Source organism: Magallana gigas, chromosome 7 (assembly GCF_963853765.1).
Source record: "Magallana gigas chromosome 7, xbMagGiga1.1, whole genome shotgun sequence".
NCBI lineage: Eukaryota > Metazoa > Mollusca > Bivalvia > Ostreida > Ostreidae > Magallana > Magallana gigas.
In genome coordinates, this window is record NC_088859.1 from 6,731,614 (window position 1) to 6,799,646 (window position 68,033).

At 31.9% G+C, this 68,033-nt stretch overlaps 1 protein-coding gene and 1 pseudogene across 1 annotated transcript; both read left to right on the forward strand.

The window, feature by feature from the left end:
* Nucleotides 1–34,416: 34,416 nt before the first annotated feature.
* Nucleotides 34,417–38,120, forward strand: LOC136270126 (uncharacterized). The gene is made up of 2 exons (XM_066066706.1): nt 34,417–34,740; nt 35,954–38,120. The coding sequence occupies exons 1-2, from the start codon at nt 34,512–34,514 to the stop codon at nt 36,355–36,357; spliced, it is 633 nt and encodes a 210-aa protein (XP_065922778.1). The 5' UTR covers nt 34,417–34,511; the 3' UTR covers nt 36,358–38,120.
* LOC136270355 (uncharacterized) lies at nt 36,887–59,727 on the forward strand (annotated as a pseudogene).
* Nucleotides 59,728–68,033: the final 8,306 nt, after the last annotated feature.

Consider the following 68,033-nt stretch of genomic DNA (forward strand, 5'->3'; position numbering starts at 1 on the left):
GTTTTTCCTTACGCATTTTTGTGCAGGCGATTTCTCATAGGTGGCTCAATTGATTTTCATGAATCTTTTAGATCCGATAGATATTTATTTGAACTAAATACATATTTTTTATGACGTCACTTCCGTTCTTGAGATAATGACGTTTTAGCGATTTTCAGAGGGTCGGCTTGTCCAGAGATCTCCTCCCAAACGGTAAAAGATATTGAGTTCAAACTTTCAGAGATTGTAGTCAATAAATTGTAGATGTGCTTTTTGGCATTCATATTTCTCATGCTCAAAAGACGATAAAGCTCGCCTGGTCGTAATTTTTCAAGGTTTTCTTTGTTTATCTCTTTTCTGAAAAAATATTTTGTTTACACATGTAGAGTAAAATATGTTTATATTGACGAGACCTCTCATTTGATATCAAGAAAAGGGGGCTGGTCCCTAAAATAAGGGGACTTAAAGGCTCTAAAGTCTTTCATCTGTAGCCCTTTACTGAGGGATATTTTGTGAAAGGTTATAGAAGCTAATATGTTTATCTTACAATTGTTTATGCAAGAAATGTTATGATCGTGTCATGTGTTACGTAATTAGGGGTTTTTAGGGGCCAGAAGTAGAAAATTATGATCACCTTTATCTCAGAAAGGAAAAATATTTTGAAATGCAGTATAGAAGAAATGATGCTCAAAATGATGTTCTAAATAATATGCAATCTTCAAAATTTCGTTAAACGGTCCATATAAGGAGATAAGGGATCAGCCCCTAAAACGTTCTTTCCCATATATCCCCAGAACAGTAATGAATTTCTAAACACTTGTTGAACAAAATGTGTTGAGATTTAAAAGACCTTTTATTTGATATCAAGAAAAAGGGGCTGACCCCTCAAATTAGGGGACTAAAGGGCTCTAAAGTCTTTCATCCGTAGCCCTTTACTGAGGGATATTTTGTGAAAGGTTTTAGATGCAAATATGTTTATCTTACAATTATTTATGCAAGCAATATTATGATTATATCATGTGTTACGTAATTAGGGATTTTAAGGCCAGAAATCGAAAATTTGATCACCTTTATCTCCAAAAGGAAAAATATTTTGAAAAGCAGTATAAAGAAAAGGTGCTCAAAATGATTTACTAAATAATTTGCAAACTTCAAAACTTCGTTAAACAGCCCCTATAAGGAGATAAGGGATCGGCCCCTAAAATATTCTTTACCATATACCTCCAGAACAGTAATGAATTTCTAAACACTTGTTGATCAAAATGTGTTGAGATTTAAAAGACCTTTTATTTTATATGAAGAAAAAGGGGCTGGCCCCTCAAATAAGTTGACCAAAGGGCTCTAAAGTATTTCATCCGTAGCCCTTTACTGAGGGATGTTTCGTGGAAAGTTATAGAAGCAAATATGTTTATCTTACGGTTATGTATCCAAGCAATGTAATGATTATATCATGTGTTACTTAATTAGGGGTTGTTAGGGGCCAAAATCCAGAATTTTGATTACCCTTATTTTAGAAAGGAAAAATATTTTGAAATGCAGTATACAAGAAAAGATGCTCAAAATGACGTATTAAATTATATGAAATCTTCAAAATGTCGTTAAACGGCCCCTTTAAGCATATAAGGGATCGGCCCCTAAAACATTCTTTCCCATACATCTCAAGAACAGTAATGCATTTCTAAACACTTGTTGAACAACATGTGTTAAGGATAAAAAGACCTTTCATTTGATATCAAGAGAAAGGGGTTGGCCCCTCAAATTAGAGACCAAGAGGGGTCTAAAAGTTTTCCATCAAAGCTTTAACAACTGAAACAAAGTACTATCTAGCCCTTAAAATATAGACCCTGTTCTATTTTAAATCATGTTTAGCTGTTAAATAGCAAAATCAAGATCTAAAATCAGACGGAAGACCTCCTCGTTGCTCGCAACGAGATCGTGTCTAGTTGATGATTTATATTCGAATAACAGGGACACTTGCTCTCAAATATTGGTGAATATGTAAATGAAAGCGATTGCAAAAATCGTACAAACTACGATCTAGTAAACACGTGGTTTTTGTCTATTATTTTGTATGGAGAAGTGTAATTTACTTACAAGAAAATGGCCCACCAGCTTATGAAGTAGTTTTGATTGCCTAAAAAGTAGTTCATATTTGAATAAAATAAAGTAAATTTTTCTTAAAGGGATTTAGTTTAAAAGTGCATTTAAAAGCTAAAACAATATAAAAATGATAATAAATTTCTGTTTAATTTGTCTTTTCCAATGTTAAAACTTTTATGTTTTTTTTTTAATTTCATAGTTTTAAATCTGAAATTACAATTTCACTAAGAATGACTTACTCGTCATTGTTGTGAAATTGCGATTAACATTTGCAGGTACTAAAAAACGTATATGATTCAGTTTAAAAAGAATAGTTGTATTGTTTTATATTTATTTGTATACAGACTTCCCAACTTTTAACAGTTAGGATAAGCTTTATAGACAATGTTCAAAACAATTTTAGATTTGTTAACGCCGGTTTGAAATCTTCAGATTACTATTGCACATAAATGAACATCATTGCCTTTCAACTTTCAAATATGAAAGGATTTGAAACAGAAGGATACCAATTTCTACATATTTGAGGGGAACTCAGGGTATCATTTTACAGGAATGATGCATTCGTATTATATGCAGGTGACTGACAAATTATTTACGGTTGCTCATTTTTCAGAAGTACCTCTGTAAATGCTGTTAGCCAGCAGTTATGCATCATTTCTATTAGGCAGATTAGTCACAGCTAAGTGTAATTTTTAGATTTTAGAACTAATTGTTTTTAACTCTGAAAGGGATGTAAAAGTAATTTGCATTTAGATTGCATATTAAAGGACAAAGTCGAGATCGTATACTATATCTATATTGATATGTTAGTCTATCAAAGGATATTGGCAAAAAAACCGGTTATTGTAATCTTCTTTTGCAACACGGATAAAAAAATATATATAGTTACTCAGAATTCCTAGAATTAACGAATTACAAGATTTATAGAAAATTTAAAGAATAACACATTGTATTAACGCAATAGCTATGAGTAATGGGTGCATGTTTTAACTGTTTCCGATTTTATCAGTCGGTTGAAAATTTAGGATATGTCATCGGAAATATATATAAGACCTGCTATTCATAAAACGAAACCAAAACATTCACACCGAGTCATTGATATCCGCTGTATTTGTTTTCTTAGGATTTGGCAAGTCATATTTCTTAAAACCTCCAACAGGGTTCCTAGAAATCGATCTCTTGAATTGTTGATCTAAATTGTTATAACAAAGGCACTTGATCTCAAACATTGGCAAACGTGTAGACCCAAGCAATTGAAAAAAAAAATCGTACAAACTGTAATCTAGTAATCAAATATTTGTTGTCGATCATTATGTATGAATGAGTGGAATTTACAAAAAGAAAATGGCGCAGTAGCTTTTAAAGTAGTTTTGATTGCATGAATAAAAGATTATATTTTAACATTATAAAACCCCCTAGAAATTTAGAGAGAATAAGTTTGAAAGTGCATCTAAAAACTGACAAATTACAAAAATGATACCAAATATATGTTTTATATTTCATTTTCAATGTTAAAACTTTCTTGTTTTTTAAATCTTATAGTTTTAAATCTCAAAATACACTTTCACTAAGAATGACTTATTCGTCATTGTTGTGAAATTGCGATTCACATTCGCAGGCACTAAAATACGTATATGATTCAGTTTGGGTAGAATCGTTGTATTGTTTTAGATTTATTTGTATAGAGACTTCCCACCTTCTAACATTTAAGATAAGCTTTATAGACAATGTTTAAGAACATTTTAGATTTATTAACGCCGGTTTGAAATCTTTAGCTTAGTATTGCACAAAATGAACATCATTGCCTTTCAACTTTCAAATATGAGAGGATTTGAAACAGAAGGATACCAATTTCTACATATTTGAGGGGAACTCATAGGTATCATTTTACAGGAATGATGTATTCGTATTATATGCAGGTGACTGACAAATTATTTACGGTTGCTCATTTTTCAGAAGTACATCTGTACATGCTGATAGCAGCAGTCATGCATCATCTCTAAAAGGCAGTTTAGTCACTGCTAAATTTAATTCATAGATTAACGAACTAATTGTTTAAAACGCTGAAACAGAACTAAAAGTAAACTGCATTTAGATTGCATATGAAAGGATAAAGTCGATGGTATATTATATCTATAATGGTAATACTATGTATTTCTATACACTTTTACGGAAGGACAGTTGCAAACAAAATAATTCATCATCTTGTTTTGCAAAACATAAATAGTCAAATGTATTAGAACCATTGAATTACAAAGTCAGCTAGAAAATATGAAGAGCATTTAAAGTTCGGCTCACTGTATTAAAACAAGAACTATGAGTAATGGGTCCATGTTTAAACTGTTTCCGATTTTATCAGACCGTTTAAATTTTTAATATATGTCGTCGGAAATATAAGACGTGCTATTCATAAAACGAAACCGAAACATTCATATCGAGTCATTGAAGTCTGCTGTTTTATTGTTTTCTTAGGATTTGGAAAGACATTTTTCTTAAAACCTTCAACAGAGTTCCTAGAAATTCATCCCATGAATTGTTGATCTAAATTCTTATAACAAAGGCACTTGATCTCAAACATTGGTAAACATGTAAAACCAGGCCATTGTAAGAAATTTTTGCATATGAAAGGACAAAGTCGATCGTATATTATATTTATATTGATAGGTATTTATATTCCCTTCTAACTAATGGACATTGGCAAAATAAATCTGGTAATCTTCTTTTGCAACACGAATAACAAAATATATATAGTCAGAATTAACAAATTACAACTTAAGCTGCTAGAATTATAAAACATTTGAAGGACAACACAATGTATTAACGCAATAGCTGTGAGAAATGGGTGAATGTTTAAACTGTTTTTGATTTTATGGTTGAAGTTATAAGATATGTCGTCAGAAATATCAGACCTGCTATTCATGAAACGAAACCGAAACATTCACACGGAGCCCTTGATATCTGCTGTTTTGTTTGGGGGTTTTTTCGCTTCATAATTTTGCATTGCACAATGTCTTTTAAAAACTCCAACAATGTTCCTAGAAATTCATTTTCTTAATTGTTGATCTATATTCGTATAACAAGGACACTTGGTGAATATGTAAATGAAAGCGCTTGAAAAAAATCGTATAAACTAATATCTAGTAAACACTTGCTTGTCGTTTATTATTTTGTATGGAGAAGTGGAATGTACTGATAAGAAAATGGCAAAACAGCTTTTAAATAAGTTTTGATTGCTTAAAAAGTAGTTCATATTTGAATAAAAGAAAATAAAAAAAACTTTTTCGAGGGACTTAGATTAAAAGTGCATCTAAAAACTGACAAATTACAAAAATTATACCAAATATATGTTTTATTTTTCATTTTCAATGTTAAAACTTTCTTGTTTTTTTAAATTTCATAGTTTTGAATCTCAAAATACACTTTCACTAAGAATGACTTATTCGTCATTGTTGTGAACTTACGATTAACATTCATAGGCACTAAAATACGTATATGATTCAGTTTGGGTAGAATCGTTGTATTGTTTTAGATTTATTTGTATAGAGACTTCCCAACTTCTAACATTCAAGATAAGCTTTATAGACAATGTTTAAGAACATTTTAGATTTGTTAACGCCGGTTTGAAATCTTTAGCTTAGTATTGCACAAAATGAACATCATTGCCTTTCAACTTTCAAATATGAGAGGATTTGAAACAGAAGGATACCAATTCTTACATATTTGAGGGGAACTCATAGGTATCATTTTACAGGAATGATGTATTCGTATTATATGCAGGTGACTGACAAATTATTTACGGTTGCTCATTTTTCAGAAGTACCTCTTTACTTGCTGATAGCAGCAGTTATGCATCATCTCTAAAAGGCAGTTTAGTCACTGCTAAATTTAATTCATAGATTAACGAACTAATTGTTTAAAACGCTGAAACAGAACTAAAAGTAAACTGCATTTAGATTGCATATGAAAGGATAAAGTCGATGGTATATTATATCTATAATGGTAATACTATGTATTTATATGCACTTTTACGGAAGGACAGTTGCAAACAAAATAATTTCATCATCTTGTTTTGCAAAACATAAATAGTCAAAAGTATTAGAACCATTGAATTACAAAGTCAGCTAGAAAATATGAAGAGCATTTAAAGTTCGGCTCACTGTATTAAAACAAGAACTATGAGTAATGGGTCCATGTTTAAACTGTTTCCGATTTTATCAGACCGTTTAAATTTTTAATATATGTCGTCGGAAATATAAGACGTGCTATTCATAAAACGAAACCGAAACATTCATATCGAGTCATTGAAGTCTGCTGTTTTATTGTTTTCTTAGGATTTGGAAAGACATTTTTCTTAAAACCTTCAACAGAGTTCCTAGAAATTCATCCCATGAATTGTTGATCTAAGGCACTTGATCTCAAACATTGGTAAACATGTAAACCCAGGCCATTGTAAGAAATTTTTGCATATGAAAGGACAAAGTCGATCGTATATTATATTTATATTGATAGGTATTTATATTCCCTTCTAACTAATGGACATTGGCAAAATAAATCTGGTAATATTCTTTTGCAACACGAATAACAAAATATATATAGTCAGAATTAACAAATTACAACTTAAGCTGCTAGAATTATAAAACATTTGAAGGACAACACAGTGTATTAACGCAATAGCTGTGAGAAATGGGTGAATGTTTAAACTGTTTTTGATTTTATGGTTGAAGTTATAAGATATGTCGTCAGAAATATCAGACCTGCTATTCATAAAACGAAACCGAACCATTCACACCGAGCCCTTGATATCTGCTGTTTTGTTTGGGTTTTTTTTCTCTTCATAATTTTGCATTGCACAATGTCTTTTAAAAACTCCAACAATGTTCCTAGAAATTCATTTTCTTAATTGTTGATCTATATTCGTATAACAAGGACACTTGGTGAATATGTAAATGAAAGCGCTTGAAAAAAATCGTATAAACTAATATCTAGTAAACACTTGCTTGTCGTTTATTATTTTGTATGGAGAAGTGGAATGTACTGATATAAAAAATGGCAAAACAGCTTTTAAATAAGTTTTGATTGCTTAAAAAGTAGTTCATATTTGAATAAAAGAAAATAAAAAAAACTTTTTCGAGGGACTTAGATTAAAAGTGCATCTAAAAACTAAAACAATATAAAAATGATATCAAATATATGTTTATAGATTAAAAGTGCATCTAAAAACTGACAAATTACAAAAATTATACCAAATATATGTTTTATTTTTCATTTTCAATGTTAAAACTTTCTTGTTTTTTTTAATTTCATAGTTTTGAATCTCAAAATACACTTTCACTAAGAATGACTTATTCGTCATTGTTGTGAACTTACGACTAACATTCATAGGCACTAAAATACGTATATGATTCGGTTTGGGTAGAATCGTTGTATTGTTTTAGATTTATTTGTATAGAGACTTCCCAACTTCTAACATTTAAGATAAGCTTTATAGACAATGTTTAAGAACATTTTAGATTTGTTAACGCCGGTTTGAAATCTTTAGCTTAGTATTGCACAAAATGAACATCATTGCCTTTCAACTTTCAAATATGAGAGGATTTGAAACAGAAGGATACCAATTCTTACATATTTGAGGGGAACTCATAGGTCTCATTTTACAGGAATGATGTATTCGTATTATATGCAGGTGACTGACAAATTATTTACGGTTGCTCATTTTTCAGAAGTACCTCTTTACTTGCTGATAGCAGCAGTTATGCATCATCTCTAAAAGGCAGTTTAGTCACTGCTAAATTTAATTCATAGATTAACGAACTAATTGTTTAAAACGCTGAAACAGAACTAAAAGTAAACTGCATTTAGATTGCATATGAAAGGATAAAGTCGATGGTATATTATATCTATAATGGTAATACTATGTATTTATATACACTTTTACGGAAGGACAGTTGCAAACAAAATAATTTCATCATCTTGTTTTGCAAAACATAAATAGTCAAAAGTATTAGAACCATTGAATTACAAAGTCAGCTAGAAAATATGAAGAGCATTTAAAGTTCGGCTCACTGTATTAAAACAAGAACTATGAGTAATGGGTCCATGTTTAAACTGTTTCCGATTTTATCAGACCGTTTAAATTTTTAATATATGTCGTCGGAAATATAAGACGTGCTATTCATAAAACGAAACCGAAACATTCATATCGAGTCATTGAAGTCTGCTGTTTTATTGTTTTCTTAGGATTTGGAAAGACATTTTTCTTAAAACCTTCAACAGAATTCCTAGAAATTCATCCCATGAATTGTTGATCTAAATTCTTATAACAAAGGCACTTGATCTCAAACATTGGTAAACATGTAAAACCAGGCCATTGTAAGAAATTTTTGCATATGAAAGGACAAAGTCGATCGTATATTATATTTATATTGATAGGTATTTATATTCCCTTCTAACTAATGGACATTGGCAAAATAAATCTGGTAATCTTCTTTTGCAACACGAATAACAAAATATATATAGTCAGAATTAACAAATTACAACTTAAGCTGCTAGAATTATAAAACATTTGAAGGACAACACAGTGTATTAACGCAATAGCTGTGAGAAATGGGTGAATGTTTAAACTGTTTTTGATTTTATGGTTGAAGTTATAAGATATGTCGTCAGAAATATCAGACCTGCTATTCATAAAACGAAACCGAACCATTCACACCGAGCCCTTGATATCTGCTGTTTTGTTTGGGTTTTTTTTCTCTTCATAATTTTGCATTGCACAATGTCTTTTAAAAACTCCAACAATGTTCCTAGAAATTCATTTTCTTAATTGTTGATCTATATTCGTATAACAAGGACACTTGGTGAATATGTAAATGAAAGCGCTTGAAAAAAATCGTATAAACTAATATCTAGTAAACACTTGCTTGTCGTTTATTATTTTGTATGGAGAAGTGGAATGTACTGATATAAAAAATGGCAAAACAGCTTTTAAATAAGTTTTGATTGCTTAAAAAGTAGTTCATATTTGAATAAAAGAAAATAAAAAAAACTTTTTCGAGGGACTTAGATTAAAAGTGCATCTAAAAACTAAAACAATATAAAAATGATATCAAATATATGTTTTATTTTTCATTTTCAATGTTAAAACTTTCTTGTTTTTTTTAATTTCATAGTTTTGAATCTCAAAATACACTTTCACTAAGAATGACTTATTCGTCATTGTTGTGAACTTACGATTAACATTCATAGGCACTAAAATACGTATATGATTCAGTTTGGGTAGAATCGTTGTATTGTTTTAGATTTATTTGTATAGAGACTTCCCAACTTCTAACATTTAAGATAAGCTTTATAGACAATGTTTAAGAACATTTTAGATTTGTTAACGCCGGTTTGAAATCTTTAGCTTAGTATTGCACAAAATGAACATCATTGCCTTTCAACTTTCAAATATGAGAGGATTTGAAACAGAAGGATACCAATTCTTACATATTTGAGGGGAACTCATAGGTATCATTTTACAGGAATGATGTATTCGTATTATATGCAGGTGACTGACAAATTATTTACGGTTGCTCATTTTTCAGAAGTACCTCTTTACTTGCTGATAGCAGCAGTTATGCATCATCTCTAAAAGGCAGTTTAGTCACTGCTAAATTTAATTCATAGATTAACGAACTAATTGTTTAAAACGCTGAAACAGAACTAAAAGTAAACTGCATTTAGATTGCATATGAAAGGATAAAGTCGATGGTATATTATATCTATAATGGTAATACTATGTATTTATATACACTTTTACGGAAGGACAGTTGCAAACAAAATAATTTCATCATCTTGTTTTGCAAAACATAAATAGTCAAAAGTATTAGAACCATTGAATTACAAAGTCAGCTAGAAAATATGAAGAGCATTTAAAGTTCGGCTCACTGTATTAAAACAAGAACTATGAGTAATGGGTCCATGTTTAAACTGTTTCCGATTTTATCAGACCGTTTAAATTTTTAATATATGTCGTCGGAAATATAAGACGTGCTATTCATAAAACGAAACCGAAACATTCATATCGAGTCATTGAAGTCTGCTGTTTTATTGTTTTCTTAGGATTTGGAAAGACATTTTTCTTAAAACCTTCAACAGAGTTCCTAGAAATTCATCCCATGAATTGTTGATCTAAATTCTTATAACAAAGGCACTTGATCTCAAACATTGGTAAACATGTAAAACCAGGCCATTGTAAGAAATTTTTGCATATGAAAGGACAAAGTCGATCGTATATTATATTTATATTGATAGGTATTTATATTCCCTTCTAACTAATGGACATTGGCAAAATAAATCTGGTAATCTTCTTTTGCAACACGAATAACAAAATATATATAGTCAGAATTAACAAATTACAACTTAAGCTGCTAGAATTATAAAACATTTGAAGGACAACACAATGTATTAACGCAATAGCTGTGAGAAATGGGTGAATGTTTAAACTGTTTTTGATTTTATGGTTGAAGTTATAAGATATGTCGACAGAAATATCAGACCTGCTATTCATGAAACGAAACCGAAACTTTCACACCGAGCCCTTGATATCTGCTGTTTTGTTTGTTTTTTTTTTTTCTCTTCATAATTTTGCATTGCACAATGTCTTTTAAAAACTCCAACAATGTTCCTAGAAATTCATTTTCTTAATTGTTGATCTATATTCGTATAACAAGGACACTTGGTGAATATGTAAATGAAAGCGCTTGAAAAAAATCGTATAAACTAATACCTAGTAAACACTTGCTTGTCGTTTATTATTTTGTATGGAGAAGTGGAATGTACTGATAAGAAAATGGCAAAACAGCTTTTAAATAAGTTTTGATTGCTTAAAAAGTAGTTCATATTTGAATAAAAGAAAATAAAAAAAACTTTTTCGAGGGACTTAGATTAAAAGTGCATCTAAAAACTGACAAATTACAAAAATTATACCAAATATATGTTTTATTTTTCATTTTCAATGTTAAAACTTTCTTGTTTTTTTAAATTTCATAGTTTTGAATCTCAAAATACACTTTCACTAAGAATGACTTATTCGTCATTGTTGTGAACTTACGATTAACATTCATAGGCACTAAAATACGTATATGATTCAGTTTGGGTAGAATCGTTGTATTGTTTTAGATTTATTTGTATAGAGACTTCCCAACTTCTAACATTTAAGATAAGCTTTATAGACAATGTTTAAGAACATTTTAGATTTGTTAACGCCGGTTTGAAATCTTTAGCTTAGTATTGCACAAAATGAACATCATTGCCTTTCAACTTTCAAATATGAGAGGATTTGAAACAGAAGGATACCAATTCTTACATATTTGAGGGGAACTCATAGGTATCATTTTACAGGAATGATGTATTCGTATTATATGCAGGTGACTGACAAATTATTTACGGTTGCTCATTTTTCAGAAGTACCTCTTTACTTGCTGATAGCAGCAGTTATGCATCATCCTAAAAGGCAGTTTAGTCACTGCTAAATTTAATTCATAGATTAACGAACTAATTGTTTAAAACGCTGAAACAGAACTAAAAGTAAACTGCATTTAGATTGCATATGAAAGGATAAAGTCGATGGTATATTATATCTATAATGGTAATACTATGTATTTATATACACTTTTACGGAAGGACAGTTGCAAACAAAATAATTTCATCATCTTGTTTTGCAAAACATAAATAGTCAAAAGTATTAGAACCATTGAATTACAAAGTCAGCTAGAAAATATGAAGAGCATTTAAAGTTCGGCTCACTGTATTAAAACAAGAACTATGAGTAATGGGTCCATGTTTAAACTGTTTCCGATTTTATCAGACCGTTTAAATTTTTAATATATGTCGTCGGAAATATAAGACGTGCTATTCATAAAACGAAACCGAAACATTCATATCGAGTCATTGAAGTCTGCTGTTTTATTGTTTTCTTAGGATTTGGAAAGACATTTTTCTTAAAACCTTCAACAGAGTTCCTAGAAATTCATCCCATGAATTGTTGATCTAAATTCTTATAACAAAGGCACTTGATCTCAAACATTGGTAAACATGTAAAACCAGGCCATTGTAAGAAATTTTTGCATATGAAAGGACAAAGTCGATCGTATATTATATTTATATTGATAGGTATTTATATTCCCTTCTAACTAATGGACATTGGCAAAATAAATCTGGTAATCTTCTTTTGCAACACGAATAACAAAATATATATAGTCAGAATTAACAAATTACAACTTAAGCTGCTAGAATTATAAAACATTTGAAGGACAACACAATGTATTAACGCAATAGCTGTGAGAAATGGGTGAATGTTTAAACTGTTTTTGATTTTATGGTTGAAGTTATAAGATATGTCGTCAGAAATATCAGACCTGCTATTCATGAAACGAAACCGAAACATTCACACCGAGCCCTTGATATCTGCTGTTTTGTTTGGTTTTTTTTTCTCTTCATAATTTTGCATTGCACAATGTCTTTTAAAAACTCCAACAATGTTCCTAGAAATTCATTTTCTTAATTGTTGATCTATATTCGTATAACAAGGACACTTGGTGAATATGTAAATGAAAGCGCTTGAAAAAAATCGTATAAACTAATATCTAGTAAACACTTGCTTGTCGTTTATTATTTTGTATGGAGAAGTGGAATGTACTGATATAAAAAATGGCAAAACAGCTTTTAAATAAGTTTTGATTGCTTAAAAAGTAGTTCATATTTGAATAAAAGAAAATAAAAAAAACTTTTTCGAGGGACTTAGATTAAAAGTGCATCTAAAAACTAAAACAATATAAAAATGATATCAAATATATGTTTTATTTTTCATTTTCAATGTTAAAACTTTCTTGTTTTTTTTAATTTCATAGTTTTGAATCTCAAAATACACTTTCACTAAGAATGACTTATTCGTCATTGTTGTGAACTTACGATTAACATTCATAGGCACTAAAATACGTATATGATTCAGTTTGGGTAGAATCGTTGTATTGTTTTAGATTTATTTGTATAGAGACTTCCCAACTTCTAACATTTAAGATAAGCTTTATAGACAATGTTTAAGAACATTTTAGATTTGTTAACGCCGGTTTGAAATCTTTAGCTTAGTATTGCACAAAATGAACATCATTGCCTTTCAACTTTCAAATATGAGAGGATTTGAAACAGAAGGATACCAATTCTTACATATTTGAGGGGAACTCATAGGTATCATTTTACAGGAATGATGTATTCGTATTATATGCAGGTGACTGACAAATTATTTACGGTTGCTCATTTTTCAGAAGTACCTCTTTACTTGCTGATAGCAGCAGTTATGCATCATCCTAAAAGGCAGTTTAGTCACTGCTAAATTTAATTCATAGATTAACGAACTAATTGTTTAAAACGCTGAAACAGAACTAAAAGTAAACTGCATTTAGATTGCATATGAAAGGATAAAGTCGATGGTATATTATATCTATAATGGTAATACTATGTATTTATATACACTTTTACGGAAGGACAGTTGCAAACAAAATAATTTCATCATCTTGTTTTGCAAAACATAAATAGTCAAAAGTATTAGAACCATTGAATTACAAAGTCAGCTAGAAAATATAAAGAGCTTTTAAAGTTCGGCTCACTGTATTAAAACAAGAACTATGAGTAATGGGTCCATGTTTAAACTGTTTCCGATTTTATCAGACCGTTTAAATTTTTAATATATGTCGTCGGAAATATAAGACGTGCTATTCATAAAACGAAACCGAAACATTCATATCGAGTCATTGAAGTCTGCTGTTTTATTGTTTTCTTAGGATTTGGAAAGACATTTTTCTTAAAACCTTCAACAGAGTTCCTAGAAATTCATCCCATGAATTGTTGATCTAAATTCTTATAACAAAGGCACTTGATCTCAAACATTGGTAAACATGTAAAACCAGGCCATTGTAAGAAATTTTTGCATATGAAAGGACAAAGTCGATCGTATATTATATTTATATTGATAGGTATTTATATTCCCTTCTAACTAATGGACATTGGCAAAATAAATCTGGTAATCTTCTTTTGCAACACGAATAACAAAATATATATAGTCAGAATTAACAAATTACAACTTAAGCTGCTAGAATTATAAAACATTTGAAGGACAACACAATGTATTAACGCAATAGCTGTGAGAAATGGGTGAATGTTTAAACTGTTTTTGATTTTATGGTTGAAGTTATAAGATATGTCGTCAGAAATATCAGACCTGCTATTCATGAAACGAAACCGAAACATTCACACCGAGCCCTTGATATCTGCTGTTTTGTTTGGTTTTTTTTTCTCTTCATAATTTTGCATTGCACAATGTCTTTTAAAAACTCCAACAATGTTCCTAGAAATTCATTTTCTTAATTGTTGATCTATATTCGTATAACAAGGACACTTGGTGAATATGTAAATGAAAGCGCTTGAAAAAAATCGTATAAACTAATATCTAGTAAACACTTGCTTGTCGTTTATTATTTTGTATGGAGAAGTGGAATGTACTGATATAAAAAATGGCAAAACAGCTTTTAAATAAGTTTTGATTGCTTAAAAAGTAGTTCATATTTGAATAAAAGAAAATAAAAAAAACTTTTTCGAGGGACTTAGATTAAAAGTGCATCTAAAAACTAAAACAATATAAAAATGATATCAAATATATGTTTTATTTTTCATTTTCAATGTTAAAACTTTCTTGTTTTTTTTAATTTCATAGTTTTGAATCTCAAAATACACTTTCACTAAGAATGACTTATTCGTCATTGTTGTGAACTTACGATTAACATTCATAGGCACTAAAATACGTATATGATTCAGTTTGGGTAGAATCGTTGTATTGTTTTAGATTTATTTGTATAGAGACTTCCCAACTTCTAACATTTAAGATAAGCTTTATAGACAATGTTTAAGAACATTTTAGATTTGTTAACGCCGGTTTGAAATCTTTAGCTTAGTATTGCACAAAATGAACATCATTGCCTTTCAACTTTCAAATATGAGAGGATTTGAAACAGAAGGATACCAATTCTTACATATTTGAGGGGAACTCATAGGTATCATTTTACAGGAATGATGTATTCGTATTATATGCAGGTGACTGACAAATTATTTACGGTTGCTCATTTTTCAGAAGTACCTCTTTACTTGCTGATAGCAGCAGTTATGCATCATCCTAAAAGGCAGTTTAGTCACTGCTAAATTTAATTCATAGATTAACGAACTAATTGTTTAAAACGCTGAAACAGAACTAAAAGTAAACTGCATTTAGATTGCATATGAAAGGATAAAGTCGATGGTATATTATATCTATAATGGTAATACTATGTATTTATATACACTTTTACGGAAGGACAGTTGCAAACAAAATAATTTCATCATCTTGTTTTGCAAAACATAAATAGTCAAAAGTATTAGAACCATTGAATTACAAAGTCAGCTAGAAAATATGAAGAGCATTTAAAGTTCGGCTCACTGTATTAAAACAAGAACTATGAGTAATGGGTCCATGTTTAAACTGTTTCCGATTTTATCAGACCGTTTAAATTTTTAATATATGTCGTCGGAAATATAAGACGTGCTATTCATAAAACGAAACCGAAACATTCATATCGAGTCATTGAAGTCTGCTGTTTTATTGTTTTCTTAGGATTTGGAAAGACATTTTTCTTAAAACCTTCAACAGAGTTCCTAGAAATTCATCCCATGAATTGTTGATCTAAATTCTTATAACAAAGGCACTTGATCTCAAACATTGGTAAACATGTAAAACCAGGCCATTGTAAGAAATTTTTGCATATGAAAGGACAAAGTCGATCGTATATTATATTTATATTGATAGGTATTTATATTCCCTTCTAACTAATGGACATTGGCAAAATAAATCTGGTAATCTTCTTTTGCAACACGAATAACAAAATATATATAGTCAGAATTAACAAATTACAACTTAAGCTGCTAGAATTATAAAACATTTGAAGGACAACACAATGTATTAACGCAATAGCTGTGAGAAATGGGTGAATGTTTAAACTGTTTTTGATTTTATGGTTGAAGTTATAAGATATGTCGTCAGAAATATCAGACCTGCTATTCATGAAACGAAACCGAAACATTCACACCGAGCCCTTGATATCTGCTGTTTTGTTTGGTTTTTTTTTCTCTTCATAATTTTGCATTGCACAATGTCTTTTAAAAACTCCAACAATGTTCCTAGAAATTCATTTTCTTAATTGTTGATCTATATTCGTATAACAAGGACACTTGGTGAATATGTAAATGAAAGCGCTTGAAAAAAATCGTATAAACTAATATCTAGTAAACACTTGCTTGTCGTTTATTATTTTGTATGGAGAAGTGGAATGTACTGATATAAAAAATGGCAAAACAGCTTTTAAATAAGTTTTGATTGCTTAAAAAGTAGTTCATATTTGAATAAAAGAAAATAAAAAAAACTTTTTCGAGGGACTTAGATTAAAAGTGCATCTAAAAACTAAAACAATATAAAAATGATATCAAATATATGTTTTATTTTTCATTTTCAATGTTAAAACTTTCTTGTTTTTTTTAATTTCATAGTTTTGAATCTCAAAATACACTTTCACTAAGAATGACTTATTCGTCATTGTTGTGAACTTACGATTAACATTCATAGGCACTAAAATACGTATATGATTCAGTTTGGGTAGAATCGTTGTAGTGTTTTAGATTTATTTGTATAGAGACTTCCCAACTTCTAACATTTAAGATAAGCTTTATAGACAATGTTTAAGAACATTTTAGATTTGTTAACGCCGGTTTGAAATCTTTAGCTTAGTATTGCACAAAATGAACATCATTGCCTTTCAACTTTCAAATATGAGAGGATTTGAAACAGAAGGATACCAATTCTTACATATTTGAGGGGAACTCATAGGTATCATTTTACAGGAATGATGTATTCGTATTATATGCAGGTGACTGACAAATTATTTACGGTTGCTCATTTTTCAGAAGTACCTCTTTACTTGCTGATAGCAGCAGTTATGCATCATCCTAAAAGGCAGTTTAGTCACTGCTAAATTTAATTCATAGATTAACGAACTAATTGTTTAAAACGCTGAAACAGAACTAAAAGTAAACTGCATTTAGATTGCATATGAAAGGATAAAGTCGATGGTATATTATATCTATAATGGTAATACTATGTATTTATATACACTTTTACGGAAGGACAGTTGCAAACAAAATAATTTCATCATCTTGTTTTGCAAAACATAAATAGTCAAAAGTATTAGAACCATTGAATTACAAAGTCAGCTAGAAAATATGAAGAGCATTTAAAGTTCGGCTCACTGTATTAAAACAAGAACTATGAGTAATGGGTCCATGTTTAAACTGTTTCCGATTTTATCAGACCGTTTAAATTTTTAATATATGTCGTCGGAAATATAAGACGTGCTATTCATAAAACGAAACCGAAACATTCATATCGAGTCATTGAAGTCTGCTGTTTTATTGTTTTCTTAGGATTTGGAAAGACATTTTTCTTAAAACCTTCAACAGAGTTCCTAGAAATTCATCCCATGAATTGTTGATCTAAATTCTTATAACAAAGGCACTTGATCTCAAACATTGGTAAACATGTAAAACCAGGCCATTGTAAGAAATTTTTGCATATGAAAGGACAAAGTCGATCGTATATTATATTTATATTGATAGGTATTTATATTCCCTTCTAACTAATGGACATTGGCAAAATAAATCTGGTAATCTTCTTTTGCAACACGAATAACAAAATATATATAGTCAGAATTAACAAATTACAACTTAAGCTGCTAGAATTATAAAACATTTGAAGGACAACACAATGTATTAACGCAATAGCTGTGAGAAATGGGTGAATGTTTAAACTGTTTTTGATTTTATGGTTGAAGTTATAAGATATGTCGACAGAAATATCAGACCTGCTATTCATGAAACGAAACCGAAACTTTCACACCGAGCCCTTGATATCTGCTGTTTTGTTTGTTTTTTTTTTTCTCTTCATAATTTTGCATTGCACAATGTCTTTTAAAAACTCCAACAATGTTCCTAGAAATTCATTTTCTTAATTGTTGATCTATATTCGTATAACAAGGACACTTGGTGAATATGTAAATGAAAGCGCTTGAAAAAAATCGTATAAACTAATATCTAGTAAACACTTGCTTGTCGTTTATTATTTTGTATGGAGAAGTGGAATGTACTGATAAGAAAATGGCAAAACAGCTTTTAAATAAGTTTTGATTGCTTAAAAAGTAGTTCATATTTGAATAAAAGAAAATAAAAAAAACTTTTTCGAGGGACTTAGATTAAAAGTGCATCTAAAAACTAAAACAATATAAAAATGATATCAAATATATGTTTTATTTTTCATTTTCAATGTTAAAACTTTCTTGTTTTTTTTAATTTCATAGTTTTGAATCTCAAAATACACTTTCACTAAGAATGACTTATTCGTCATTGTTGTGAACTTACGATTAACATTCATAGGCACTAAAATACGTATATGATTCAGTTTGGGTAGAATCGTTGTATTGTTTTAGATTTATTTGTATAGAGACTTCCCAACTTCTAACATTTAAGATAAGCTTTATAGACAATGTTTAAGAACATTTTAGATTTGTTAACGCCGGTTTGAAATCTTTAGCTTAGTATTGCACAAAATGAACATCATTGCCTTTCAACTTTCAAATATGAGAGGATTTGAAACAGAAGGATACCAATTCTTACATATTTGAGGGGAACTCATAGGTATCATTTTACAGGAATGATGTATTCGTATTATATGCAGGTGACTGACAAATTATTTACGGTTGCTCATTTTTCAGAAGTACCTCTTTACTTGCTGATAGCAGCAGTTATGCATCATCCTAAAAGGCAGTTTAGTCACTGCTAAATTTAATTCATAGATTAACGAACTAATTGTTTAAAACGCTGAAACAGAACTAAAAGTAAACTGCATTTAGATTGCATATGAAAGGATAAAGTCGATGGTATATTATATCTATAATGGTAATACTATGTATTTATATACACTTTTACGGAAGGACAGTTGCAAACAAAATAATTTCATCATCTTGTTTTGCAAAACATAAATAGTCAAAAGTATTAGAACCATTGAATTACAAAGTCAGCTAGAAAATATGAAGAGCATTTAAAGTTCGGCTCACTGTATTAAAACAAGAACTATGAGTAATGGGTCCATGTTTAAACTGTTTCCGATTTTATCAGACCGTTTAAATTTTTAATATATGTCGTCGGAAATATAAGACGTGCTATTCATAAAACGAAACCGAAACATTCATATCGAGTCATTGAAGTCTGCTGTTTTATTGTTTTCTTAGGATTTGGAAAGACATTTTTCTTAAAACCTTCAACAGAGTTCCTAGAAATTCATCCCATGAATTGTTGATCTAAATTCTTATAACAAAGGCACTTGATCTCAAACATTGGTAAACATGTAAAACCAGGCCATTGTAAGAAATTTTTGCATATGAAAGGACAAAGTCGATCGTATATTATATTTATATTGATAGGTATTTATATTCCCTTCTAACTAATGGACATTGGCAAAATAAATCTGGTAATCTTCTTTTGCAACACGAATAACAAAATATATATAGTCAGAATTAACAAATTACAACTTAAGCTGCTAGAATTATAAAACATTTGAAGGACAACACAATGTATTAACGCAATAGCTGTGAGAAATGGGTGAATGTTTAAACTGTTTTTGATTTTATGGTTGAAGTTATAAGATATGTCGTCAGAAATATCAGACCTGCTATTCATGAAACGAAACCGAAACATTCACACCGAGCCCTTGATATCTGCTGTTTTGTTTGGTTTTTTTTTCTCTTCATAATTTTGCATTGCACAATGTCTTTTAAAAACTCCAACAATGTTCCTAGAAATTCATTTTCTTAATTGTTGATCTATATTCGTATAACAAGGACACTTGGTGAATATGTAAATGAAAGCGCTTGAAAAAAATCGTATAAACTAATATCTAGTAAACACTTGCTTGTCGTTTATTATTTTGTATGGAGAAGTGGAATGTACTGATATAAAAAATGGCAAAACAGCTTTTAAATAAGTTTTGATTGCTTAAAAAGTAGTTCATATTTGAATAAAAGAAAATAAAAAAAACTTTTTCGAGGGACTTAGATTAAAAGTGCATCTAAAAACTAAAACAATATAAAAATGATATCAAATATATGTTTTATTTTTCATTTTCAATGTTAAAACTTTCTTGTTTTTTTTAATTTCATAGTTTTGAATCTCAAAATACACTTTCACTAAGAATGACTTATTCGTCATTGTTGTGAACTTACGATTAACATTCATAGGCACTAAAATACGTATATGATTCAGTTTGGGTAGAATCGTTGTATTGTTTTAGATTTATTTGTATAGAGACTTCCCAACTTCTAACATTTAAGATAAGCTTTATAGACAATGTTTAAGAACATTTTAGATTTGTTAACGCCGGTTTGAAATCTTTAGCTTAGTATTGCACAAAATGAACATCATTGCCTTTCAACTTTCAAATATGAGAGGATTTGAAACAGAAGGATACCAATTCTTACATATTTGAGGGGAACTCATAGGTATCATTTTACAGGAATGATGTATTCGTATTATATGCAGGTGACTGACAAATTATTTACGGTTGCTCATTTTTCAGAAGTACCTCTTTACTTGCTGATAGCAGCAGTTATGCATCATCCTAAAAGGCAGTTTAGTCACTGCTAAATTTAATTCATAGATTAACGAACTAATTGTTTAAAACGCTGAAACAGAACTAAAAGTAAACTGCATTTAGATTGCATATGAAAGGATAAAGTCGATGGTATATTATATCTATAATGGTAATACTATGTATTTATATACACTTTTACGGAAGGACAGTTGCAAACAAAATAATTTCATCATCTTGTTTTGCAAAACATAAATAGTCAAAAGTATTAGAACCATTGAATTACAAAGTCAGCTAGAAAATATAAAGAGCTTTTAAAGTTCGGCTCACTGTATTAAAACAAGAACTATGAGTAATGGGTCCATGTTTAAACTGTTTCCGATTTTATCAGACCGTTTAAATTTTTAATATATGTCGTCGGAAATATAAGACGTGCTATTCATAAAACGAAACCGAAACATTCATATCGAGTCATTGAAGTCTGCTGTTTTATTGTTTTCTTAGGATTTGGAAAGACATTTTTCTTAAAACCTTCAACAGAGTTCCTAGAAATTCATCCCATGAATTGTTGATCTAAATTCTTATAACAAAGGCACTTGATCTCAAACATTGGTAAACATGTAAAACCAGGCCATTGTAAGAAATTTTTGCATATGAAAGGACAAAGTCGATCGTATATTATATTTATATTGATAGGTATTTATATTCCCTTCTAACTAATGGACATTGGCAAAATAAATCTGGTAATCTTCTTTTGCAACACGAATAACAAAATATATATAGTCAGAATTAACAAATTACAACTTAAGCTGCTAGAATTATAAAACATTTGAAGGACAACACAATGTATTAACGCAATAGCTGTGAGAAATGGGTGAATGTTTAAACTGTTTTTGATTTTATGGTTGAAGTTATAAGATATGTCGTCAGAAATATCAGACCTGCTATTCATGAAACGAAACCGAAACATTCACACCGAGCCCTTGATATCTGCTGTTTTGTTTGGTTTTTTTTTCTCTTCATAATTTTGCATTGCACAATGTCTTTTAAAAACTCCAACAATGTTCCTAGAAATTCATTTTCTTAATTGTTGATCTATATTCGTATAACAAGGACACTTGGTGAATATGTAAATGAAAGCGCTTGAAAAAAATCGTATAAACTAATATCTAGTAAACACTTGCTTGTCGTTTATTATTTTGTATGGAGAAGTGGAATGTACTGATATAAAAAATGGCAAAACAGCTTTTAAATAAGTTTTGATTGCTTAAAAAGTAGTTCATATTTGAATAAAAGAAAATAAAAAAAACTTTTTCGAGGGACTTAGATTAAAAGTGCATCTAAAAACTAAAACAATATAAAAATGATATCAAATATATGTTTTATTTTTCATTTTCAATGTTAAAACTTTCTTGTTTTTTTTAATTTCATAGTTTTGAATCTCAAAATACACTTTCACTAAGAATGACTTATTCGTCATTGTTGTGAACTTACGATTAACATTCATAGGCACTAAAATACGTATATGATTCAGTTTGGGTAGAATCGTTGTAGTGTTTTAGATTTATTTGTATAGAGACTTCCCAACTTCTAACATTTAAGATAAGCTTTATAGACAATGTTTAAGAACATTTTAGATTTGTTAACGCCGGTTTGAAATCTTTAGCTTAGTATTGCACAAAATGAACATCATTGCCTTTCAACTTTCAAATATGAGAGGATTTGAAACAGAAGGATACCAATTCTTACATATTTGAGGGGAACTCATAGGTATCATTTTACAGGAATGATGTATTCGTATTATATGCAGGTGACTGACAAATTATTTACGGTTGCTCATTTTTCAGAAGTACCTCTTTACTTGCTGATAGCAGCAGTTATGCATCATCCTAAAAGGCAGTTTAGTCACTGCTAAATTTAATTCATAGATTAACGAACTAATTGTTTAAAACGCTGAAACAGAACTAAAAGTAAACTGCATTTAGATTGCATATGAAAGGATAAAGTCGATGGTATATTATATCTATAATGGTAATACTATGTATTTATATACACTTTTACGGAAGGACAGTTGCAAACAAAATAATTTCATCATCTTGTTTTGCAAAACATAAATAGTCAAAAGTATTAGAACCATTGAATTACAAAGTCAGCTAGAAAATATGAAGAGCATTTAAAGTTCGGCTCACTGTATTAAAACAAGAACTATGAGTAATGGGTCCATGTTTAAACTGTTTCCGATTTTATCAGACCGTTTAAATTTTTAATATATGTCGTCGGAAATATAAGACGTGCTATTCATAAAACGAAACCGAAACATTCATATCGAGTCATTGAAGTCTGCTGTTTTATTGTTTTCTTAGGATTTGGAAAGACATTTTTCTTAAAACCTTCAACAGAGTTCCTAGAAATTCATCCCATGAATTGTTGATCTAAATTCTTATAACAAAGGCACTTGATCTCAAACATTGGTAAACATGTAAAACCAGGCCATTGTAAGAAATTTTTGCATATGAAAGGACAAAGTCGATCGTATATTATATTTATATTGATAGGTATTTATATTCCCTTCTAACTAATGGACATTGGCAAAATAAATCTGGTAATCTTCTTTTGCAACACGAATAACAAAATATATATAGTCAGAATTAACAAATTACAACTTAAGCTGCTAGAATTATAAAACATTTGAAGGACAACACAATGTATTAACGCAATAGCTGTGAGAAATGGGTGAATGTTTAAACTGTTTTTGATTTTATGGTTGAAGTTATAAGATATGTCGTCAGAAATATCAGACCTGCTATTCATGAAACGAAACCGAAACATTCACACCGAGCCCTTGATATCTGCTGTTTTGTTTGGTTTTTTTTTCTCTTCATAATTTTGCATTGCACAATGTCTTTTAAAAACTCCAACAATGTTCCTAGAAATTCATTTTCTTAATTGTTGATCTATATTCGTATAACAAGGACACTTGGTGAATATGTAAATGAAAGCGCTTGAAAAAAATCGTATAAACTAATATCTAGTAAACACTTGCTTGTCGTTTATTATTTTGTATGGAGAAGTGGAATGTACTGATATAAAAAATGGCAAAACAGCTTTTAAATAAGTTTTGATTGCTTAAAAAGTAGTTCATATTTGAATAAAAGAAAATAAAAAAAACTTTTTCGAGGGACTTAGATTAAAAGTGCATCTAAAAACTAAAACAATATAAAAATGATATCAAATATATGTTTTATTTTTCATTTTCAATGTTAAAACTTTCTTGTTTTTTTTAATTTCATAGTTTTGAATCTCAAAATACACTTTCACTAAGAATGACTTATTCGTCATTGTTGTGAACTTACGATTAACATTCATAGGCACTAAAATACGTATATGATTCAGTTTGGGTAGAATCGTTGTAGTGTTTTAGATTTATTTGTATAGAGACTTCCCAACTTCTAACATTTAAGATAAGCTTTATAGACAATGTTTAAGAACATTTTAGATTTGTTAACGCCGGTTTGAAATCTTTAGCTTAGTATTGCACAAAATGAACATCATTGCCTTTCAACTTTCAAATATGAGAGGATTTGAAACAGAAGGATACCAATTCTTACATATTTGAGGGGAACTCATAGGTATCATTTTACAGGAATGATGTATTCGTATTATATGCAGGTGACTGACAAATTATTTACGGTTGCTCATTTTTCAGAAGTACCTCTTTACTTGCTGATAGCAGCAGTTATGCATCATCCTAAAAGGCAGTTTAGTCACTGCTAAATTTAATTCATAGATTAACGAACTAATTGTTTAAAACGCTGAAACAGAACTAAAAGTAAACTGCATTTAGATTGCATATGAAAGGATAAAGTCGATGGTATATTATATCTATAATGGTAATACTATGTATTTATATACACTTTTACGGAAGGACAGTTGCAAACAAAATAATTTCATCATCTTGTTTTGCAAAACATAAATAGTCAAAAGTATTAGAACCATTGAATTACAAAGTCAGCTAGAAAATATGAAGAGCATTTAAAGTTCGGCTCACTGTATTAAAACAAGAACTATGAGTAATGGGTCCATGTTTAAACTGTTTCCGATTTTATCAGACCGTTTAAATTTTTAATATATGTCGTCGGAAATATAAGACGTGCTATTCATAAAACGAAACCGAAACATTCATATCGAGTCATTGAAGTCTGCTGTTTTATTGTTTTCTTAGGATTTGGAAAGACATTTTTCTTAAAACCTTCAACAGAGTTCCTAGAAATTCATCCCATGAATTGTTGATCTAAATTCTTATAACAAAGGCACTTGATCTCAAACATTGGTAAACATGTAAAACCAGGCCATTGTAAGAAATTTTTGCATATGAAAGGACAAAGTCGATCGTATATTATATTTATATTGATAGGTATTTATATTCCCTTCTAACTAATGGACATTGGCAAAATAAATCTGGTAATCTTCTTTTGCAACACGAATAACAAAATATATATAGTCAGAATTAACAAATTACAACTTAAGCTGCTAGAATTATAAAACATTTGAAGGACAACACAATGTATTAACGCAATAGCTGTGAGAAATGGGTGAATGTTTAAACTGTTTTTGATTTTATGGTTGAAGTTATAAGATATGTCGACAGAAATATCAGACCTGCTATTCATGAAACGAAACCGAAACATTCACACCGAGCCCTTGATATCTGCTGTTTTGTTTGGGGTTTTTTTCTCTTCATAATTTTGCATTGCACAATGTCTTTTAAAAACTCCAACAATGTTCCTAGAAATTCATTTTCTTAATTGTTGATCTATATTCGTATAACAAGGACACTTGGTGAATATGTAAATGAAAGCGCTTGAAAAAAATCGTATAAACTAATATCTAGTAAACACTTGCTTGTCGTTTATTATTTTGTATGGAGAAGTGGAATGTACTGATATAAAAAATGGCAAAACAGCTTTTAAATAAGTTTTGATTGCTTAAAAAGTAGTTCATATTTGAATAAAAGAAAATAAAAAAAACTTTTTCGAGGGACTTAGATTAAAAGTGCATCTAAAAACTAAAACAATATAAAAATGATATCAAAAATATGTTTTATTTTTCATTTTCAATGTTAAAACTTTCTTGTTTTTTTTAATTTCATAGTTTTGAATCTCAAAATACACTTTCACTAAGAATGACTTATTCGTCATTGTTGTGACCTTACGATTAACATTCATAGGCACTAAAATACGTATATGATTCAGTTTGGGTAGAATCGTTGTATTGTTTTAGATTTATTTGTATAGAGACTTCCCAACTTCTAACATTTAAGATAAGCTTTATAGACAATGTTTAAGAACATTTTAGATTTGTTAACGCCGGTTTGAAATCTTTAGCTTAGTATTGCACAAAATGAACATCATTGCCTTTCAACTTTCAAATATGAGAGGATTTGAAACAGAAGGATACCAATTCTTACATATTTGAGGGGAACTCATAGGTATCATTTTACAGGAATGATGTATTCGTATTATATGCAGGTGACTGACAAATTATTTACGGTTGAACATTTCTTAGAAGTATGAAAGCCGAGAAGGATCATTCGAGATTCGAGATTCAAAATACGAGATTCGAAATACGAGATTCGAGATTTGAAATTTATTATATTATTTTTTTTATCGCATTTTTACACAAAAGGGGTGAATAAACCCGGGTTTTAAACTATTACTGGTGGTGAAATACCCCAGGGTTCAAACGCATCAGGTGGAAATGCACCAGGGCAAACAAAATCACTTAGATCCGCGAAGCACACTGCATTATTACTAGTCTACTTAGATATTCTGTGTAAAAGTAAATACACATAATTATTTCGTTAGGTAGGGAGAAGTGAACATAGCATTTATTAAGAGCTATTAAGACATTTATTTGTAGGAAAGAGCATGTAAGAATGATCTTTATTTAGAACAGTTTGATGTTGCTAGGATACAGGTTTCAGATCCATGATTTGATTGGTTAATTTAGATATTGAATCTCGAATTTCAAATCTCGAATCTCGTATTTCGAATCTCGCATTTTGAATCTCGAATCTCAAATGATCCATCTCGGCTTTCGTACTTCTAAGAAATGTCAACCGTATATGATTTGTCAGTCACCTGCATATAATACGAATACATCATTCCTGTAAAATGATACCTATGAGTTCCCCTCAAATATGTAGAAATTGGTATCCTTCTGTTTCAAATCCTCTCATATTGGAAAGTTGAAAGGCAATGATGTTCATTTTGTGCAGTACTTAGCTAAAGATTTCAAACCGGCGTTAACAAATCTAAAATGTTCTTAAACATTGTCTATAAAGCTTATCTTAAATGTTAGAAGTTGGGAAGTCTTTATACAAATAAATCTAAAACAATACAACGATTCTACCCAAACTGAATTATATACGTATTTTAGTGCCTAGGAATGTTAATTGCAATTTCACAACAATGACGAATAAGTCATTCTTAGTAAAAGTGTATTTTGAGATTCAAAACTATGAAATTAAAAAAACAAGAAAGTTTTAACATTGAAAATGAAAGATTAAACATAAATTTGATATCACTTTTATATTGTTTTAGTTTTTATATGCACTTTTAATCTAAGTCCGTCGAAAAAGTTTTTTTTATTTTCTTTTATTCAAATATGAACTACTTTTTAAGCAATCAAAACTAATTTAAAAGCTGTTTTAACCATTTTCTTATAAGTAAATTCCACTTCTCCATACAAAATAATAGACGACAAGCAAGTGTTTACTAGATATTAGTTTATACGATTTTTTTCAAGCGCTTTCATTTACATATTCACCAAGTGCCCTTGTTATACGAACATAGATCAACAATTAAGAAAATGAATTTCTAGGGACATTTTTGGAGTTTTTAAAAGAAATTGTGCAATGCAAAATTATGAAGAGAAAAAAAAAACAAACAAAACAGCAGATATCAAGGGCTCGGGGTAAATGTTTCGGTTTCGTTTTATGAATAGCAGGTCTTATATATGTCCGACGACATACCTTATAACTTCAACCATACAATCAAAAACAGTTTAAACATTCACCCATTTCTCACAGCTATTGCGTTAATACATTGTGTTGTCCTTTAAATGTTCTATAATTCTAGCAGCTTAAGTTGTAATTTGTTAATTCTGACTATATATATTTTGTTATTCGTGTTGCAAAAGAATATTACCAGATTTATTTTGCCAATGTCAATTAGTTAGAAGGGAATATAAATACCTATCAATATAAATATAATATACGATCGACTTTGTCCTTTCATATGCAAAAGTTTCTTTCAATGGCCTGGTTTTACATGTTTACCAATGTTTGAGATCAAGTGCCTTTGTTATAAGAATTTAGATCAACAATTCATGAGATGAATTTCTAGGAACTCTGTTGAAGGTTTTAAGAAAAATGTCTTTCCAAATCCTAAGAAAACAATAAAACAGCAGACTTCAATGACTCGGTTTGAATGTTTCAGTTTCGCCATATGAATAGCACGTCTTATATTTCCGACGACATATCTTAAAATTTAAACCGTCTAATAAAATCGGAAACAGTTAAAACATGCACCCATTACTCATAGCTATTGTTTTAATACAGTGAGCCGAACTTTAAATGCTCTTCACATTTTTTTAGCTGACTTTGTAATTCAATGGTTTTAATACATTTGACTATTTATGTTTTGCAAAACAAGATGATGAAATTATTTCGTTTGCAACTGTCCTTCCGTAAAAGTGTATATAAATACATAGTATTACCATTATAGATATAATATACCATCGACTTTATCCTTTCATATGCAATCTAAATGCAGTTTACTTTTAGTTCTGTTTCAGCGTTTTAAACAATTAGTTCGTTAATATATGAATTAAATTTAGCAGTGACTAAACTACCTTTTAGAGATAATGCATAACTGCTGCTATCAGCAGGTACAGAGGTTCGTCTGAAAAATGAGCAACCGTAAATGATTTGTCAGTCACCTGCATATAATACGTGTACACCATTCCTGTAAAATGATACCGATGTGTTCCCCTCAAATATGTAGAAATTGGTATCCTTCTGTTTCAAAACCTCTCATATTTGAAAGTTGAAAGGCAATGATGTTCATTTATGTGCAATACTAATCTGAAGATTTCAAACCGTTGTTCCAAAAGCAGTATCAAAACAATAATCAATTTCGAGAAAATATACTTCAAAAGAGGAAACTTGAATATCTAAGCCAAAGAGAAAGCAAATTAATGAAATTGAAAAGAAAAATACAAAGAGGTGGAAGGTTTTAAAAGTAAACTGAAAAGATTCAGTAAAGACAAGTATAAAACAGATAAAAAGCAAAAAAGCCAGAATTTTTTTTATAGCAAACGAGAGTACAGCTCAAATGAAAAGTATAGAGAGAGGAAAAGGGAATTAAGCAAAGAAAAGTACAACACTGATAAAAAGCATCAAGAACAGTTGAAAGAAAGAACTAAAAGTACAAAAACAATCTAGTATTTAAGAAAACAATGAGAGAGTACAGCAAAACTAAATACAAAACTAATGAGATTTTAGACAAAGGGTTACAAAAATCTAAGATTAAAGTTCGTTCCAAGACAAAGATTTTCGGCAGAGAAAGAAAGAATATGAGAAAGAATGATATTACAAAAAACCAGAACTCAAAGAAAAAGTAATGCATAGCAAAAAGAGACGAAGAGATATTAATGCATCAAAATGTATTGATACAGATTATGTATTGGATAATTTCCAGAAGACAGCTACAGATCTAGAGGGACTGTGTTATGCATGTTGTTCATGTCACCGACTTCTATTTTAAAATCAGGCGGATAAATGGGATTTGGAAACTTGTAAAGAAAAATCAGAGTGAGTATAGAATGGTGCAAAACAATGCACATTGTCCTCTAAACTGTACTTTATCTTCTCATTGGATATGCAAAACATGCCAACGAATAATTATGAGTAGTCATATCAATATTCCTGCGGAATGTGCTGCAAACAACACGCAATTGTTTGATGTGCCAGTAAACCTAGAGAATCTAAATACACTGGGAAAACATTAAAATCACTGCACATTCCATCTATGAAAGTTGCTGCATTGCCAATTGTTTTTGTTCATTTAGACCCAAAACAACAATTATGTTAATAATTGTATTTATGTGTTGAATGCTATAATTTTATTTGCTGATTTATTGTATTTTTCATGTTTATGTTTGATTAGATAAGTTGCATTTCTTTCCCAGGCCTTGTAGAGGTCGTTGGCCATATTATGTAATTTCCCTGCAGTGGTCACTGTCCATGTCTATTTTTAGCCCAAATTCCTAGTCTAAAAACCTCCCAGTGACCTATTATGTAATTGCTAAAAATTCCATGGTGTAATTCTCCCCAAATTTAATTTAATAGCCAATCAAATTAAGCGATACGGTCACGTGGTTTGATGCGGTCAGTATCTGACCAGTGAGAGTAGGGTCATTCTGTCTTCATCTATGAGAGTGTTAGCACGGGTAATGTTTTGATACAGTAGGTTTTTGAAACGCAGTTTCTAGTTTTTTTGTTGTATGCGATATCGCATGATTATTTCTGCTGGTTCCGGTTGGGGTACAATATGTAAACAATGAGTATTTTAAATGTGTGCATGATTGGACATTCTTACATCAGAAGATTAAGAGATTATTGTATGCAGACAGAAACAGACAATCTGAATTTGGACCCTAAAGTGTTTAAAGTATCATTTAGAGGAAAAGGCGGTTTGAGATTAAGCAAGCGTGTCTTCAGGGCGGAGATTCTGCATTTTGACTCAATTTCTGATGTGGTGTCTTTTACGGATTGGTGAAAATGATATCTGTGAAAGTACAAACAGTGAGAAAACTAGAGCAAAGCTCGTGGCAAAGCCACGAGTAGGTCTTCCGTTGTTGCTGCGGGTTGAAAATATATGTAATATGTTGTCAGACGATTATAATGACTAAACTTTCAGTTCTGCTTTTGTTATAAAAACGTGTTGTGATTGAAAGCCTGTATATAAAAAGTGTTTTGAAAAAGAAAGGAAAAAAATGTTTTAGGAAAACTATTTGTCGAACACAGTTTGTGTAATCGTTTCAAATATTTTTAAAAAAATGAGATGTTTAATGGCGAGTTAAATTTTCAAAGGGTAGCAAGCATTGTTATAAACTATGTACTCATGATTCATGTCAGGAATTGTATTTTTTTTTTAAACCGAACCCGCCTACAAAACACGTCACCTTTTCTCTAAGATAACTTCTTTATTTGAATCTTTCTAAATTTTTGAAGAATGTGCAAGTTTAGAATAGTTACGTGCTGACAAAATTTAGTAACTAGTCAAAATTGATGACATCTCTGAACTTTTCTATAAAAAAATGTGTGTCTTCTGATATTATTTAAGTAGACTTGGACATTCAAAATAATATATAATCAGTTAAGAAAAAAAAGATCAGCGGGAGAATTTATGCAAAAGCGAGCATCTAAATTTTACACCAGATGGTGCTGTTTCATAGAGAAACCGCTATGTAACGTGAATTAAATAACCTTATTTACAGAAATGAATATTACTTCTCTCGACGATGTAATAATATGCAAAATCCTTATTTTTATATCAGTGGGTTGACTAATTAAATAGAAAAAAAACTTCAATTGCGCTTGCTCAAATTGAAATTCTGGGAAGGAATTAGACAGTCCGTGTTAGAGAAATTCGAAGAAGTTACGAAACTGGTCAGTTTCTAGATCAAACTGCGCATTGATGTATTAAAAGACTATCATGGGTATCGTCTGAAGCCACGGTCCGGCATCCGTTTGTGCAGTCATACATTGTACGTACATCGATACACCTTTACCTCCTCACCTACAGCCATACAAATGAGGGTGCAACCTTCATATACAGATGCATTGTATTATAGTTCTGGAAACTATTTATCTTGTATTTTAATATATTGGTTATTCATTGTTCACCTAAACTTAGTATTCCACTGGCTGTAGCTAATCTTGTACGTAAATTAAGTTGCATTACAACCTCATAATACACAACTTCAATTAAAAGGTTTTTTTTTATCAATTTTCATAAAATTAGCAATAAATAAAATCCCCAATAACGCACTTAAGTGTAACTTTGAGAAGCACATATATTTTTGGGAGGCAGATATGTCGCTATATTATAGTCTGCAAGTCAAGTGAACTATCATGGTCTTTCAAAGAAATAAAAAATCTGTCGACATTTGCAGTATTTTCATCAAATTGATGATTTCTATGGCGATCGACTGCATTGCATAATGTAGTCGTACTTCCCAAGAACAACATTTCCTTTGACTTCCAACTTTCCATTATAATATATAATTTTGCCTATGACAACAGTAGTATTGCAACAAGTCGAGAAACATTTGCACTAATCTTTTAGAATCTCACTTCAAACGCACGCTACTTACATCCTTAAATTCCGATAAAATTTCTTAAATACTCTCAAAACTGAACTTTTATTCTCTTTATTTATGGTTACATTGAAATTAATGTTAAAACGGGCGGAAAAGTGAAACACGTTGAGGAGAAAATGTTACACATTAGAAGAAGTCACCAAAAACGATTTTCGACAGATCTGGATATCTTTTCGCCTATTTAAAAAAAATTCAAGCGGGAGCACTTGTCAGCGGGCCGGGAGGAAGGGGACGCAGCAATGAGTTCGCTTCAACACTGAAACGAACAACCATGTATAAGAAAAACTACAGAGTGATTAATATGTGACCGATAGAATCTAATCTTAAGTTGTTTAAAACGCATGTGAATATTCTTTAAAATAATCATCAAATGCCTCAATTCATGACAATTCAGGACATTCTTTTATCGTGCTAGCACCTACCGCAAACAAGTGACATGGAACTTTGATTATAATTTGACTTGATTTTTAAACTACCTTGTATGCTATCGTATAATTAAATCAATGCCTAATCAACTGTACAAGTAAAATTTATCTTTCCATCTTAAACCTATATAATAGTTGAAAACATAATAAAATATAGTTCTGTCCGTGCAAAATATGAAACCTGAAAGCGTGATAAGCTACATGTAGAAGAACACGAGCCGACCGCGGATCTGTCCACTCGCGCTGGATCTCCTCGGCCATGTGCGAGGGATGACCTTCATTTAATATTGGGGGGGGGGTAAAATCTTTTGATATACAAACCAACCATTAATTTATGTCTGACGATGTTTCCGATTTGGAGTAATATCGTTCATTAATATTCATTTACACTCAAATGTTTAATTAAATAAATACAAGATGGACACACTTTTATAACATAAAATTAAAACAGTTCTTGTATTTACGGCTATATAACTCAAACACTTCATATTCATCTAAGTGTGCGTCGCGGTGTGCGAATCGTGTGTATTAGATAACCGCTTACCGCTAGGTAGTGCAGCCGTGGCTGATCTCCTCGGCCGTGGACGAATGATAGATTACGTAAAGGTACAACGCACAGACACGCACAGCTCAGAACCCAGGAAGATTTTAAAAGTTTGCAGTATAATGACCATATTTTATCAAATAGAAGTTCTTTATTTTAAACTTAAAACCCACAATTGATCTATGTTTGATATTGCTTTAGATTGAGAATGACATTGCTTTTATTAATTAACTGAACAATTTCATAATTGACACCCAATCGTTTAGTCCATAAACTTTTACTAGTATGTGTAATCAAAACTAAAACAATTCTTGAGTTTGCGGCTAAATAAACTCATATATGAGAGACGCACTCTCGTGTATTAGATAACCGCTGACCGCTAGGTAGCCCAGCCGCGACCACGGTGACCGATTTTCTCGGCCGCGGGCGAGGGAGAGTTTCGTTAACTTGGCCAAATTGCGGCGAGTACTGGTCAACACGTATTTCTTTTTACCCTCATATTATGCAATACCTGAACACAAAAACAGTTTAATCAGATCAATAAAGTCACAAACAACATTTTTTGCAGCGACGCCGATATCGAAAAATTTACCGTTTTAGAGTTATGAAGCAAAGACTTTTAATGGATCTAGACCCCTCATTTTAGGGGCTAGCCCCTTTCTTATGGTATCAAATGAAAGCTCTTAATATTCTGCACAACTTTTGTTCTATATGTGTTTTGAAAAAATTTACAACTAAAAAGTTATTGAGCAAAGATTTAAGCAAAATTTAACATTTTTTGAAACATAAATTTCGATGTAATTTTTTAAGAAGTATAGGTGGGTTAATCAAACATGTAAAACTAGGAGGACAACGTTCAAGATGTCTACTTTAAAGATTTGTAAATTAAAACTACTTGCTACGGATCAACTCTGAGCCTTTGCAGGTACACGAAACCCACTAAAAAAATATTCAAAGGGGAATAACTCAAACCGGAAGTAGCGATTTCGCAATATTTTGTGATATCGTAAGCTATTGTCATTTCCAATAAATCCTGAAAATTTGAATAAAATCTAATGACAAACAAGCGAGATATTACAGTTTAAAGAAACGTCTAGAAGAAAAAGAAGAAGAAAAATAATAATGAAGAATTTCCAACAGAATCAGTACAAGGTCTTCCGTTGGAAACGGAAGACCTTAATAAGCTAGGGATATTATATCTGTTGGACAGTATTAAAGAGATGGTGTTGGAGTAAAATTAAGGATAATAGGCCAGTTAATTCGCCGAATGCAGTTCACATCATGCCAAAATTTTAACGTCTTTGTGGTTCAGACTAATGAACATTTGAAACGTTTTGCTGAGCCCCTTGATGGAATTTATTTCTGGGGACATCGGGGGTTTTGGAAGGACTTTCATTATTTAGGCCCGGATGGTGTCCATCTGCTGTGTACCCCTGCCGAGGACCAGCCCATGAGGAAGTTTCGCCGCAGCATTAGGAATGCGGTGATCCTGCACAGTATGATTTTAGATCTTATGTGCTACCACTCTAGAATAATGATATTCAATGATATGTGAATATATATATCCATATTTATATATATTTACATTTTATTTGTTTTAATTAAGACAGTGTAGGGGCTGTTTATGTCTTAACTCCCTGAAATAAAAATGCGTGATTTTTTTTCATGTTGATGAGTATCAGTTCAAGTTTTACCTTTCATTTTGAACTAAGCGTTTTGGCTGGAACTGATAAATTTTATGTTTGGTGAGTTTGCATACTAAAGAATGATGAAGGAATATTGGGTCTGTGTTACCCATATGGCCAGTGGGACATGTTTCCTTCCAATTATGAATTTAATGTTAACATGTAATTAAAAATCATGTTGAGATTATTTAGTTACATGAATGTTTGGATCTACATGTACTAATAATGATGAAGGAACATTGGGTCTGTGTTACCCATATGGTCAGTGGGACATGTTCCTTACAATTATGAATTTAATGTTAATAATGTTATGTAATTAAAGTCATGATGGACTATTTAGTTACATAATGTTTGAATCTACATGTACTAATAATGATGAAGGAACATTGGGTCTGTGTTACCCATATGGTCAGTGGGACATGTTCCTTACAATTATGAATTTAATGTTAATAATGTTATGTAATTAAAGTCATGTTGGGACTATTTAGTTACATAATGTTTGAATCTACATGTACTAATAATGATGAAGGAACATTGGGTCTGTGTTACCCAAATGGTCAGTGGGACATGTTCCTTACAATTATGAATTTAATGTTAATAATGTTATGTATGTACTAATAATGATGAAGGAACATTGGGTCTGTGTTACCCATATGGTCAGTGGGACATGTTCCTTACAATTATGAATTTAATGTTAATAATGTTATGTAATTAAAGTCATGATGGACTATTTAGTTACATAATGTTTGAATCTACATGTACTAATAATGATGAAGGAACATTGGGTCTGTGTTACCCATATGGTCAGTGGGACATGTTCCTATTATTATGAATTTTATGTTAACAAGTACATGTATATCCAAATATGTGTTGGTATTCGCTTAACTATCAGGTCAAAATACCAAGTACATGGTTGAAATCATCTGTTAATGCAAAAGTTATTATGAAAAAATGCTTATGGGTTAGGCTAATCATATATGTGAAAGGATAGGATTCATACTTATTATTCTTATTATATATTTAGCCATTATGCCACTCAAAAAGAGAGGCAGGAGAGATGATGTGGCAACGGGAGGAGTACCACCACCAACACCACCAACTGAAGTACATAATGGGAAAAAAGGGCAAAAAAGAACCCGAAAACAGGCGGAGACTGACACTGTCAATGTGCTATCAAATCTTGATTATGAACTTCTGGCAAAAGAAATTGTAAACCAACAAAAAGCTGCTAGTGAAAAACAAAACATCGGTGAAAGTGTTGGGCAACCTCCAATGGTGAATTCTGTTGAGGATACTGCACCAGTAGTTGGGGAAGCTATACCGGCCGCTGCCACAATTCCTGCCTCTGCGGCTGCCACAATTCCTGCCTCTGCACTGGGAACATTACTGGATAATGTGTTCACAGGTGAGCCCGCAGAGTACGGGTAGTAGTTATGCATGCTTTAGTAGCCCTCAAATTCACTTATCAGATTGTGTGCCTCTAGGAGCATCAGTTTCCTCCAAACTGAAACTTAAAATTTGGAACAATGAATTTGTTGACTTAAAAAATTTATTGCCGACCTCAGGAGATGAACCCCTTTCAATTGTGGTACAAGCGGGGAAAATTGAGCTACAACAAGCGGCTTCACATAAAACACCTATTACAATCCATCAATGGACAGATGCTTTTCTGGTATTCAGTACAATTTACTTACAGAAATTTCCCCATGAGGCATGCAATCTGTTAAATACATGTTTACAATTAGGGAGATTCACAAGCTTCATGGGGACCAACCCTGGAGAATGTATGATGAGTCATTTAGGAAAATAAGAGAGACATCCCTCCTGCCGTAGGAGAGAGTAGTAACAGAGTTGCGACTTAAGGTAGCCTCTATGGGTTTAAAGTCTCCTACCCAATTCCAAGCTTATAATGGTAAACAGCAGCCCTTTCGGTCAAAACAGTGCTACAATTATAACAATGGCCAAAAATGTAACTCCCTACCCTGTCGATTCGCCCATACTTGCCAAGCCTGTAGTGGACCCCACCCCCGATTTCAGTGTAGAAACATGTCATCCAAATCTATCACATCAAACAGGAATGGCGCTGGTTCTTCCAACTACAGTAAACCCGTTAAGACTTCACAATCAACTATTAGGTTATGAGGCAGATGAATTAAAATTGTTAGTGAATGGCTTTACATTTGGGTGTAGATGAGGCTGTGTTAAGTCCCCTTCCATTCATCCTCCTCATAATCATAAGTCTACATAGGAGCACCCAGAAGTTATTGAAGATTACATTCATACGGGTTTAAGTAAGCAGAGGATAGCTGGCCCATTCACAAGACCCCCTTTACCTCTTTTTAAAACTTCTCCTCTGGGGGTTGTACCAAAATCCGAGCAAAACAAGTTTCGAATCATTCATGATTTATCCTTTCCTGCTCAGGACTCAGTTAATTCTAATATACCTAGGGAATACTCTCAGGTTCATTATGTTTCAATTGATACGATACTCAGTTTGGTGCATCAATATGGGATGGGTTCACTTATGGCTAAAACAGATATAAAGGATGCCTTCAGAATAATCCCCGTGAACCCAAAGGATTATCATTTTTTGGGTTTTACTTGGAAAGGTCAGTTCTACTACGAACGCTGTTTGCCACTGGGGACAAGTAGCTCTTGTCAAATATTTGAGAAGTTAGGTACAGCTCTTCAATGGGTGATGTTAAACAAGCTAGAAGCAGGGGTATGTCTCATATGTTGGATGATTTCTTTTTTATTGGACCTCCTCAGTCTGAAAAATGTAAAAATCATTTGATGAATTTGTTTGATTTATGGTTTGATGCGGTCAGTATCTGACCAGTGAGAGTAGGGTCATTCTGTCTTCATCTATGAGAGTGTTAGCACGGGTAATGTTTTGATACACCCACCACCATCCCCGTTTCTCCACTCCAATATTCGAAAGTTGCATACATGTACAAAATATTGTTATTTTGCATATGGCATATTTTATTTTTGAGGTGCCATCTTTTTGCTGGTTTTGTATATATTGTATATAATTTTGAACAAAATATTGTTTTTCTGTATTTTAAGGGGATCAGCATATTGATAAGTTATTTAACATTTTGTGTGAACAGTTTTGGGTCTGATCCCCTACTATGTTGTTTATATTTTTCTTTACTTTCGTCATTTTTAATAAATGACATATTTCATCATGCACAAGTGTTGAGTTCATTTATCAGACAGCACAAAACGGAGCTGCGATGAGGTTGCGCAGCATGAGAAAACATAAAGAAAATCGAAGCTCTGCCAAGAAGAGTAGATGAATATATGTAATAAACGTCAAGCTTAAACGCATACTTTTAAACAAGGGTCATTATAAATAACAATTTGTCAATCCGCTACATGTTCAAGAAGAAGTAAGGTATTTAACACAATAGTTAGTATTCAGAGATAGACACTACAGAGAACTACATTCGCAGAGAAAGAAGAAACTTCTTTGGATGCTGAAAATGAAGAAACAAGAGAAAAAAATGATTCCTTACAACATCTTCACACTGGAGTTCAATATGATACTTGCCTACAACCAGTTGACATCGTTCAGGAGGTTCTTGATCATTATTTCAATTATATATACAACATAGCACCAACAGAGGGAAAACATACAGTACAATTGCTTCAAGAAGATGGAAATAAATCAAAGTCTTTCACACATTCATTCCCAAATGGCAAAAACAAATGGACAGAGAGTATAGAAAAGAGGATTACACTTGCAAAGTACTTTAACAACAGATTGATGAATGCTGATGGTAGGTTTGCGAAAGATACATATTTTTCAGCCAATATATATTAGAACTGAAGTAAGTTATTGATAATGCACAAATATCGATTCAAAAGTCTTCTGCAAAAACAAAAAAAGACAAGGAACAAAATTTCAGCGAATATGTCCCATGATCCAGAGATTTTAAAAGAAGTGTTTAAATATGATGAAGCTTTGCACTCTTTTCAACCCATACGTGGAACACCGTCATTTGGCAAAGTGTACAAAAGGACTTGTTTGCAATGTTCAAGCAGCTAGGTATACCGACTTAGTTTTGCTCGCTTATTCTCTTCAGCTGAATTCAGATGGCATGAAATAATTAATGTCTTATTGTATCAACAAGGTGATCACAGAAAAGTGGATGAGCTTGACTGAACGGAACAGAGTAAATTGTTGAAATCTAAACCCACAACTGTTGCACGCATGTTTGAACGCAGATTTCAGGTATTTCTTCATGAAGTAATAATAGGACCAGCAGAACCCATTGGAAGATTTCAGGACTACTTTTACCGAGTAGAATTTCAGCAAAAGGGTTCACCTAAAGTGCATTGTATGTTCTGTGTTAAAACGCCCCAGTTAATGCAAGACGGAAAAAACAGTGTGTGAATTCATTGACAAATATATTATCTACTTCATTCCAAGCAAAGAGGAAGATTTTAAGATGCACAATGCAGTTCTTCAAGTCCAGCAACACATTAAAAACCATTCGAAGTCGTGGAGAAAAGGTAGGAAAGAATGTCGATTTATATTTCCAAGACCTCCATCAAGCAAAACGTTCATTTCAACACCAACTGAGGAAACATCAAAATCTGAAGTCGCAGTAGTAGATGACGAAATAAAGATACAAAGATCAGAGGCAAGGATTATTTTACAGAATTCTTGAGAAAAAATTCAAGCCAATGATTTTAAAACCGCCAGGGTTCGATATGTATCAAACATGTTTGTGATTTTACTAAAGTGGTTATGTTTGTTTAGAAGGATCTAGCAAATTAGAACATAGGAAACAAATTTTAGATACAAAATGGACACGTTTCGATTTCAACGAACAGATGTTAAATAAAGCTCAACAAGTGTATGAATTAGTTGGAGATGTTCAAGACAAATGTTCTTTCTTTATGCCCTGAAACTGAGATTGAAATGGATTGATGTGAAATGCAAAAAAAAAAAATGACTTTTGATGATGCAAGTACTGATTCTATCGCAAAGCATGAAACCACTGATCATACTTAAAACATCCCGTATACAGTTACACTACAAAACACTACAAAGGAAGAAATGTTTCCATTGTTTAGGTTACTGAATGGGAAGCAAAGCAAAATCTTCTATCATTTGAGAGTGTGGTGTTTAAAGAAAGCTGCTGGATGCAACCCTACCATTTTATTTGTCACAGGAGTTGCAGGACCTGGCAAAAGTTACCCTTTTAAAACGAATAATTATGAGGCTACTAGAGTTTTGCAAAAAATTTGCTCTAAACAAGAATTAACTACAATATTGTTGACAGCATTTACAGGAACATCTTCATTCAATACAGGTGGTTGCACAATCCACCATACGTTCTCTTTGAACAAGTACATGCCAATTCCATATGAACCTTTGAGAGAGATGAAAAATGCGTCAAAGAGAAGATCTAGCCTTTGCAAACAACCTGAATTCGCTACGTACCGAAACTTTAAATCAGGAATTAAGAAAACAGATTTTGCATATGCTGAGACGATGTATTTACATGTGTTTGCAACAAACAATGAGGTGAATGAACATTTTTTGAAGATTACCAAGGGAACTTGCACAGATTTGCAAGAACTATTGGCAAAAGATTTCGAAAGTATCAAAACAAGTGGAAACATGTCTTTGAGGGAAAAGCTGTTTGTACATCACAAAAGTGATGGTATGTCCAGCTTACTATTGTTATCAGTTAATGCAAGAGTCATGTTAATTCGAAATATTGATAATGGGATTATTGGAACAATCACTGAATTTTTAAAAGAATAAAGTGGAGACCTTAAATCAATCAATGTTTTGTTTGACAACCAAAGTTTTGTACAAAGAAGCAGAATAAGGAAACATAAAAGTGTTGTCGTTCGGAAGAAATGAAAACAGCAACAAATAAAAGTTTCATTAGACATCAGTTTTCCCTTCGATTAGCATTGGGTTGATTTTTTTTCTCCTGGTCAGGCATACCTTGCTCAGGTAGGGTTACATCTGAGCTAGGTTTAAGTGTATCAGTTCCCGATCATATTGTACAAAAAAAAACTTATAAAGAGATGTCCGAAGCATTGTTAGAAATGCCAACTCTCTTCAGAGACAATGATCGTACAGTGAATCACACAGTGAACAGAACTATCATTCTTCTTAATGTTCAAAGCCTACGCAAGCATTTGAATGAGATGGTACACGATTCCAGAATTTTCGATATAGATATGATATGCTTGACCTTGACATGGTTGACAGGTTTTGACGACACAGAAAACTTCTATGTAGAAAATTTTAAATTTCAGCAGCTTATAAGATATCAAGCCTATGACATTGTCAATGGCATTTACAAAACATTAAAAACATCAGTGGCATAGCAATATACACGTGTGTTCAAAATACCTGCAATATAATAAGAAAACAGCTTCCTGTAAACAACATTGAGGGTATTCTTTTGGAAGATCCAATGAATCATGTTAGGCCTATCTATGTTTTTTTAAGACCAAACGTTTACACCTCCCGGAAATTTCAGTGAATTTAGAAATGCTTTTACAGGAGTTAGACAACAAAACAGACGACAAGGTTGTTATGAGAGACTGTAATGAAAATGTATTTGCATCGGATGTTTCAATTCTCAAACTCATGGAACAATATGGGCATCACTTGTTTGTAGATTTGTTACACCCACAAAAAATGCTACACTTATTGACCATGTGTGTTAAAAAATTTAACCGATGCCATTTTATTATAGCTACCATGCGGCTATTTCAATAAATATTTCACTGATAAGCTAATAAGCTAAACCCGATATATGTCAAAGTGAAATAGATAACCGGGTATCCATTTTCCATTTGTTATACTAATTTATTGAATTGCGACAAATGTTATTACAACTTAGAAATAGATATCCATCAGAAAAATTGGTTCCTTGGCCTGTTTAGTGGAATGTTATTATAATAGTTTGGGATAACTAACTGGAAAATCTAATGTTATGCCTGTTATTTTATAAAAAAAAACATGCAACTCAAACTCACTTGAAAGATAACGTAGAAAAGAAATTTACCAGCTTTTGTGTTAACAAAAACATATCTTTCACAATTAAAACTGTATCTATGCATAGAATAACAAATGCATACACTTCCAATTTTTGAAGTATAGTTATTATCCATATGATATAATCCTGTCCACATATGCTGGTAAAAGAATTACTTCGTTTTACAAAATATACTATTTTCATTTAGCCGAAATGAAAAAATAATGAAACTCTTGGTAAAATCCTAAGTCAGACGAAATGAAGAATTATTTTCTTCAGCCAAATTTAAAGATATAACAAAATGAAATTAACAAGTGAAAAGCTGTCAATGTGACTGCAAACCGGGTTTTCTTTTATGTGAACTGTATCCATAATCCATGTCAACCCATATCCAGTGAAATGATGTACCCTATATGCAATATTTAGCCAAAAAATGACTAAGTTCAAAAGCTGGTATTTTTTTCATAAATTATCGGAAATCCAAATCCTAGCAATATGCACACCTTTAATATATGTACAAGTGATCTGCAAAAGAACAACGTCCTATCTTAAAAACTGTAGGAAGAGTTATCCGTACAATGAGGGTACCCTATATGCAATATTTTGCCCAAAAATGACTAAGTTCAAAAGCTGGTATTTTTTTCATAAATTATCAATAATCAAAATCCTAGCAATATGCACACCTCTGATATATGTAAAATTGATCTGCAAAACAACACCTTCTTATCTTAAAAACTGTAGGTGGAGTTATCCGTACAATGAGGGTGCCCTTTTAGCAGCCGCCCGCCCGCCATTTTCACCATTTTTATAACCGGATTGTTCCTTCGGAAAACCCGGTTAAAAACTAGAACGCATTCTAAAAATAATAGCTTATCAATAATTGATAATATTCTTTACTTATTCTCAAATATTCCTAATGTCCCAAAGATAAGCTTTGAAGACTATGTAGAAGACAATTTTAGATTTGTTAACGCGGTTTGAAATCTTTAGATGAGCATTGCAAATAAATAAACAGCATTGCTTTATTACTTTCAAATAGGAGAGGTTTTTAAAAAGAAGGATGCCAATTTCCAAATATTTGAGGGGAATTCAAAGTTATCATTTTGAAAGACTGTTGATGAATAATTTTCGTTTACACATTCTTTCTCTATTTCTTATTTAAATAACCTTTAACAAAAGGACATTGGCAAACAAAATCATTTCTAAACTTCTTGTGCAACACGATACAACAAAACATAAATAGTCAGAATTCTTAGACCTGATGAATTACAGTTTTAGCTGAAAAAATGTGAGGAATTTATAAAGTACAGCACATTGTAATAACACAATAGCTATGAGAAATGGGTGCATGTTAAAACTGATTTGTTTATTAGATGATTGCAAATTTTCAGTAGTCAAACATATAAATACGGACTATATTTTACATTCAGAAAAACGGAGTTCCTAAAATATACAATCATAAACAATGACCAAAAATGGTATCTACATTGTACATTTGGTATCATCAACTATTGTTGTTTGTTTTCCTAATGGATGTCGAAGTTATGTTAACTTGAAAATTAATCATAAGCAAACAAGCGTGAATTTACATAAAGTCAGATTTTAGACACGCGAATGAAGCTCGGTGAATTCGTTGGCATAATCTAAACTATTGTCAACACTGAACTGTTTATCTACACAAGTAAAACTTATAAATTGTAATCAATGACAATACAAATTAACACACATTCATTTGCATGGACAAAAGATAATCGGACTTATAAAAATTTTACCCTACCCAAATTGGCGTAAATTATCATTTTGTATGGGCCATTGGTAATGTCTTTTAGAGTTAAATGTTCAAAAAAAGAAAAGTATCTCTGTGTAATGTCTGACAATGTTCTATATTTTATACGTCATACTAAGAATGTTTTCTAACTTTTCCAGAAGACCGTGTTGTTGACGGGTTGGACTAAAAAAAAACCTCGGAGATCGGAATTTGAAGTTTAGAGGTTATTCTTTAGCCGAAACTAATGAAAAGCAAAAAATAAATAGATTTCTTCATGACTTGTAAGTCCTATTTCTTAACGAAGGACATGTATGATTGATTGTTATGAACATTTCTTGCGTGTTTCTAGTTTTAACTTTTGGCCCGCGAAGATGAAACATTGTAATTATTTACAAATGTAAAAAAAGTAATGATTTACCTCGGGATGAACATATCATTTCTTTCAATGTTGGCATGCATATGTTGATTCTAAAGTTATTATAATATAAATGTTTATTGATATGATCAAAACGACACACACTTTATTCTAGATTAAAAAAAATAAGTTGTTAAAACTTATTTTTTTTATTTTTCTAGAATAAAGTGTTTGTCGTTTTGATCATATCAATAAACATTCATTTACCTGAATTTTACAAATACATCAACGACCATGTGCTGTATAAATGCGTGTCAGTATTTTGTATGTTACCGAGTCAAGTTTTAGCATGCCTTTGTGATTAAATGGTTAGCGGGATTACGTGTATCTAGAGTTTAAAGGGGCATGGTCACGTTTTTTTTGTCAAATTCTATTTTTCTATTTTTATTATTTACAATGCTTTAGAAATCATTTCTAATGATCAAATCAAATTTGAGAGTCATTCCAAAAGTTTTAAGCAAGATACATAGCTCACAAATCTGTGTCATGTAAACAAGGCTCATGCCCTGTTTTTGTTTACATAGGTTCAATTTACCAATTAAAAACCTTTTTCAAGCTGATTTTTCTATCTTCTTATTCATTTTAAGCATAGATAAACAGTTTCTTAGTAAACGTTTAACACATTCATTTCAGGTTTAAGTTTGAAATTTTTACTTCAACATTCAAAATGTAAACAAAAGCTTTGTTTATATGTCAAAGAATTGTAAGCTCTGTAACTCGCTTACAACTCAACAAATGACACTCAAATTTTGTTTGCCTATTAAGAATGCCTCACTGAAGCACTGTAATTATTCAAATCGGAAAAATAATTTTTGACCAAAATCGTGACCATGTCCCTTTAATCCAAGTCAGGGTAGAATAGATAAAATACAGAAAGATACAACCGATATGCAAAGAAATCCTCCTGTCTAAGAAAAAGCTGTTATCTTATTTATTTGATGTTCAATAATGTTTCTAGAGCTAATAAGATACTTTTACAACCCTTTTTCGCTCATAAAAAAGCATGAACATTTGCATCTGGCACCTTGTCACGTATTATGTTCGTTATTCATTGCCTACCTATAACGTATTCGAAAAAGAAACACGCTTGTTAACATATATCAAATGAAACCTTTTAATGAATATTAGGAAAACACACACACAAAATTCAAATCGTATTGTATTATAAGATATGTCGTCGGAAATATAAAACCTGCTATTCATAAAACGAAAACCGAAACATTCGCGCTGAGTCATTGGTATCTGCTGGGTTTGTGTTTTCTCAGAATTTTGCACGACAAAATGTCTTTAAAAACTCCCACAAAGTGTTCCTAGAACTTCATTTTCTGAATTGTAGGTCAACTTTATTAGATCAAGGACAGTTTCTCTCAAATATGGGTAAACAATAAAAACTGAGCCATTGAAAATTTTCGTACAAACGTTAATGTAGTAATCAAATTTGCTTTTGAGTTATTATTTATTGAATTGTGAAATTTACAAATACAAAAATGGCACAATTCACCACTATATTCATTTTAAATGCCTAAAATTGAATTAAGATTCTAATAATAAAAAAAAGCTTTAGACAGAATTAGTTATAAAGTGCATTTAAAAACTGACAAATTACAAAAATGATACCAAATGTATTTTTGATATTTTATTTCTAACTTCTAAGTTCTTTTTATGGAACAAAACGGACAGAGAAGCACAAGGTGTTAGATTCGTGAACGGACTAAACTGTGTCTAAACACAAAACTCAAAGGTCTCTGATATTGTGTTTGCGATTTTAATCGAGGCTTGTAACAAAGTCAGAAATAAATTTTAACTAAATTAACTCCTTTGACAAATTGCGATTGTAGTTTTCAAGAACGCCTTGTTACGATGGCAATCCCTTTACATTATTCTGTTTACAGGCCTATCTTACGTGAATCAATAACCCCCCCCCCCAATTATTGTTATATTTCTCAAGAAAATGAATAAAACTTCGTATAATAAAATACCGATACGTTTATTCTTTAATGCATAAATATGCTTTCATTACGATATTTATATCTAGTAGTTGTGTTTCAGCACAATTCAGTTAGTTTGAGTACATAGGAAAAGTAGTGACCTAGATTATTCATGCGCTACTTTGACCTCATGACCCATAATGTTGTTATGCAGGAATTACAGCGGATTCTACAGTGTTAAATAAGGGGAGACATTTGCAAGTGTTTTAGCTTCGAAACTTTTTAGTTTGAAATATTTCCTAAATACATATAGAACAAAAGTTGTGCATAATATTAAGGGCTTTCATTTAATTTGACACCAATAAAAAAGGGCTGGTCCCTTAAATTAAGGGCCAGTAGCCTTTAAAAGATTTTGCTTAATAACTCAAAAACGGTTAGGATTTCGATATGGCTGTCGCTATAATAGTTGTTTGTTGGGATCTCATAAAGGTTGGTGATTTGTGTAGTATGGGTGTAAAAAGCTTTACATGTTTACATGTGCCTGTTTTCATTTGGCAAGTTAATGAAAGAATTGTGTGCCTAAAACTGGCATAAAGTTACCACAGAAAGTATGATTGTTTATACAGGGTGCTTAAATTCATGAGAAAAAAATGGAACACATGCTTTTTTAAAAAAAAGTTTAAGTCATTGTTGTTTAGTTCTTATAGTGCACAATCCTTAAAGACAAGAATTGGAAAACAAAACATTCTTTTTCTTTTCTAGTAAAACACAAAATACATATTGAAAAAAAAAATGATATGCATTACATTTTCGTTTTCATACTGCATGCATTTAAAATCCACATTAAATCAGAGCTGTGTGCGTATCATTGCGTAAGCTATCCCTCGCCCGCGGCCGAGAAAATCGGTCACCAGGGTCGCGGCTGGACTACGTAGCGGTCAGCGGTTATCTAATACACGACAGTTGCGTCTCTTATATATGAGTTAATTAAGCTGCAAACTCAAGAATTGTTTCAGTTTTGATTACACATAACGGTTTATTATTCAATTGAATTAAACGATAAGATGTAAATTAAGAAATCGTAAAGCTAATTAATAAAAGCAATGCCATTCTCAATCTAATGCAATATCAGACGTATAGATCAATTGTGGGATTTAAGTAATTTTTAGTCATTAAATCGAAACTTTTCAATTCTTTCTGAGTTCTGAGCTGTGCGTGTGTATGCGTTAAACCTTTACGTAATCTATCCTTCACCCGCAGCCGAGGAAATCAACCACGGCTGCACTACCTAGCGGTAAACGATTATCTAATACACAAGATTCGCACCCGCACACTTATATGAATATGAACGTGTTTGAGTTTATATAGCCGTAAAAACACTGTACACTGTTTTAATTTTATGTTGTAAAAGTTCGTTAATTTTGTATTTGTTTAAATTAAACATTGGAAAGTAAATTAAAAAGACGTTCTGAAAATCAATAAAAGCGATATTACTCAAAATCGGAAATACTCGTCAGACATATACAAATGGTTGGTTTGTAAGTCTAAATGTTTTAAAAACTGTACAAATAATGTTTTCAATCAACAACAAAAAAACAGCACAAACACCCCCTCCCCCTCCACAAATATTAAAACCTTTAAATAATGATCACCCCTCGCACATGGCCGAGGAGATCCCGCGCAAGTGGACATCTTCTACATGTACCTTATCTCGCGTTCATGTTTGGTATTTTGTACGAACGCAACTATTTTTATTATTTTTTCAACTATTATATTGGTTCATGGTGAACAGATAAATTTATTTTACTCTTACAGTTGATTTAGCAATGACTTATACGACAGCGTACAAGGAAATTTAAAAATCAAATCAAGTTATGATCAAAGTTTCATGTTACATGTTTGCGGTGGGTGCTGGCACGATAAAAGAATGTCCTGAATTGAAGCGGTGATTATTAGTCCCCTACCGGTTTTTAACCGGAGGAGACTATAGCTTTTCTCTGCGTCCGTCAGTCCGTCTGTCCGTCCGTCTGTCTGTCCCACTTCAGTTTTCCACACTTTTTTTCTTTATGCGTTTGAGGAATAACATGAACTTTGCTGAACAGCTTCAAAATGTCAAACTACAGATCAAGTTTACACTTTTGTAGCGTCTGGTTGACATATTTTCGTGAAAATATTCCATATTTTTTAATGTTCGGGTTCGATATTCTGCATAACAGTGCATTGTTTTCACAATTTCCACAACCCGGTAGGGGATGTGTATTGCTTATGCATTACCCCCAGAATGCTTGTTTTAAAGAATATTCACATGAGTATTAAAACAAGTTTTGTTTACATTCTATCGGTCACATATTAAGGGGGATGTCTACACCAAAAAGGTTTAGGCGAATTTTGTTGCATGCATTTGTTACTAATAATAGACACGGTATTCAAGAATAATAGGCCTCAAAGTACAATACTCTATTTTTTAGAGAATTTTTATAAGATCAGTCTGCTTCCAGATAACCCTTTATATGTCAAATATTTAAACATGTCTGTTTTAAAACTCTTATGAAAGTGAAATGTTATAAAGTCTGAGAATGAAAAACAAAATAATCATGAATGAACTTTGTATGATTTTTATTGGAATCCATTTAGATATGAAACTAAATTATTTAAAAATTCTTTTAAGGCAAAGTACTGGATGAAATTCCACAAAAATCTAAAAATAGAAACAATATTTGTTGGTTAATGAGATGTAAAAAAGAAATTGAATGAAATTGGAAAATTAAAAGAAATATTGGATTATTGCAAACATCTTGGTTTCAAAGATCCTGTTTAAGAGTTGTCTTTCTTGATTTTACTTGGTCTCAAATATCCTGGAACCCATTTTCTAATTAAAAAAGAAATCATGAAGAAAAATTTTAAAAAGGTACAATTATATGCTAAAATGAAGGAATAAGGTTAGTAGTGTTTATGATAATGTTTGAATCTGAAAAAATATATTTTTATGAATGCATTTTATCTATACTTAACTCTTTAAAACAAAAACAAATTGTTTGTAATTACATTGCCTTTTACTTTTTTATATACAATACAAATTATAAACAACTATATGCATATTTTATACCTACATTAGATGTCCATAGTGATACACATGTACGTGTGGTAATTAAAAACATGCTCTTTTTCAAGATTCTGTCGTTCCCTCATTTGGCTTGCAAATCCGGGCTTTCACTGCTATTACTACCTAGCTCTATCTATTATAATTACAATACATTAGTTAAGTGTCAAACTTTCAATGCAAGTCTTATACTGCAAATGTTTTAAATTTGGGAAGTTGGGATCAGTTAATACAAGAGATGGTACTACGGAACTTTAGTTTTATATTAATCATGAATATATGGTTAAAGTAAAAATATTATATCGGCTCACCTTTACCGATAAGCCGTCATATATTTATGATCGTCTGTTGCAGATGACATGAAAAATATGTATTGCCATTAGCCAATAGCAGGAAACAGTACATTATTTCGATTTCACGTTTTCTGTACATAACAGCTGATAATCAATGTTAGTTGAAAGCTTTAATCACGAAGGGAATTGACATATTTTCTAAGCGTTTTTGGTGATTTCATTCTTATCTCATCTCCCTCGTTAGATGCGTTCAATTGAACGGTGTATAGCTATTTTGTACCACGATATAATGCTATCAATCCGGAACAAAATGGCGTTTCAAACGGATGTCAGACATATTGTGACGATGCAGCCTTCCACCTTAATAAATTATGTAGTGTTTCTAAATGGTCGTTCGTTTCATCGTGAAAACCAATATATTTCTGCGCCCCCCCCCCCTCCCCGCCCCGCTGCCATTAGTGACATGTACGTATTTTTTTTATATATATATTTTAGATAAAACAGAGAAATGAAAAAAAAACACACAAAAAACCCCACAAAAACAAACATTAAACTTGCATCAAAGAACTATATATGATTTTAGTCAAATTTGGCCCCCAAAATTCGCTATTTTTAAAATGATTCAGGTACATGACTTTGTTGTTTTAGTTTATAAAAGAGGTGACATGAAATATGTTTTTCACCAATTTATTTGATTTATATGCACTCACTGGCAGTATATGACGTCAGAAGTGACGCTATTTTTATAATTCAATCAAAAATTGACATTTTTTTTATCTTTTTTCGAATGGGAAATAGAGAGCGACTCTTTGAACAAGAACGAACTTTTTGTCACTTATAAGTATTGGAGAGATACATCTTTGGTGAAAATATTTTTTTTGTTTAAGCAGTTGCTCAATGTTTCCTTAAAGAAAAACTGCCTCAAAACAAGCCGTTTATGCTAAAAATGAGAAAATGGCGGGAAAAGGTAAACTTTATGTCATTTTTTTAAATTGTGGGCTTTAAAATCAAAATGAAAATCATGAAAAAACTTCACATGTATATTTGTACAAATAAAACAAAGGATTACAGTAAAATGACAATGTTCATTTTAGGGGGCCATTTTAGGCTCAAACCATATATAGTCCTTTATAATATACAAACGTAAACGTAAACGTAAAATAGGGACTTTGCATATTATTGCATCTTCGAGAGAAGTAATATTCATTTCTGTTATTAAATTTTACGTTACATAGCGGTATCGGTATATCAGGTGTAAAATTAAGACGCTCACTTATGCATAAATTCTCCCGATGATCTTTGATAGCTGATTATTATTTCCAATGTTCAAGTCTACTCGTAAATAATATCAGCCCTGAAGAAATTTTCAGAGATGCCATCAATTTTGACTATTTACCCAATTTTGACAGCACACAACAATTTCAAACTTGCACATAGTCTTCGATGAATTAGAAAGATTTGATTAAAGAAGTTACGTGTTTTTAAGGCGGGTTTTTTTTTAAATACATTTCCTTACATGAATCATGAGAACATGTATATAACAATCCTTGCTACCATTAAAAATTTAACTCGCCATTAGAATTCTCATTGTTTGAACCCCTGTCACATTGGAGCTGCGTCCTCACGGCGATCCCGCTGCGTCATTGAATAATGTAAAACGCCATGGTAAACGAACTAGAGTCTCCTACAGCGCCATAACAACGCAGCGGCATCTTTGTTCGCTGCGGTGGGATATCTTAGAACATTTTAGAACGCCAGGCGACGGCGCGCACTTTAAACATGCACATAGTACGCGCTGTGACTCTGCGTTGTGATAAACCCGTCGTAGAAGTGGAGTAAAGTCGCCGTGACAGCGCCGTAAAAACTCCAAAAGCGCATGTGCACGCAGTCAGCGCACAGAACACGCCGTGGACGCGCGGTAAAAACTCCTAGCACGTCATGAGCGCTCGGCGGATACCCAGCGAGAGCGCAGTCAATCGCCAAATAGAACTCTGTGGAAACGTAGTTTGGAGCTCTGCAAGAACGCCTCAGTCGCAGTCAGGATGCATTGACATTTTCAATTGTAAAAGAACTATGTGCGGTATGGTCAAATATCTGCCCCCGATTTCAACCATTTTTTAAATAGTATCGTATAAAAATGAAATCTTCACAAATCATTGTAAAGAGGATGCCTATAACTTTAATCTTGATTTTAGTCGTCATTGCTCACTCGCTATTTATCTATGACGTCACTGTGGTTATAATCTTTTACGCTTTTATTTCCAATATGAGTTTACCTATCTTTCATCTTATTTTAAAGCTCTTTCTTAAACTTTGATTTTGGGGGGCAAAAATTGCATAAAACCGCACTTAGTCCCTTTTAAATAAGAGTGTCTATTTTTTCTGATCTTTTCCTGCGATCCTACGGGGATTCCATGAATTTTACAACGCCGTGAACACGCCCTTGGAACACAATTTGGTGTGACAGGGCCTTAAAGAGTTTTCAAAACAATTACACAAACTGTGTTCAACATAGTTTTCCTAAAGCATTTTCTTCCTGTCTTTATACAGGCTTTCAATCACAACACGTTTTTATAACAAAAGCAGAAGTGAAATTTTAGTCATTAGTCATTGTAATCGTTTGACACCAAATCATAAATTTTCAACTCGCAGCAACAACGGAAGACTACTCGTGGCTTTGCCACGAGCTCTGCTCTAGTTATACGAATTACTTGGCAGCCGCCAGATAAAATATCTTTGATACCTAGCACCATCCGTTTTCCGTTAAAACCCATAAACAGGCACAGGGGCCATATCGCTCACCAGGGCCCGGTTTTTCGAAAGGTGGTTAACTCTAACACCGTGTTAACTCTGTGTTAAACTCGGTGTTAAAGTTAACCACATGGTTAAACGTTTTTCAAAAGTGTGTTAGAGTTTAACCATGTGTTAATTCTGTGTTAACTTTAATCCACCCCCAGTGCCTTGGTTAAATATTTAACACAGTGATTAAATATGGCCGACGGTGTAATGTTTTTGCCACTTCAACTGAAAAAGTTGGTCAAAGAAGCATTTTCCAAAATTTTAAAGTTTTAAAAAATCTTACATATGATTAAAACTACAGAACAGCAACCGGCTTGACATGAAAAGTTGCAGTAATCTATGTGATATATTTATGGAAGAAGGATTTTGCATATGGTTCATACCCCTTATGTTAAAGGATCCCTTTATTGGAAAAGGCTGACAGCAGAAAAAGGTATGTTTTTCCTTTTTTGACCTTCACATTGGTTATATTGTTGTTGTCACTTAACACATTCAACAAAAATTTCCAAAATTATTAGTGAAATGGGTACTGTAAGTACAAAAACATTGTACAATTTTTCCTTGAATTTTTAAAACAACAATGAGAAAAGAATTTTAGCTCCTTGATAGATAAATATTGAATGAACATGTTAGCATAATTTTATTTTCAATGTTGGTTACTGAATATTTAGATTTGTCTGCCTTTTGACAAATGCAAGTGTTGGATCATAATTATTTTTAAAACGTCTAAATAAATGTTATGTACAGTCAAGCAATGGAAAGACACTAAAACTATCAGTTTAGAGTAATTGATATGATTTTTGTGTACATGTATGTCATATTATATCTTCTTTTTTTTTGGGGGGGGGGGGGCATGTAGCATCACCCCCCACCCCCCCCCCCACCCCCCGGATTAAGATTTGGAAGATTTTTAAAAATCTTTTGTTTTTTGCTTGTTTAGATTATTTGGATGAGTCTGCCCCCTCCCCCTTTCAAAACGATATTTCATATGTATTTATGTAATGTAGGAATTGCTGATTTGAAGATTTGAAAGAAGAACATGGCAGGTGGGGAAAAAGTATTCTGCTGGGTGACACTTACTATGCTTGGTGCCTAATTCTAACAAAGCCATATCTCATGAGGCCCATAAACTGCAGCCGAGGAGACATTTAACATAACAAGCATACTAAGCATACTAAGACCAGAAGTGAAATAGAGAGGTTCTTTTGTTCGCATAAGGTGTGATTCTATTACCCTTTTTTCACTGAAGGTTGGGTATTTTCAGTTGTAATGACAATTTTTCAAATTAGCATGGTGTTTCACAAAAAATATATAACAGAGCATTCATATGCTTTAAGACTAAATATTTTGATATTACCTGAAAATTTCAAGGGAAGTATTATAACATTAACTGTACTCTCAATCAAAAAACCTGATTATTCACCATTACTGAATTATAAAGAGTTTAATGTCACCTGGATGTGAACTTCTCTGCTTATACCAAAATCATCATCTTTACATATATATGCATGTAACTCATATTAGACTCATATGCATACAATAGGGTACATACATGTATACATAAATCAGTTAATGTTTTCTGATTATGTCCATTTTAAACAAAATTTGTAGTCAGAACTGTTAAATATTTGTCAATATAATGAAGTGAATATGAATTAAGTTCAGTCCCAAAATATGACTTTATTTGTCTTTATTTCATATTTTTGGTCTTTTTGTATACTTTTTATCCTTTTTAATTCACAGATTTGCATGATACGGGAATTAACTGCCTGCATTGTTTACTTGTAGAGGACTTGGAGACACTGAGAAAGATGAGTATTTGACAGCAACCAACCTTTAAGCCTCTAACACCATGCACCAAGAGAAGGAGACAGTTATTGTCACATTTAATCTAATATAAACATCCTAATAAGCTTAAATCATAATACACATTAGACAAAAAATTGACATTTTTTAGTTCTCTCTCTCTCTCTCTCTCTCTCTCTCTCTCTCTCTCTCTCTCTCTATTATAAACATGTCTAACAGGTTTATATTATGAAATTTTTTTAAGTACCATAAACTGAAAATGATAATTATTAAAGTATGTAAAACAATACGAATGTAAACCTTTGCATTCTCTCTCTCTCTCTCTCTCTCTCTCTCTCTCTCTCTCTCTCTCTCTCTCTCTCTCTCTCTCTCTCTCTCTCTCTCTCTCTCTCTCTCTCTCCTGTAAAACAGTGTGTTGATTTTACTTCATATTTGTACTTTAATAATATACAAATTGAGATTTTCAACCAAATATGAAATACCCAATATATAATCTGAAGTATACACAGAATGTTAAACATAGATGACTCAAGTTTTGTTTATCACAGTTTTTAGGTGTAAATGTTTTATTGTTGTGTTTTTTACTGACAAATTGTAGTCTTTAATTACCCATGTTAGATTATAAATATTTAATACATTTATTTTGTATGTTTTTGTCTATAATGTCCTAGCTTGTATAAAAATATGCATTAATACTATACATGTAGTAGTAAGCCTCTTATATAATTACCCTTTTATTTAAGGCATATTTTTCTTTTTCTTTCAAATTAAGTTTACATGGAGACAAATGCAGTTATCATTGAATACAAAATGTAAAAAAAAAATCAAATCTTATTAGCTCCTTCCTGTCCAAAGGTGAAATTTTATGTACCGTATATGTACATAGTTGGAAAATCACCCACTCCTTTCAATTGTCTCAATTTACATTACTTGTAGGATACAGTACCGATCAGACCCAACCTAACACCAGAGTAAACCCCAACTAAACCTGGGGTTTACTTTCTGGGTTTACTTTGGGTTTACTTTTTAAAAATTTGGGTCCACTCAGGGTTTACTTTGGGTTTACTCGGGGTTTACTTTGGGTTTACTCGAGAATTGCTTTTGGAGTCAACTATACGCAATGAAGTGTGAAGCAGACCTGTATTTTATCTTATCATCCTACTGCCTGTGATTCCTGCCCCTTGTATATTCCGAATACACATGTAGCGTCTGCTTTCAGGGTATACTTCTGATCGGGGTTTACTCTCTGTGTCCACTCTGGGTTTACTTGGGGTTTACTCTGGGTCCACTCTAGTAAACCCAGAGTAAACACAGTAAGTAAACCCAGGGTTTAGTTGGGGTTTACTTTCTGTTAGGTTGGGTCTGATCGGTACTGTATGTAAATTAATGTACATTTTACATAAATTAAAATAACATCTGCTATTATAACTACTTTTGAAATGATCAAGAAGCAACAATATTTTTATCTTTGTATTTTATTAATGGATCAAAGAAGTAGAAAAAAAATGTAAAGTTTGAACTTTTTTGGGGATATCTTATCCGTCTCCAGCTAGCCGGGTGTGTTTTAATTTTATTTTAATTAAAGGCAGGCATCACACTGGTAGGTCTTATTATTTTTTTTTATAATATTTGAAAAGGAAGTAGAATAAGAAACCAGAATGAATAAGATTTTCATTTAATACGATTGCTAAGCTTACTATATTTGCCACTAAAATGCTACAATTCATCTAATTTATCAAAATAGGTCAATTTTTAGTGTTGGTGATACTTGTTTTTAAATATGTGTGCGAATTGACACAAGGAAATTGCCACAAGTTTCATAATATCAGGTGAAAGATTTTAAACCCCTGCCTTTTAGGAAATCAATACATAAGGTATACATGCAAGGGTACTTCTAAGTGATGTGGTCCTTTTATAATGATAATATCATGTAGATACATGGCGCAGTACTGAATAAGGTTTCTTATTAAAAGAGGTTGAACAACAATTGACCTCTAAAAGATTAGGTAAAGATTTTTTGCTGAAGAAGAACCATATGAATCTATGTTAAATAGAGTAAAGTGGAAATGATGGGTTCACTTATATGACTACGGCAAAACTCGTTTATAACGAATTTCAAGGGACCATAGAAAAAACTTCGTTATAGCCGTAATTCGCTATACGTTTATAACGAATTCGTAAAAAAATATTATAGCGAATTCGTTATAAAATGATTAAGGGTTTTCCGGCTAACAGTTTTCTAAACTATATTAAGTTATAAAATTAGTTTAACTGTCATTTACAAAAAAATGTCAATATAACCATTTCATTTCAATTTTTAAAAGAAATTCATTATACTATTTGAATTTGAGTATTTTATATATGCAATTTAAAATTGCATGTTTCTTCAATGACATTTGAAATGGAAAAAATTCGTTATAAAAATGATCAAATACGTTAAAATTTTGCCAGCGGGGGTCTTAAAATTACTTCGTTATAGCCGTAAATTCGTTATAGCCGTGTTCGTTATATACATCAATTTTATATAGGTTTATATAAGAAATTTGCCAGGACATGAATAATAATTCGTTATAGCCGTTTTATTCGAGTTTTGCTGTATATATTTCTTAAACCTTAATGGAATTGGCAATATGGGATATACTTTTTCTCAGAATTGCATAAGCTTTCTTATTCTAAGACAAGATGTATTTTCATAGAATGTTAGTGTAAGGTAAACCTTGTAAATTACTAAGAAGCATTTTTTTAGCCTTTGGGCCATGTTTTATGATACATGTACCTTATTAATTTACATATTGAAAGGAATTTATAATGATATTTTGAAGCTATTACATTGCAATTTAACAGTGTTATATGGACAACAAGAAAAGAAAGGATTTGGAAAATTGCAGACTATATTGGATGCAATCCTGGAAATGATATAGATGTTCAACATATAATTATACTAATAATATTTCACTAAATTTAAACTTATTGAAATCCAAAAGCAAAATCTTCTTTTTTCTTCATATATAGGAAGTAGAAATGAATTATGGGTAACCAAGTTATTACCAAGTGGTTAACTTAGTTAACACAGTGTTAGGTAACCAATGCGTTGAATTGCTTTTGATCAACAGAATTTAACCACTGCGTTAGCTAATCACTTGATTAGGATTTAACACATCGTTATCCTTAAGACAGTGTTAAATTTAACCACCTTTCGAGCCGGGCCCTGATGAATAATGGCCAACAACTCTGACCCAAACAGGTTTAATAAATGGAAAATATATGTAAACAAAAAAGAAAGGCGATATACTTAATTAACGTTTTAATGAATACTTAACTATTTTAACATTGAGTCCCTACTGAAGATTTTTTCATCTTATGATAGTATGTTCTAAATAATCCCTAAATACAAAACTAGTACTTAAAACTGGTTTCAAACCAAACATATCAGATATCGCCTTCTAAAACTGATTTTTTTGCGAAAACCCTCATTTTTGCAGTGTAGTTTAAAATATAGTTTAACTCAAAATATTTTTAATAATTATTTTTCATTAATACCTTATCACTATTTTTAGATTGATGAGGATGCCGCAAGAGGTATGACGGATGCTGATTTAAAGGAATACCTTCAAAAAAAGGGGGACCAATTTTCTTCGAGGGATTTCCTGACAGAAGGACTGGAGAAACCGAAGACAAGAAAGGCTAGTCTTATGGATCGACTTAGAGATAGGTTAAGACGCAGCAGGACCAATTATACAGATGCGTCAAACGAGGAAACAGAATCAGTTGCCAAAAAAATCCCCAAGTGAAGTGCCAAAAAAGAAGAACACAAAGTACATCTTGGTTGGTATCATTTCGACGAAGGAAAAAAGATTTATGTGCATGTAAGAGCAAAAGCAGGAGGAGGGAAAAGAATCGTGATGCTTAACAAATCACTGAACAAGCAATCCATCATAAAAGTGTGTCTAAATCTTTTCTTTCCTGATGGCGAAAGTCAACATGGAGAGCTGAAGGACATGGGTTTTGAATTAACGGATTTCCAACTGAAACCTCTAGAATATGAGGAAACAACATTTGGGGACATAATTGACAAAGCCAAACTTCAGTTTGTGCACTTCTATTTGCGTACAAGACAAAAGAAACAATTATCAGATGATGAAGATTTGGATGGAACACAAGAACAAACTGACCAAACTAAAATCAACGCATCACCAAGTTAGGCTGGACAGCAGCTTAAAGAATCAAAGAATACGCCAGGAGAATCCTCTAAAGTTGTCAAGGAGGACAAAAACTACCCTTCCTCGAGCATTGAAAACACGTCAACCAATCCTATTCAACATTTTACAGACCTAACTGAAAAAGTGTTGGAGTTCATTGAAAGTTCGAAAGATAATGTTCTAAAAGACGATTCAAGTAAACGTCCATTGAATCCTGATGTTGGAGATGACAGGGACAGCTCCTCGCTACCTGATCCTGCTATCCTTCTACTTTGGGAAGACAATTCGGGGGAGGCGACTTTAACACCCACTATTCCAATTATTCCAATAGTTCGCGAGCCTAAGGAATTTAGTATTGTAGTGCATCGAGGGCAAGTTCTTTGAGAGCTCATCAAAATATTCAAAGAAAATTCTGAAGTCGATTTTGAAAAGGACATTATACTTGCCTCAATAATTCTTCCAAACGGAGAAAGAGAACAGGCTTATTACAGCGGGGGAGTAATGAGGGGTATGCTTTCTGAATTCTGGGAAGACTTTTATGAACAGTGCACAACTGGTACGGATTTGAAAATTCCATGTCTCCGACATGATATGGAGGCTGACGATTGGAGGGCTGTTGGGAAAATTATCGCCTTAGGTTGGATCCTTCAACAAATACTGCCAATTCGACTAGCCCCCAATTTCCTAAAGTCCTCCTTGTTTAGATTTGGTTAGATTGGGGACATGGAGAAAGCAGACATGGATGAACTTCTTGAGATCCTCTCCAGTCATGATTGTAAGGTGAAAATTACCAAATATAACATTGGGCCTGTCATTGACCAAATTGCCCATTTTGAAATGGTACAAGAACCAACATTCATTAGAGAATGTCTTTTTGAGGTGTTGATAACTTACGAGCTTGTTTTGGATGTTGACAGTGAATTTCAGAAAATAACCCCGACATCAAAAAAACTTCTTTAGTCTCTTAAATGCGATGAACCAGAATCCGAGTCCTTCAAATATCTCAAAAGATATATCCGTGAAATTGAAGATACCAAGATGCTGCGCACGTTGCTTCGGTTTATAACAGCCAGTGATCTGATGTTATATAATTCTGAAGGGAAGTTTTTCACAATTCAAGTAAAAATCGTTGATATGGAGGGTATTTCTTGACGCCCGATAGCGCATACTTGTGTAAGAGTACTCGACATTCCAAAAGCGTACGAAAGTTATACGGTCTTTAGAAGTGAGATGAATGCAGTTCTAAACTCAAGCGTTTGGGTGATGGATTTTGCGTGAACGTTGCCTCAAAATAAAAGAATTAAGGATTGTAAGTCGTTATACTATTGAAATCTAATTATTTTTCAAATTGAACATTTTAAAAGGTTACAAATTATTATATGTTTCATTGGAATTTAAACTTGATTTGCAAAAAGTATTGTAAATGAAAAACAAAAGAACATTTTTGTTATGTTTAAAACTCTAGTTTATTTTGGCTGTCGGCATTTTGGTTGTTTTATTATCTTTTCCCACTATGGGGTTTTCATTTCTTTGGTATTAAAAATGTGTATGTTTGCTCAATTAAATTTTTTTAACGCAATATGTTTTACAAAAGTTTTTATTTATGAAAACCGTGACAGTTATTGCAATATACAGATTTATTAGGCATCCAGAATTTGGAGTTCCATTCGCTTTTTGCTATTCACTATTCGATTAGCCTGTTACTGGTCGTGTAAACCAAATTCCTTTTGAGGGTCGACTGGGATTTCCCGGGGTCCCATCCACACAACATATGAAGGCCCCAATATGGTATAGAGGGTGTTTACCAGCCCCTTGAAAGACATATCTCCAGTGCAACAGAATATTATAATTTTCTTACCTTCTTGCCAGGCTAGCTAATTATGTCAATGTTCTGGTCAGGTCAGCAAGTAATCTTCTTTACCAAATAACTGTTTCTTCCGATTAAAAATGGAAGTTTATATGGAATTTACGTTTATTAGCATGTTTACGGTAATTTGAATAGCGAACTGACCACAGAATTATATTCGCTATTCGAAGAGTGAATTGCAAAAAACAAAGAAAACGCTAGCTTATGAATGCCATGGAAGCATGCATGTATCAACTAGGGTTATAAGTAATAAATAAGTAATGAATTTTAATTTTCGCTGCTGATCATAATTTCATTAACGGAACGTGTATGTTTAAGAAAACAATTCAGTCTTTTTCTTTGATCTAGTGCACATACATGTACACTGTATATCACTTGAAATTAAATGTTTTGTTAATTCAAATTAGTATAGTAACTATATACGATCTCGTTACGAGTAACGAGTAGGTCTTCCGTTCAATTTTTAAATGATACAATTAAGATATCAGAACTTTCAGAATTCCCCCTAAACCACTCCCTTTCAGATAATGCATACGATTGTCAATATCCTTTGAAATGTTTAACAAAGAGTTTTGCTTTTTCACATATAGCACATTAAAGATTTAAGATTTTAGTCCCCTATACTTCCTAATTACGTCATCAATTGGTTAGGCAATGAGTTTTACAAACTGATATTGCTATGACCAACAACTTTGCTTCTATAATGCAATACGAAATCTTAATCGTTTTTAGTTTATCTGTAATAGAGTTTACGAGTGTCTTGGCCCCTAATTTAAGGGGCCAGCCCCTTTTTCTTGAATCCAATCGAAAGATCTCACAAATTCTGACATTTTTTGTTCTTACATCTATTTAAAATTGTTTATCATTTTTGAGATTACAATGTTTGAATATTTTAGGGGCCAGCCCTCTAGATCCTTAATGGGGACATACATTGGTATTTTGATTGATGGAATCGATAAGAATCATCAATGCAAGCAATTTCTCTTCTACAATGCTTAACAAAATATGTCTCCTTCTCTAGATATATTGCATTTAAGTTTACGTACTTTGGCCCCTAAAAATCCCTAATTACGTAACAAATGGGCGTGGCAATAATTTTTCCTGACAGATATTGTGACGATCAACAACTTTACTTCTATAATGCATTACAAAATCTTAATCGTTTTTAAGTTATTTGTATTAGAGTTTACAGGTGTTTTGGCCCCTAAATAAAGGGGCCAGTCCCTTTTTCTTGATTTCATTCGAACGAACTTTTAAATATCTACTACTTTTGTTATATATGTCTTATCAAAATATTAACTAATAGAAAGATACAGATCAAAACGTTTGAAAAATTTGATGCAAAATTCGTACTTAATTTTCGAGCCTAGGCGAGCTCAATGGAATGGCCCCACTGCCGCCGAAAAACTACTTTGTGCACAACTACAATCTATGGTCTACCTATCCTGAAAATTTCATAATTATATCTCTGATAGTCTCTGAGTTTATGTCTGCACAAAATGGGTCGTAAAAACTTACAAAATCGGCCGTAAATCGGAACGAATCGAAGTGACGATTTCAAAATTTCAATAAACTTCTAGAATTATGATCACTGGCATTCATCTGTGTAAAAATGGTGGTAATCGGCCGAATAGTTTTCGAGATATCGCGTGCACATAATTTGTGGAAAAAAATAATAATAACTAGATACGATCTCGTTACGAGTAACGAGTAGGTCTTCCGTTCAATTTTTTAAACGATTCGATTAAAATATCAATGCAATTTCAGAATTCTCTCTCAACCACTTCCTTTTAGATAATGTATACGATTATCAATATCCTTTAAAATGCTTAACAAAGAGTTTTGCTTTTTAACATACAGCACATTAAAGATTTAAGATTTTAGTCCCCTAAAATCCCTAAATACGTCATCAATGGGTTTGGAAATGAGTTTTACAAACTGATATTGCTGCGATCAACAACTTTGTTTCTATAATGCATTACAAAATCTTGATCATTTTTAACGTATGAGTAATAGAGTTTAGGAGTCTATTGGCCCCTAATTTAATGGGCCAGCCCCTTTTTCTTGATTTTATACGAAAGGTCTCATAAATACTAACATTTTTTATTCTTACATCCATCTTAAATCGATGATCACTTTTGAGATACAAATGATTGAATATTTTAGGGGCCAGCCCTCTAGATCCTTAATGGGGACAGAAATTCGTGTTATGATAAGTAAAATCAATTTAAATCATTTAATCAAACATTTTCTCTTCTTTGATGTCTAACAAAATATGTATACTTCTCTAGTTATTTTTCGTCAAAGTTTAAGTACTTTGGCCCCTAAAAATCCCTAAATACGTAACGAATGGGCGTGGCAATGATTTTTTCAAATAGATATTAGTACGATCAACAACTTTGCTTCTATAATGCATTACAAAATCTTTATCGTTTTTAAGTTATTTGTAATAGAGTTAACGAGTGCCTTGGCCCCTAAATAAAGGGGCCAGCCCCTTTTTCTTGATTTCTTTGAAAAGGTCTTAAGAATACAAACAATTTTTGTTCTTACACCCATGTAAAATTGTTGATCATTTTTGAGATACAAATGATTGAATATTTTAGGGGCCAGCCCTCTAGATCCTTAATGGGGACAGAAATTCGTGTTTTGATAAGTGGAATTAATTTAAATCATTTATTCAAACATTTCTCTTCTATGAAGTCTAACAAAATATGTATACTTCTCTAGTTTTTTTTCGTAAAAATCCCTAATTACGTAAAAAATGGGCGTGGCAATGATTTTTTCTAATAGATATTGGTACGATCAACAACTTTGTTTCCATAATGCATTACAAAATCTTTATCGTTTTTAAGTTATTTGTAATAGAGTTTACGAGTGCCTAGGCCCCTTAAAAAGGGGGCCAGCCCCTTTTTCTTGATTTCGTTGGAAATAACTGTTGATTCTCTACCACTTTTGTTATATATATATCTTAACAAAATATCAACTGATAAAGAGATACAGATCAAAACGTTTGAAAATTTTGAATGAAAATTCGTACCCAATTTTTGTGCCTAGGCGAGCTCCATGAAATGGCGCCACTGGTGTAAAACAATATAATAGTGCACAACTTCAGACTATAGACTACCTCTCCTTACAATTTCGTATTCCTATCTTTAATAGTTTCTGAGATCAGTTCTGCACAAAATAGCCGTAAAAAGATAGAAAATCCGCCGTAACTCGGTACCGGAAGTGACGATTTCAAAATTTCAAAAAACATCTAGAATTATGACCTCTGGCAATCATCTGTGAAAAAATGGTCAAAATCAGCTGAATAGTTTGTGAGAAATCGCGTGCACAAAATTTGTGGAAAAAAATAATAAGAAGAAACAGTACGAAAACAATAAGGTCTTCCGTTGGAAACGGAAGACCTTAATAGTAAGAAGAAACAGTACGAAAACAATAAGGTCTTCCGTTGGAAACGGAAGACCTTAATAATAAGAAGAAACAGTACGAAAACAATGAGGTCTTCCGTTGGAAAGATGTTTGAAAGAATTGCATGTTAGCTTGAAAGCGACTGATAAAACAGCCAAATTTATAATTGTATTTCTTATATTAAGACAATTTTGTTTTTTCTAACCATGGAAAAAAAGAAAGGATATTCAAGCGCGCAGGGAAAGTGTAGGGAAATGTAGCTTCATCTAAAACATCTTGACAACCAATTTTAAAAAAGGATGAATTCTCAAAATCATAAAAGAAAATCCTATTCCGTTGGGGGAGGGGAAGGGGGAAGTTTTCATTGTAACTTCAATTCAATTTCAATTCAATTAAAATTCCTCATTTTCAATTTCATTTATTACATGCTTTGACAAAAGTGGAGGGGTGAGGGGGGGGGGGGGAGAAAACCATGAGATTTCCATTTTTCATATGAAAAGCTAAGAAAAGTGTCTGCTGCAAAAACAGTGGGCAGTGCGCCCCCCCCCCATCTCCCCTCCTCCCTCTCCCCTTCCGTTCGATGTTACGTGTCTGTGATGTGTACTTATAATGGCGCCACGGCTGAAATCTCAATCTGATGGTTTGAATAAACATATACAGTGACATAGATCCATGGGGAAGGGGTCAAATGAATTTTATTACATCTGTTTTGTAACAACTTCATTAAATTTACTTACGACCAAATGTTTTAGAATAATTCTATCGAATTAACATACACACTTGACTAGTAATTGAAGACACACGGGTGATTATTCTTTGTTTATGATGATAATCCAACACCAACTATTACTTACATTGTATCGTAATAGGCACTATGTAACAACTTCTTGCGATACCCCTCCCCTTTTTTTTACCGTTCAAATATGGCTACACACGTTCATGGTGAAGAGTTTTACTTTAAAAATCTTGATCAATGTTGCTTATTACATCTAATATATAAACACCAATTGTGAATGTAAATGTTGACACATAAATCATGCATTGATAATTTTTTTAATGAAAAACCTCATTATTGCTTGTATCCGTTGCCTGCATTGTTTCGGAAAAGGCAACTTTTAAACCTTAGATATGCCTGCCGTCATGACACTATGCAATAAATTGTATTATAATAGTTACAGGTATTATAGTGCGTGGATTTTTTTAAGTGCTAAAAAATTATAATTGTTGAAAATATTTGATATTGAAAGAATATGCCTATTGATTTTGATATTGAGTCGTCCAATGTCTGCATGCCAAACCCACCTTTTTGCCAAATATGGATTAAAAGTCTATAACAAAATCCATTGCTTGATCACACAGGATTACATGACATCAATCAACAAATTGCGTTCCTTAAAAAAAAACAAATAAAAAAAAACTTATTGTAATGACAAATTTTATTGTATGAACAAATTACAGTAATTAATAGACTATTTGTGTTCCTTGAAAAATTTGATACCATAATGATATACGTTTTGAACTTTAAAAAGTACCAATTAAAGCTCTAGTTTTTTTAATTTTAACTACAACTGCTAAACTAGCAAGATGCTACGACAAATCATAAGTTGTTTCTTATTTCCTCTCTTAAAAACCTGTACAAAGTTTGCATGCTTTCTGGATCCTGAGGCGTTGCGATATTGTTTTCTTCCATTATACATGCACACATGTCTTTGATTAATTATGAGCATGGCAAATGCGGTAGCATTTTTAATTCACTTTCGCAAATATTCAATTCGTTTTCGTTTATTTCAACGCCATAATCCATAGTATTAAATGCGCTGGGTATATGATGAAGAAGAAAGGGTCAACCACATTGCGAAACTCCCTGTCTATATCGCCTTGTTCTATGACGGTTCCAGATAGAACTGATGTCGTCTAATACATGAAATCATTTATACATGTACAGCTGGATTTTCAAAATGTTTTTTTATGCGCAATTTTGATCCATGAATAAATCTGCGTAATTATAACTAAAGACAATTTGTATTATCTGAAAGAAACAGTTTGTAAAAAAAAGTACATGTATGACTTTGAATTGAATTATATGGTGGCATAGTACTGCCATCACTTGTCAGATAATCATGTCGACTTGTCAGATCTTGATGTTGACGTGTCAGATAATTATGTTGACTTGTCAGATCTTTATGTCGACTTGTCACTTATTCACATGTTGAAAAAATTCAACACTAAAAACGTTCCCACGCCCAATATGTTCCATCAAGTTGACATATTTTCTGACAAGTCGACATAAGGCTCTGACAAGTCGACAAAATTATCTGACAAGTCGACATAATCATCTGACAAGTCGACATAATTATCTGACAGGTCGACATCTTTATTTGACAAGAAGACATAATATCTGACAAGTCAACATCATTATCTGTCAAGTCGACTTATAAATGAATGATAATATTCCTCATTTGTTTTTTCTGTCAAATAATTATGTTAACTTGTAAGATTATTATGTCGAATTGTCAGTAATTTTGTCGACTTGTCCGATGATTATGTCGACTTGTCAGATATTATGATGACAAGGTAATGACAGTTAGTGGCACTAACACGCTTTAACAACAAAATATTGAGTTTCTTGTCAATATGATAATTTTCTGAAAAGTCATCATAAAGATCTGACAAGTTGACATACATATCTGACAAGTCGACATAATCATTTGACAAGTCAGCATATTTTTCTGACAAGTGGTGGCAGACCCATGCAACCATGGAATTTTCACCTGTACTAGTTGAAGAAAACAAAAGCAAGTTATGTCTTGGTCTAAATAATCTGCATTATGAAAGCCACTTTCTGCAAGTCCTTGGAAAACATTCACCCAGAATTGAATTCCCTGACGGCGGATCATACCCCACAAACTTTCTATTCTTTGGTTGTTTATGCTTTTTCCGTACAAAAAGCTTCGTTCTCCGGCATGCTCGTCTTGATGGTGTCGTCTGAGGAACTTTTCAATTGCTTCAACATAAACGTTCTTGGTACCCATATCAGCTCTTGAACGTCTTGGACACACTTCATATCTTTTTATGCTTTCTATATAATAATGAGCAATAATTTTTGGAATTTTATTGGAAACACTTGCCTTTAACCAAATAATTTGGCGTGAGAATCCATCAATACAGCCATGTGTCTTTATTCCGTATCTAGGAAGTTTATCATAACCATCGATATGCCAGACGGTGTTTGGGCCTTTAATGGAATAAATTCGTCTTCTGAGTCGCATCTTTCTTCTTAACTCGATACCTTCCGGATCAATAGTATGCAGCAAAACACGAACGGTCTCTTGGTCAACAACGAGTTCAGTTTCAAGACACTTTAAATGCATCCAGCGGTATCCGTGCATTTGGCCATGCATTCCACACTGTTCGAGCACAAACAACGCTACATGTAATATATCAGTCTTATATTTCCGGCGATGAAGTCCTATTTTCTTAGTAATATGTTTAAGGAGCGGATACTCAAGACATACCCATGCAATTCGTCCACACATTTAATGATGTCACTGTATTTAAGACCTAACTTAAAATATTCACTTATTAAAAAATCACGGTCCATATTCCTTCGATCAAATCACCGCAATGATTAAAAACTCTCAAATGTATGTGTATATTAAATGCAAACTGTACAGATTGAGTTTTACACTTAAATGTGACTTCTACATTTTAAAGTGTGAATTTTACAGATTAAAGTGTAAATTTTATAGATTAAAGTGTGATTTTTACAGATTAAAGTGTGAATTTTACAGATTAAAGTGTAAAATTTACAGATTAAAGTGTGAATTTTACAGATTAAGTGTAAAATTTAGAGATTTAAGTGTAAATTTTACAAATTATACTGTGAATTTTACAGATTAAAGTGTAAAATTTACACTTTAAGGTAACTCCGTACCTATAAAATCATGGGTTCAAAGTTAAAAACTTAACTTTTTTTTAAAGTTATTTGACTTGAATTTCATAAAAAAATAAATAAAATTTATATGTATCCATACTATTTAAGATGTAAGGTAATAAAAACCAAAGGCTGAAAAAAAATCTGAAAATCACACTTTTTTGTTTTAAAATTAAATATAAGTGGATGGATACTTGTTTGTCTATTTTAATTTTATTGCTTACTATGCCAGAAAACTAAAATTAATTTTAAAAAAAAGAAAAAAAATTGTTTACATTAGAAAAATTATAGCATTTAGATATATCACTTAGAGAAAAGTAGAAAAGAGTTATTTCCCTTTGTCATTATTGAATTATGTCGAATATGAGGATGAAAAACGGTTATTAAATATCTCCAAGTAAACAATGATTTGAGTTTTTGATGTGCACCTATGATAACATAGAAATTACAAATCTACTTGCAAGAATTTTAATGAATTCATGGTTTATGTAAAATGTATGACGTCACAGGAGGGTGGATTTACTTTAAAGTGTAAAATTTACAGATTAAAGTGTAAAATTTACAG

What these genes read in the sequence shown, in the direction of transcription:
- LOC136270126 (XM_066066706.1), top strand. Translation starts at nt 34,512, where the DNA reads ATGCAGTTCACATCATGCCAAAATTTTAACGTCTTTGTGGTTCAGACT. An exon ending in GAATGCGGTGATCCTGCACA is followed by an intron (nt 34,741 to 35,953) that starts GTATGATTTTAG and finishes TTATATATTTAG; the next exon opens with CCATTATGCCACTCAAAAAG.